A 71532-nucleotide genomic window follows, 5' to 3' on the forward strand; every position below is an offset into this window, starting at 1 on the left:
GTTTTGGACCTTAAGGCCCAATGGGCTTCGAACGTCAAGCCCATTAACTTAAATTGTATGACAATTTAATGAATAAAGATTCATTAAAGCCCAAAAGCCCAAACATCCCTAAATGGCCGGCCATATTAGATGAATTAGGGTTTTGGTTGTTTAGGTTACTTAAAGAAGTGACTATATAAATGACTTTATAGCCAAAATTCATTAAGGAAAAATTAAGGGTTTATTTTGGGGGAAAATTGGTGAGAATTATCTCTCCATTTTCTCTCTAAAGAGGCCAACACCTTGGAGGGTACATCTAGCAATCCTACTACTCCAAGGTCACTCATTTCTTCTACAATCAAACCTTGGTGAAGAGACTTAGAGGTTCCCTATTTTGGGAACTTGGAGAAACCTATTTTTCCATCCAAATCCATGGATCTAAGAAGCAAGGAATGAAGGCCCTATCTCTTTGGGTGATTAGCCTTTGCTTATGCAAAGAGGAATCTACAAAGGTAATAATTTCAACTCACTTTGTTTTGAGTTGATTATTGGTTCACCAATCTACTAGGCTTTGAATTTCATGGTAATGTTTTGTTTTTGAGTGCATGCAAGCATGATTCCGCCTTTAATTGTTAATTGCATGCTATATGATGTTGCTCAAATGAACATGTTTTTCAAAATAAATCCTTCAAAACGTCCACCTGGACTCCAAATCGAGCTGTGCTAGTCAACACCTAGAGGGTGACAAAGCCATAAAGTGTAGTGATGTAGAAATGTGAATAAATTTAAACCTAAAAGTGCCTAAATACAAGAGTGTGCTGTGAGCAGGAATGAACCCAATTCACACGTGATAACAGAGCATAAGTACAGTACAGTACAATAAGGTGAGAAATTATACAATCGAAGGTAACCGTCTACCCCAAGATTTGCCAAGAATCCTTGTCGATATGAAAGCTCAGCTACTAAAACCTGGAGGGGCAAAAAACAAGGGTGAGTGGGCCTGAAAATAAAGTTTTAATAAAAACCTTTGAAAATGTTATAACCCCTCGCCGTAAATCATGTATAGTTTCCAAAATATACATACTATGTATAGTATGAAAATACTTATCGTAGCCTCCAAAACGTAAATAAGGATGACATCCCAAAATTACAAAATCTCAACAGTAATATAAGTAAAATCAGGTGCTCAACAAACTATGTTAGCACAATAGTCGGAGTCGCCTCAAGCGACCTGTACGGCTGAACTAATGCTCATCAATCTATGTTAGCACACGAGTCGGAGTCGCCTAATGCGACATGTACAACAGGATTGGATGTAATCATAATATACTCTCTAGTGCTACGATCACGTGAAGACTGGCGATAAATTACGGTCACCTACGAATTAGAGTCGCCTAATGTTACCTGTACGACAAGACTGGCATCTACTTGGATCCAAGGCGAGCGTGCGGTGCGGAGGTGAACATATACGTGAAGGACTGATCCTGGCTTGGGGCGAGCACTAACACCGGGGTGCATCAATGATGAACAGACTACGTAAATATAAGCATGCCATAATAATTCAATAATTCTAATCAACATAATAAACTTACCTACGCATCCTGTAGGATTATTTAGGCAACATTTCTTATAACATTATTTAATCATGGCATAAAAGATTATAAGCATAACTGTGCATCCCGTAGGATTTATGATAACTTCATAATTTTCAGTAATTTCGCTAATTCTTATATACTTTAGTCTAAACTAGGCGTACATAAGAAATTATTTTCCAAATGCATAAATGGAAACTATCAATCATATATATATATATACACTATAAAAAGGGAAAGACCCACTCAACTGAAGTCTGCGCTACAACTCCCTAGCACAAATATCGAGACGTCATTAACGATCGTCGCCTAGAATAAATATCAAATCATGTCTCATAATTCTTATCGATAGAACACGTAACTTACATAAAACACATCCCCAAGGACATTCTAGAATGATTTGAAATTTGTTCTAGGCGACGATCGTTAGTGACGCCTCAATATTTGTGTTAAGGAGTTGTAGCGCGGACTTCAAGTGAGTGGGTCTTTCCCTTTTTATAGTGTGTATATATATATATATATGATTGATAGTTTCCATTTATGCATTTGGAAAAGAATTTCTTACCTACGCCTGGTTTAGACTAAAGTTTATAAGAATTAGTGAAATAATGGAAAATTATGAAGTTATCATAAATCATACGGGATGCACATGTATGCTTATAATCCTTGATGCCATGATTAAATAATGTTATAAGAAATGTTGCACTGTTGCAAAATGCCTAAATAATCCTACGGGATGCGTAGGTAAGTTTATTATGTTGATAAGAATTATTAAATTGTTATGGCATGCTTATATTTACGTAATCTGCTCATCATTGCTGCACCCTGGTGTTAGTGCTCGTCCCGGGTCAGAGCCAGTTCTTCACGTGTATGTTCACCTCTGCACCGCACACTCGCCTTGGATCCAAGTAGGTGCCAGTCCTGTTGTACAGGTTGTATTAGGCGACTCCGATTCGTAGGTGACCATGATTTATTGCCAGTATTCACGTGATCGTAGCACTAGAGCATATGTTATGATTACACTCAGTCCTATCATACAGGGTCACATTAGGCGATTCCGACTCGTGTGCTAGCCTAGATTGATGAACATTAGTTCTGTTTATACCATATTTAGGGCCTCGTATTTAGATCTCGTACAAATACTCGAGGGACTTAAATGTAATTATGTAATAAAGGAATGGGCAAATATGTAATAAGTGAGGAGTCCTTATTCTATAAAAAGAACTCCTCACCCTCACAATGAGGGGAGGCCAATTCCTAGGCCCTCTCATCCTCAGAAACTCTCTCATCCTCAATACTTTCAGAAATACATAATCAGTGTGGATGTAGCCCAAACCTTGGGGTGAACCACGATACATCTTGTGTTATTTACATTTCTTGCTGATTCACGATCGGATTTACGTTGTTCCAAGACCTCTGGTTTTGTGCATCAACAAGTTTAGTCGTACATGTCACATTAGGCGACTCTGACTGGTGTGCTAGCATAGTTTGTTAAGCACCTGATTTTACTTGTATTACTATTGAGATTTTGTAATTTTGGGATGTCATGTCTTATTTACGTTTTGCAAGCTACGGTAAGTATTTTCATACTATACGTAGTATGTATAATTTGGAAATTATACATGTTTTACGGTGAGGGGTTATAACGTTTTCAAAGGTTTTTATTAAAACTTTATTTTTAGGCCCACTCACCTTTGTGTTTTGCTCCTCCAGGTTTTAGTAGCTGAGGTTGCATATCGATGAAGATTCTTGGGCAAATTTTGGGTAGACGGTTACCTTCGATGGTATAATTTTTTATCATATTTTAGTGTACTGTACTTATGCTCTGTCATCACGTGTGAATTGGGTTCATTCCCGCTCACAGCGCACTCTTGTATTTAGGCACTTTTATGTTTAAATTTATTCACATTTCTACATTTTAGGTTTAAATTTATTCACAGTTCTACATCATTTTACTTTATGACTTCGTCACCCTCCAAGTGTTGCCCAGCACAATTCGATTCGGAGTCCAGGTGAACATTTCGGGTCGGGGTGTGTTAGAATTTGCTTTCCACCAGATTTGAACCTAAGATATTTCACTTCCAAGTAAGGATGAATATCATTAGACTGTAGTACTGAGTGATTTAAAAAACAAAAAAAAAAAAAGATTGAGCAGAGCATTTGTGAAAATAGGTGGCTTAATCTCAACAGTAGGATGATATTGGACTGTCAAGATTAAAAAGGCTTGTATGTACAGTCGAGCACAAACCGAGTCTTATTTAATAAGTTGCGGGTTTTACACACGAGGATTGAGCAGAGCATTTCATTAGGGTTTAAGCTAAAATCTCCCTCAGAAATGGCGTCTCTCATGGCGATTCGACGCGCACGAAGCCCTTTGCTGTCTCCTTTCTTAAAGTTACGGCCTCTTCACCCTTCTCATTTCTCCTCCTTTCACGGCAACAACACCACCGCCATCCCAACCCTAACATCAGCGAAAACCCTAAGCACCTCCGCCGTCCCAAATGAGCACCCGAGGCCTCCTCAGCAACAACCCCCGCCGTCCGATCCTAGGTATTTCAATGACCAGGCGAACCTTAACCAGTGGAGCCCAGAAGGTCAGGGATACGGCAACCCGAACCAGTGGAATTCGCAGACCCAGGGGCCTGGGAATCAGTTCAATTATCAGGGTCAGAACCAGAGCTATTCCAATCGGGGATATCCTAATCAGGGTTCGGACTATCCCAATCGCGGATATCCTAACCAGATTAACCAGAATCAGAGCTACCCACAACGCGGAAACTCGAATCAGTGGAGTCCGGCTCAGGGGCAGGGGAAGGGCACTCCTCAGTATCAAAACCCTAACCAGGTGAATCCTCCCCCTCCGAGCCCCAATTTTCAGCAACCCAGAAGCCCAAATCAGTGGAACAATCCCAATCAAGGATACCCACAACCTGGAAACCGTAATCAGTGGAGCCCACCAGCTCAAAACCCTAACCAGTGGAGCCCCCAATCTCAAAACCCTAATCGGTGGAGCCCACAACCTCAAAACCCTGCTCAGGCTGTGAATCAAACCCCGGAAGTTGTGCCCCGTTCGATCGATGATTTGAGGAGGTTGTGCCAAGAGGGAAAGGCTAAAGAAGCCCTTGAATTGATGGATAAGGAAGGGGTCAAGGCTGATGCTGATTGCTTTCGTTCTTTGTTTGAGTTGTGCGGGAGATTGAAGTCGCTCGAGGACGCAAAAAAGGCTCATGATTTCTTTTTGCAGTCTACCTGCAGGGGTAATCGTGAGTTAATCCATAAAATCATTGAAATGTATAGAAAGTGTGCGAGCATGACTGATGCACGGAGAGTGTTCGATCATATGCTTGAGAAGAATATTGATTCTTGGCATTTAATGATTAATGGGTATGCGGATAATGGGTTAGGAGATGATGGATTGCAGATGTTTGAGATGATGAGGGAGAAAGGGTTGCAACCCAATTCCGAAACTTTCCTTGCAGTATTCTCAGCTTGCGCTAGTGCAGATGCGGTGGAAGAAGCATTTATACATTTTGAGTCGATGAAAACTGAGTATGGAATTTCTCCAGGTGTGGAGCATTATATGGGAGTTTTAGATGTGCTTGGAAAATGTGGTCATCTTTACGAAGCAATTGATTATATTGAGAAGCTCCCATTTGAGCCTACAGCGCCAGTTTGGGAGGCATTGAAAAGTTATGCTCGGATTCATGGAGATATTGATCTTGAAGATCATGCTGAGGAGTTAATGGTTGCTCTTGACCCGTCAAAGGCTGTTGTGAATAAGATCCCAACTCCACCACCGAAAAAGCATACTGCTATTAGCATGCTTGATGGGAAGAGCAGAATTAGTGAGTTTAAAAATCCGACACTCTACAAGGATGATGAGAAGTTAAAGGCTCTTGCTGCGATGAAAGGAGGAGGTTATGTGCCAGACACAAGATATGTCCTTCATGACATTGATCAGGAGGCCAAGGAGCAGGCCTTGCTTTATCACAGTGAGCGATTGGCAATCGCGTATGGTCTCATCAGTACTCCGCCAAGGCAAACTCTTAGGATCATCAAGAACCTCCGCGTGTGCGGTGACTGCCATAATGCCATTAAGATCATGTCGAAGATTGTTGGAAGGGAATTGATCGTCAGGGACAACAAACGATTCCATCATTTCAAGGACGGAAAATGCTCGTGTGGGGATTATTGGTGAAGAGCATATGTCACCTCAGAGCTGTCTAAAGAGTTCTTCCCAGTTGCAGTTTGGTTTGTAAAAATTTCGAACAATGCCGAGCTATATACGGGATCCTTTGCAGACCAGTACCCGTGCTTCTAGTTGGTAGGAGATTAACCATCCACTGCTTGTTTCGACATACGTACTGAGCTATATATGCATTGCATTATCTATTTGTCAAAATGCCAAATCACATTTGCTTATCCTTTTTCGGCCTTCTGATTGCTTTCTTCCTATGAGATGCTATTGGGTTAATGATGTTTTGAAGCTATTAGAACATACTTTCAAAATATGTCAGGATGGTTGTTTCTCTAATTTTATGGTGCACAGATGGTGTTTTGGTATTTAGTTAAATTGCATGAATTTTTTTGGTCTAGCGGTACTTTTTCTGCTCAATATTAGAAGACGTCCCGAATTCGAATTTACCGCCCCCATTTATAAAACAAGAAAAGAGGGACTATGGCATGATAGATGACCAGTGTCCAATTTAGATGATGTTCATAAGACTTTATTTTGATGAGATTCTTAGCTCTCTCTAGTTGTATATCCCCTTGTGTCTTGATCATGTGATGAGCGAGATAAACACAAGGCAAATTATACCACCAGTTACAGGGCATATTATCTCGAAGAAAATAAGAGAAGCGTTTGTTGTCTTTGGGAAACAACGTAATCTCACATTATGCTACTACCATTCACCATACAAGGCCAATTACACACTAAAGTGCTTCACATGGATTTACATAAACACGCACAAACACAAATGAAAATTAGGTCTCTATTGCTCTATGCTGGTCTCATGGAACGAGTCATCATGGTCATGAACTCATCTAGGTCAACCATACCATCCCCATCAGTGTCAACCGCTCTCACCATCCGCCGGCAGTCTTCAAGGTTGCACCTCTCCTCCAACCCCCTCAGCACTTCCATAACTTCTTCTGCACTTATCTTTCCATCGCCGTTCAAATCAAACATCCGAAAAGCATTCTGGATGTCCATCGTTCGAATCCCTCCCTTCTTGTGTACTTCCATGAACTCCTTGAAATTGATAAAGCCATCCTCATCCAGATCAACAAACTTGAAAATCTTCGGCACTTCTCCAATCATGTTTCCCTTTCCCAATGCTCTCAGTATCGCCTTGTACTCCGCCTGAGATATCTTCCCGTCTTTGTTGGAGTCAAACTTTTCAAATACTTTCTTCATCTCATTGGGATTTGGCTCGAAAGTAGGTGCTATGCCGGAGTATTGCCTGTCTCGAAAGGAAAACATCTGAGATGGTTTGCGCAGAAACTTCCTCTTTGATAGGTTGTACTGGAAGTCGAGGAAGTTTGCATTCGCCATATCCGCCACAGCTGATCAAGAAGAACTACGAAAATTGAACTTCGATACAACAGTCCAGGTAGCCGTCAATACGAGATTGCGGAAACCGGGTGTCTCCGATCTTTATATACTGAACACAACAATTTGATTCCTTTACCAATTTGTGGTAACTCAAGAACAAAAGATTCCAAGGTGATAACTGACGGAAAAAGCTAGGAATAGATAAGAAAGAATACATTCTTTAGAAAAGCTACAAGCAACTACAATCTCCTTTCTCCTCCTCAAAACTCTCCTTTTGAAGAGTGGTTTACTTTTTTCCCGGTATACCAAACTAATCGTAAAATATTTCCTGGTATACCAAAAAATCTCGTAAGAAATAACTCCGTTTAGCTCATGGTGGTTTTCCGTTATCCAAATCCTCCATCACTTCAATGTCCTTGCGAGCTGTTATCTTCTGTACATATCCTGCAATGGTGAATGTCTCGGTAAGAAGTCGTAGGGTTGTGATTCAAAGCCACAAGGGTTCCGAAAGAATCAGTAAAGTTACAAAGCACGCATTAAACGCAAAAATGAGGACCCGAAGGAATAAGTAAAGTTTCCTTTCGAGCTTTGAACAATCTTTCAAGCCCTTTAAGCATCCTACCCATAAAGGCTTCCTTCATAAAGTAAATATCAAAGTTAACGTTTACACATCATCAAATATCCCCTCATATATCTTCCCTTTTACATTGCAACAAAGAATGGCGCTCAACTGGTTGCCAAACATTGTCCTTGATTCTAGTTTTAGCACTAAACCACCATCCAATAGAAAAGAAAGTTGGCAAAAAAGAGAGGACGACAACAACAACAAAGCCTTATCCCACTAAGTAGTGTCGGTTATATGAATCCTAAAACGTCATTGCCTTCGGTTTTGTGCCATGTCTTCCGTTAGATCCAAGTAGTCCAAGTCTTTTTTAAGAGTCTCTGTCCAATTCTTCGTAAGTCTTCCTCTACCTCTTTGGTCCTGAGCCTCTGTCTCGTAATCGCATCTTTTAACCGCAGCATTTGTAGGTTTTAGTGCAGAAAAAGAGAGAATTGAAAGAAAAAAAAAATTGTACAGACATGCTTATGTTAGTTAATTTAATTCCGTAAATCTTGAGATGATATATTTTGTCCTTCACCTAAGTTGCAAACTTAACTTAAAGAAACATTTGAACGAGAACCTAATTTGAGGACCGGACTCAAAAACTTACACATCAACCAATACTACTCATGATTACTAGAGGAAAATCTCAACCAGCCAACAGGAACTGGTTTCTCGCTTCTAATTGTCTCTATAAATTCTATTGAATATAGTCACAGATGTATAGGTGGTTGAGATTTTCCTTGATTTTCGTGGGATTTTATCACTTATCACTTCTAGAGTTGTTTTTCACTGTTTTTAAGTGTTTTTAGTGTGTTTTGAAAGAAAAATACGAAAATTTGAAAAAAAAAATTAGAAAAAGTTTTGAAAAACCCAAAAAGAGTCGTTTTAGAGTGTTTGTATCTTAGGGTACCTTCCAACACAATGATGAGGATTTGATTTTTAATTGCATGACTGTTAAAGAAAGCTGCAAACATGGGTGAAAGTTTGATATGCTCTTTGGTTAATGCTTAGTTGTAGTTATCATTAACGAATTCGCATGTAATCACAAAGGAAAAAGATCAGTTTTTGTAACATGCTTGAAGAAAGGAACTCAAATTAGTGCTACAACCCTGAGAGACTTGAGCCTATTCCTTGTTTGGAGAGTTATTAATCTGTGATGTTTTTGTTTTCTAAAGTCGGTGCATGATCTCATTATTTCTTTGCTTGGTTGCTACTTAGAATGCGTTTTCATCATTTTAGTTCCAAATACTAGAAATGATGCCCGTTTCATTCAAAGCTTAAAATTGAGTGCATAACATATAACAAGATGAAGTTGTTTAGTAGTTACCACCAGAGCCAAAAAGCCTTAATCCCTTGCATATGTTTTGTAGGTTTAACCCCTTTGAGCCTAATTTCTTTGTTAGCCACATTATTCTTACCTAGCCTAGAATATGACTATCCATACCCTTGTTCTTGAAGTATAGTGGAGCATGACTTAGAGGGAATTCCTTTTGATCAAACATATTGCAGAAAACAAGTGTGGGGGAAGGTTGTTTCCAACGAAAAAAAAAACGTGAAAAAAGAAGAAAGAAAAAAAAAAGAAGAAGAAAAAGTTGAGAAAAGAAAGGAGAAGAGTTCTAAATAAGTGAGAATGAACTCACAAGTATTGGTTGTTGAAGAAAGGGTTCAAAAGTTTGAATCTGGCCCTAAGTGTTTTGTGAATCTCCCTTGTGTTTAAAGTTGGTTGCTGCATTCAAAAGTGAATTCTAAGTGTCAATTCCATTACTTTGCTTACTATTGCTTTAAGAACCTTTGTTTATCCTTGACCATTCTTTGTTAGCCAATACCTTAGCCCCGTTACAACCCTTAGACTTCAATCTTGATGGTTGTGTGTTCGATAATGTGGAGGTTGGGATTGGTATGAGCATATGGAATCCCTGGTTCTCACGTCTAAGTAGTGATATTCCGTTCATGAGATCATATATATACATGCATTAATAATTCCAGAAAGTGCCTTCTTTGATTATAACATATGTGAGTGCTAGTCTACATGTTTACATCAATCTTCTCACATATACTTAGTATAGGGAGTGTAGTCAGAAAATCTGTGTGAAAATAGAGAGTATACCCGGTGAGGAATTGAGGGAATTCTCTAAGGCATGTTACTACATTCAAAACATTGTTTTAAGTGATTAAATGCGATCTAGTGAGTAGTGACTGCGATTAAGTGTGTGCTCGAGGGTAAGGATGACTAAAATCTATGTGAGTAGTGATTTTTAATGTGTCATGTTTCATTGGAAATCCCTGAGGCGAATGTTGGAAGGTTTAGGTTATGTTTTGTTTGTTTTGTTTTGCTCGAGGACTAGCAAAAGCTAAGTGTAGGGGAATTTGATAGAAGCATATTTATACGACTTAGTTAGCGTGTTTTCTTGCATTTTCATAGCTATTTTCTATTTATTAGAGTGTTTTAAGCTATTTTCATGTGTTTTTAGGTTCAAATGACAAAGTTGGCAAGAAAATGGAATTTGGAGCATTTTAGAGCAGTTTTGGGCCAAGAATGGATAGAACATGTATGGAGCAAGGTGGATGGACGTTTTTTGAGTTCAAAAGGCTAGAAATATGCTAAGGAGATGAAGAAAATAAATTCAAGACAAAGAAGATAAGGAATCAGCGAAAAGGAAGGAACATTATCCAAAACATTATCCAACCTTATCTTATCCAAACTAACCTTATCTTATATTATCCTAACCTAATCTTTTGCTACCTTAATTCCAGTTGCAAGGGGGGATCAATTGCACATTAAATCACCTAAATACCCCTTTCCTATTCCTGATCCTAAGTGATGCCGCACCTTTTATTGTTTTTCTTCTAGAAATCTGCCAGATATCCCCTTCTAGAAGTTTTGTGCGAATTTCCTAGTCCTTTTTCCTTAGGATTGTGTAATCCTTCTCCTCCACAACTTTTGTGCTGAAACCCTAGCCTATAAATACATATTTTCTAACCCTATTTTCGCACCACACACACAAGAGCCAAAACATCAGAAAAATACAATTGTGCCGCAGCATTGCAAGGAAGGAAGGAGAGGAGACCTTTGGAGCCGTGCCTACCATTCAACGCTTTGGATTGTTGGAGCGTTTCTAGATGTATTCTATCTATTGTTTCAATGTTTAAATTTAATTGTCTTTGTTTAATTGTGAACATGATGAACTAAATTTGTTTTAGTTAGAGGTGAATTCAAAGCCATGAACATATATGTGATATGAATTGATTTCTTCTAGTTATGATTTCATAAATCATGAATGCAATTTACTTATCTGTTTGATTGATAACTTATCTTGTGTGTTGATTGAGGATGCATACTTAGTTTGCATGCATGAATTTGAAACTAGGATATAAGGGAATTTCACCTAATCGTTATGAACTTATATTCACGAGTAGTAAAAGTCACTAGTCATGATTGTGTTAAGTGAATTCTTGGTAGGAGTATCATGTAGTTCATAGTTACGAATGCCTTGTCAATACTTATGATTTTCATATAACTTAATGATCTTTGATATGTATCTCTATTATGCTATTCATATAGGGAACTTGATAAGAATAATTTGGTTGTGTCACTGAGTCCAATTCAATGAATTTAGGAAAATCTGAAAGTTAATTTGTGCTTCTCACGATTAATTTGGGGCATTTCATTCATGGTTTATCGGAAGAATAACTGGAAATCGATTTGTATGCATGTGTGTCATGTGTGGAGAAGGACCCTCTAACTAGCCTTACACCCTTAATTCACCCAATTTCATATTATCTTTAATTTGTTTCTGCAAAGTACTTAGTTTTACTTCAAATTTGTCAAAAACCAATTCCCCTTTATATTTCATGTCTTTAGGTTAGAATCTGTCCAAACTAGGTTCTTTTTAGTGTTTTGAGTCTTTCTAGTTCAATTTTGGTCCAAATCACCCTCTAGTTCTTGTTTTGAGTCAATTTAACTTAGTTTTGTGTTATTTGAGTCAGTTTAGTCTATTCTGAGTAGTTTGAGTTTAGTTTTTTGTTTTAGAGTCTAGTTTTGTGTTTTTGAGTTTAATTTGTGTTGATTAGCATCCCTAACTAATCCCCGGCCTAGAATGATCCCTACTTATGCGTACTACAACTATCTTAATAGGGTTTAATTTGTGTGTTAGTTTATATCACATTAATCGCATGGACTCGAATTTAATCGCCAAGAATTTGGGAGCAATGGTAATTAGCAGTTTCAGTCTTCGTTCTTGAAATTGGATTTTCCTAGATTTAGTGAAGGAGATGATCCTTTGAGGTAGATATACAAAGAAGAACATTATTTCGATTTCTTTAACATCGAAGAATCCAATAAAGTGAAAATAGCTTCATTTCACATGGAGGAAGAAGCTTTACAATGGCTTCAATGGGCTTGTTGCTTGAGTAATTACACAAATTTGGAAGGATTTACGATGGTTCTGTATCAAAAAATTTGGTCATTCTGTAACATCTCACATCGCCCAGAGGAGTGAATCCTTTAAGCCTTATATGCATATTCCCATTTCTACCTAGCATGAGGCATTTTCACTGGTTTCGGGTTCCATCGGAACTCCGAAGTGAAGTGAGTTCGCACGAGAGCAATCCCATGATGGGTGACCCATTGGGAAGTTCTGCTCACGTGAGTTCCCAGAAACAAACTGTGAGAACGTGGTCAGGGCCCAAAACGGACAATATTGTGCTACGATGGAGTCGAGCCCGGGATGTGGTGGGGGTCCGGGCCGGGATGTGACAATTTGGTATCAGAGCCTATCCTTAGCCGGATGTGTGCCAACGAGGACGTCGAGCCCCTAAGGAGGGTGGATTGTAACATCCCACATCGCCCATGGGAGTGGATCCTCTAAGCCTTATATGTATATATTCCCATCTCTACCTAGCACGAGGCCTTTTGGGAGCTCACTAGCTTCGAGTTCCATCAGAACTCTGAAGTTAAGCGAGTTTGCTCGAGAACAATCCCATGATAGGTGACCCACTGGGAAGTTCTGCTCATGTGAGTTTCCAGAAACAAAACTGTGAGGGCGTGGTCGGGGCCCAAAGTGGAAAATATCGTATTACGGCGGAGTCGAGCCCAGGATGTGATGGGGGCACGGGTCGTTATGTGAAACCATTTGGACTTGAAGATTCAGCTGAGAATCTGGTAAAGTTGAAGCAGTTAGGAACTCTCAAGGATTATGTGATCGATTTAAGAAGATTAGCTAATCGAACAAAAGATATCAATCTTGCATTACTAAAATCGTGTTTCATTGGAGGATAAAAGCTAAATTACGACATGATGTAAAGTTAGTGAAACCCAAAAATGTTCTTGAAGCTACAACTTTTGCTCATCAAATTGATGCAAAACTCATAGATCTTAAGGTGAAATCTAAACCTCCATTTTTGCAATCAAATTTTTGATCTCCTCTACAAAACTTGAATACTAATGTTGTGAGTAAAAATCGTCCTAAACCTCCTAATATTAGGCAAGTAACTCTTGAAGAAGTAGATCATTGTAGAAAAAATGGCCTATGTTTTCATTGTAAAGAAAGATTTGTAAAAATGCATACTTGTGAAAGGAAGCAACTTCTTTTGATTGATGTGCAAGAATTTGAGTTTTGTGAAACTGATGACATGGAAAATGAAGAACCAGAGATTACTGCTTGCACCTCCAACAATTCAAACCATGAAGGTTTCTGGTTACTTTAAGAACTGTCATGTGACTATTTTAATTGATTTAGAAAGCTCTCACAATTTCATAGATGTGGGATTAGTCAAGAGGTTGAAAGGTTTTTTAGATAAATGTCATGTTTTTAATGTCAATATAGCTGATGGTGAGAAAGTAGCTACTCAAGGTACATTAGCTCAAGCCCCTATTACCATCCAGAAATTCACTTGTAACTCAGATTTATATGTCATTTCTTTTGGAGGGTGTGATGTTGTATTGGGAGTGCAATGGCTTAGAACCTTGGGGCCTATACTTTGGGATTTTGATAAGCTTTATATCCAATTCACAAAATGGTTTGAAACCTTTTGTATCACCAATCCTAATTTTAGACCACATTTAAGAAAATTTATTTTAGTTTTCTTTGATGACATCTTGGTCTATAGCTCTACATGGCAGTTGCATTTAGATCATCTTAGAGTGGTATTTGATACATTAAATGAGCATAGTTTGTTTGTCAAGCAATCTATGTGTATATTTAGCAAATCTCAAGTGGAATATTTAGGTCACATTGTATCTAAACAAGGAGTTTCTGCAAATCCTACCAAGTTGGAATCAATTGCAAAATGGCCTATACCAAATTTTGTGAAAGTATTAAGGTAAGATAAGTAGTCCATTGACTGCTTTGACTAAAAAAGATGGTTTAAGTGGTCTTCAGCAGCTATCGAAGCTTTGCTTACTTTGAAAGAGGCAATGTTATCTCCATAAGTGCTTGCATTACCAGATTGTAGTAAACCATTTGTAATTGAGACTGATGCTTCTGGTCATGGTATTAGTGCAGTACTCCAGCAAAAGGGTAAACCAATTGCTTTCATTAGCAAGACCCTTTGTCCAAGAAATCAGGTGTTGTCAGCTTATGAGAGGGAAATATTAGCAATTCTTCATGCCATTCATAAGTGGCAGTCATACTTAGTTGGCAACCACTTCATTATTCAAACTGATCATCACAATCTGAAGTATTTTCTTCAAGGAAAAGCACACACTCCCTTTCAATAGAAATGGGTGACTAAACTTCTAGGATTTGACTATGACATCTAGTTTAAGCAAGGGTGCAATAACTCTTCTCTGCAATCTATACAAGAGTTGGAACTTCATGGTATTTCATATCTTTACTCAGAGTGGATGGATGATCTCATAAGGGATTAGAGAATGATCTTAGGGTAATTTAAAAAATCCTTAAAATTTTGGTTGTTGATGACAATAATCTCACTGTTTTCAATTTGAAGTTCCAGGTTGATAATGGACTTTTTACGTATAAAAATAGAATTATACTAAGTCTTACTAGTACTTGGAGAGATAAGATCTTCACATAACATCATGCTACTCCTACAGTAGGCCATGAAGGTTTCTTGAAGACATATAAAAGAATTTCTAAGTGCTTTTATTGGGAAGGGATGAAAAAATTTGTTAAAAATTTGGTTGCGTGTTGTCCTACCTGTCAACAAAACAAGTATGAGACACTAGCTCCTCCAAGATTGTTGCAACATTTTCCTATACCAACCAAAATTTGGACTGATATATCCATGAATTTCATTGTAAATCTTCCTTCTTGCAAGGGTAAGACTATGATTTGGGTGGTGGTTGATAGACTATCTAAATATGCCCACTTTATTGCTTTGAGTCATCCCTATTTTGAATCTATGGTTGCTCAACTTTTTGTTGACAACATCTTCAAATTACACGGCATGCCTAAGTCAATAAGAAGTGATAAGGATCTAGTTTTCTTAAGCAAAATTTGGAAGGAATTCTTTCACTTTTAGGGCTCTTCTCTTTGTTATAGTTTTGGTTATCACCCACAATCAGATGGTCAAGTAGAAGTATTAAACAGGTGTCTTGAGGCATAATTGAGATATTTTTGTAACTTGCAACCCAAGAAATTGGCTCTTTGGCTTTCATGGGCTAAATGGTCTTATAATACCAATTTTCATTTTGCAACAAAGATGACATCTTTTGAGATTATGTATGGTCAAGATCCACCAACAGTTCATGCATATGAAAATGGGTGGATCAATCTTTAAAGGACAAAGATAAAGTTATGGCAATACTTAACAGCAATTTAAAAAAGGCTCAGTGCAGGATGAAGGTACAATCTGATAAGCACATGTCTGAAAGAGTATTGAATGCTGGTGACCGGGTTTACTTGAGATTAGTTATATACCAGCACATGTCATTAGCTTCATCCATTCCACAAACTTCAACCAAGATTTTATGGCCTATTCCAAATTTTGTCTAAGGTGGGATTTGTAGCTTACAAATTACAGCTGCTTGAGCATTTTAAAATGCATCATATCTTTCATATATCTTGCCTCATCACATATTCTGGAATTGTGTAGGATGTCCCAATGGCAATTTTAGACCATAGAATGATTAAGAAGAACAATACTGCAATTATCGAGGTGCTAGTCCAATGGCAGAATCATTCGAAGGAGGATGCCATTGAGAAATTGTACTAGGATCTAAAGCTCAAGTTTCCAGAAGTGGTGCATTTGTAATTGTAATGTTGTTCTGTGCTGCATAAATTTTCTCTTAGTTGTATTACTTGTCAATAGTTTTGCACTGCAATTTTTGTTGTTGTTTATTGTTGTTTGTTTTGTTGAGAGGGTACAACTTGTGTTTCAAGCAGGGGGGGTATTGTTAAATGCCAGCTAACATCATCTATTTGTGACAAGTGTACAATGGATATGAATTGGTCATCGGTTGTTAGAGGTAGTTATTTGGTAGTTACTACAAGTAGTGCATTGTAATAGAAGTTGAACGGTTAATGAAAATGTTGTTAGCATTCTATTAAACCATTCTCTGTGCAATTACGAAGATGTAGAGCAATGAATCTATCATATTTCATCATACATAAGGATAATTAGAACATTTCATTCTCTTTGAAAACTATTTTTTCATTCATATCTATCAAAAAACTCGACAATTATGGTAACAAGTGATGAACTCTCAATTCATATGAATGATGAAAAGATCACAAAAACAAGGGTTGTATGAAGACTTGCCCAAAATCTAAGGCGCCAATGTAAGGAAATTGAAACTTCATGGCCTATTTTAAAAATCACAACAAACATAGAGAGTGCAAAATGTGGTTAACCTAAACGATATAGCCCAAGAAAAGAAAAAAAAAATGAGAGCTCGTTGGATTGGAATTTCCATATTTGCCATTAAAAATTTCGATCTGAAATTGAAATTTTTTTTGAAAAGATTAAATAGAAATTTGAATGCATATAGAGATTAAGAAAAATTACTAATATTCCAACTAAATTTTTCGAAATATTTCAAACTTATTTCGATTGAATATTATATTTTTTTAATTGCTATTTACTAAATTATGTAATTTCTAATTAACTTTGTATTTTATCATGGTCATTGTTAGTTTTAGTTGCATTTAATTCATTGTGTTTATACACTTAAATAAATTAAGAGGATGAGAGGAGGGGATTGAGTTAAGCTGCACAATGGGCTAGCCACTAAGTAGGAATCGAATTCAACACATTATATAATAATACGTCATTACCATTTATGTAAGTCGAACCTGAGACCTCACTCATAAGTGAAAAAATATTGTTAGACTAGATATATAGTACAAGTACAAATATTAGTAAAGAACAATAAATTGTACATAATAAAGTATATGAGAATATGCTTGCTCTTTAGACCTACCACATGGAGATAATAACTACAGAAATATATTCTTCAATAGTAAACGAAGATATATATAATCCATTATATATATTCTCTCTCTAGTTCTTCACATTCTGCTTACACCTAGCAAATCTAATAGAGAGATATATTAAGGATGAAGCGACTGGCTATGCCTCCGCGTTCATATTATGCAGGTTTATAGAAGAGTAACACTTGTGTTCAAACTTCAAAATAGCAAATGACAAGGGAAAAAAAAAAAAAAGGAATCTGGATTTTAATGTGATAGAATAGGTAAGCTGGTTGTAAGTTGTCTTAGACAGCTTTATTTTAACTATTTGCAAACTTTATATATACTAATCCAATCACTTAACGAGTTATTAGATTACATGTTTAATGCATCGTTTGTTCAAGTTTTACTGTGATGATAGTCAAATTGCACCTTTCTTAAGTTTGAGTTCTTTGTTTGTTTAGTTGATTTTCGGAAGATAATGACATCGTGCCTGATCAGCAAGATAAAGTGTGAAAGGATTTTGTCTTTACATTTGACATGATTAACAACGCGATGCACGCATGAACTTAAGCTTTTGGAATCCAATGATTTTCAAACATGATTAGCATGCATAGTAATGTTGTTATTCTACTATTCCATCGATATGCCTCTTCATGCACATGACGTCATTGCACATGAAAGAGGGTGTTCGTAGATTCCCTGGCTCTATTAACATTTAACAGCAGCTCTTTTATTTAGTGTTCCAACAGAGTCCCCCGAGATCCTTTGCAACTCTAACATCAATTCATATGATAATTATTCTCATAGTTGTCTCTCCAAGGCCCGACTTTTGGCTGAATCGAATCAGAAATAGGTGTTTCCAATTTCAATCCAAAAAATTTCGGAATGAAATATCATATCCCCGATTTTTTTAAACAATGTAATTTAACAGAACAAAATAAGACTAGCTATCGGGATATCAATAGTTATGCACTTTGCCTTTCATAACGTTCTCATTAGTAATTAAGTAAATTCTGTTCAACATGTTAGTGGTGAATATGTTACTCATATCGCATATGCTGCACTTGGTTTGTTTGTTTTACAATTATGGTCTGACATTTTGAGAAATTAGATGCATGTATAAACATGAAGACCTTCCTCCAACCACATTAGTATTGAAGCGGGGCTCATACATCTCACTCTGCCGTCTCTCCACGTTATGGTGATCCGTTCCTGTCATTCGACTCTTGTAGTCTGATTCCAGCGGCTAAAACTTCCCAGTCACATGTTAACTGGAGATTCTGGTTCACTGTCAACCTCATTCTTCAACCTGAAATATTAACCACCATAAGTTGCAAAAGAACCATAGCCTTTTCTTTTAGCAGAATAGAAAATAGGAAAAATTAGTATCCGGTCCCTAGTTTTTATTGTTCATTGACTAACACCTTATTAGTTTTCAAATTTTGATTCAAGTCCTTAGCATTAATGTGATAATGAATTTACATGTTTATTATATAATTTTTTTAATATAAAAATTAGTAATTAATTTAGGGTTTAATACTCACACCTCTATTAAACTTCTAATTAATTTTCAATTCAAACATTTCCAAAATAATAAAAAATTAAATTAAATTAAGTTTGTACCTATTAGTTTTTTTTTATATATAAAAAGATTCTCAATTTTTTAATCTTAAATGTACCCATTCATATAATTTTTCAATTTTTTTAATCTTAAATGTACTCATTCTCAAATATATCAATTTGTTATATGTAAAATGTACCCTTTTTTTAATATAAAATCCATTCAAATTTTTTAATCCATGTTTAAACTTATATGGGTACATTCTTTTTCGTTGATTTGAGAATGTATCCATGTTTTGGTACAATAACTTTTTTTTGTTAATTTTGGTTAATGTACCCATACATATATATATACACACACAATATAATAGAGAGAATAATTTAAATTTTATTATTTTTAATCCCATAAATTATGGGTTTTATTTAAAATCTCATTAATATAAACAATTAAAATTTTCAATTTTTAATTTTTAATTAAAAAAATATAGTAACTTACATTATTACATTAATATCAGGGACCTCAATAAAAAACTAAAAACTAACAAGGTTTCAATCAAAGAATATTGATAGATAGGGACCGCATCCAAAGTGTCCCTTCTTATATGTTCTGAAGATGATAGAATGCATAGAAATTGACCCATTTTGGGGGAAAGAACTAGAGATTAAGGTTGTTGTTTCTTACTGAATGTTTATCTTTGTATTCTGCAGCGTCTCAGGGACATCACCCTCAAGCTTGTTATCCTGAAGGAAACTGTAAAACCAAAGCAGGTCACCAAAGTAGTTAGTTGCTGCCGTAGAATGTCCCGAAAATTGAATGATTTATTATTGGGTAACTATTTGATGATGGAAGACCATATACTCACATCTCGCGAATTTTTGGAAGTCGGCCTAATGATTCAGGAATTGATCCTTCAAGCTGGTTTTTCTCCAAATGCCTTTATCATAACAACAAAAAACCAGAGTTAAGGTTTAGCTATCTAAAAGAATGAAGAATGAGATAGAACTTTAAATATAACATACAAACTCTGCAACTCCTTCAATGAGCCCATTTCTGGGATGTTGCCTAAAAGTTTGTTCCCCCCAAGCCAACTGTAAGGAAATCATTCCATTAAACACGCAAGTTAGGAAGCGATCGTGACAAGGCAAGCCAGTGAACACTGGTAGTGCGACTAACAAGTGCATGGTTACTTACATATGGTGGAGTGCAGTTAAATTTGCTATGTTCGGTGCCAGGGACCCGGATATTCCAGCGCCGGTTAGATTCCTTCACATAATAGGAAAACATTCGACTGCGAATCAAATTTAAATCCCCTAGCATTAATCATTATCTAGGAAACATCTAATAATTATATTATTATATCTATACTCAGTCGTGCCATAAATCCTTGTGAAACTCACAAAGTTATTACTCGAAAAAACTTCCCGCCATCACATGTAACACCAGTCCACGAATTCCCTTCAGGCAGACAAGGATCGCCACTCCAATCGGGAGGTGGGTTGTCAAAGTTTCTTCTCAACTCATTCATTGCCATAACTAAGGAACACCAAAATTAAGGGTCAAAATCAACAAGAGAAGATGGAGTGTTTGATAAAAATGGGTTAGCGATTTTCGCACTCCCGTTTCACCTCCTGCACTCTGCCCTTTGATTCTTTATTCATTTATTCAATCCTAAGGCTATAAAAGGAGGGAGGAGTGCAAGAAGAGAAAAATGGAGTGCGCAATGACTTCCCTAAAAATAATCTTAGGCTTGAATGAGATACCATCTCTAGGGAGAGTCATTCCTCCAAGAGGCAAGACCTGCAAGATCTCACCAGCACTGATGACAGGCCCGACAGGTACCCCCTGACCTGGAGTCATGACAATCTCAGTCTGCCCGGATAGAGGCCATTTTGGGGCGTAAACTGTCAAACCCCTGGTGGTAACATTGACATTGGAATAGAAGTTCTTGCCGTTGATAGAAACATTGAAGACTCTCCAACTAAATGGACTTGGGTTTCGGTTGTCCTGGAAGTATAATGCAATGTAGTAAGCTGCACTGGGGAGTGGCCAGGATGGCCATTTGACATGCAATTGCTTCCCTCGACTTGTTGTGATAGAATTGTGGAATGCTTTTGCTGGTGGGACGTTCCAGAAATCGGAGGGAGTTACATTGGCCTTGCATCTCACAATAGGGTTCTGGTCCATTTGTGGTTGCCATAACCGGTTGAACTTGTCATCTGGAAAGCTAAGTTCATATTTTACATATTCAACATCAGATAGTTCAAATTCTTCAGCATGTATATAATTTTCTGGTTAGTTCTTCATTTATATATATATATATATATCCTACCACTTAGTTCAAAATCCAACATGTAAACTTAGGTTGGTGTAGGATATGTGAGTCACTTATGAATACATGAATCACATTGTAGATTATGTCACTGACATAGGTATCACTCGCCTATATACAATTATTAGACATGTAATCTACAACGCCGATCCATGAAAATGTTGGAACTTCAGACAATTTTATCAGCAAATGTGACACGAGCAGTATCACAAGTACCATATAATTCCAATGAAATTTTTTCGGATAACTTTTTTTTGCCGCATTATCTCTATTAAAGGTGAAACGTGACTCCCAAACTCTCTCACTAGTACGTACCTACACCTAGTCACACTTCCATAAGAGATCTAGTTTACTACGTATAGTCGAATTGCATAGCTCTTAAATCGTAAAAATGCAGCAAAGGAGAGTACTAATTAAATAGGGAGTCGAGTTCCTACCCAATTATGTCACCTTCAGACGTTCCAAAGCTACTCCTAACCACCGTGCTAAGTGCATACTTGCTAAAATCTGTGGTATTGTACACTGAATCATCCAAGTACTCCAGCTCAAGAGCCGAGATAAAGGGGCTAGAATCCGACCCCGTCATGTTATTCCTCGCAAGGCACACACTAAATGTCTTCGACTTGGCATGCACCACAATTTCATAATACGAGCTCAACCCATTGGCATAGTCCTCCGTGGTGTTAACCACACTCCATTTAGTCCCCTCCACAATCTGATCAAATACCGGAGGCTCCTTCCCGCCATCAAAATTGCCATAATAGTACGTGGTGCGCACGAGGTACTTCCCACCTTTGATAACAGGGATAGAGTAGCAGTACTTACGCGCGGACTTGTTGGGGAAATAGCGCAATGTGGCGAGTATGGGGACAAGGTCTTCCTGTTTGATGGTGCTGGTGTTTCCTACCAATATAAAGCCCTCGTCCGTGGTGTACTTTAGGTTCCCTACTGTTACGCTCTCAGACGTCGGCCCAGCTCCACAGTTTAGGAGGTAACCTGCATTTAAAGACATTAATTTGTATGTATAGCTCATAATTTGGGTACTTCAAGTGTATAGTAAGGGTGTGCTTGTTTTATAAAATGTGTGGGATAAAAAGTGTCAACTGCTCTTTTTTCCACATATACAAAAATCTGTTGAATTAGTCGTGTTTAAAATCTGCGGAGGTTTTATTTCACTCACATTTTCAATAATACGAAACCAACATACCACTGAAGAAGTAATAAATAAAACATATCAAATTGCATTACCAGAAGTGGGAGTGAAATAAAACCTTAGAAAATATTGAGTTTTGGTTACGTCCAAAAACGTGAGTGAAGAGAGATGATAAAAAACATTTGCAATTCAAAACAACTCTAACCCTACAAAAAATTGGATTATGCTTGTTTATAGAGACAATTAATCCTAGCAAAACCCTAATTCTGTCCAATCAACAATATCACAAAAATGGTAGAGTTGGTTATGTTTGGGATAAAATAATGAACAAGCAAGAACCCTAAAGCCAAAATTAATGAGGAAAATATAGGGTTTCATTAAAAAAGGAGGATGTGTGGTACCAACCTCTAGGGTTAGGTTGAGAGTGGGCGAGGAGAGGGATGGAGACTAGCCATAGGAGGAAGAGGAGGCAGAGGGACATGTTGTCCGGGCAAAACTTTTCACCCAGAAAATAACACAGGACACAAAATTTTGCAAAACGTTTGCCAATTTTTTTTCTTCCTGCTAAAATTGACGAATGGGCGCCAATGGGGGGAGGTTGGGGATTGCCTGGTTTTGGTTGCCACGTGGAAGGCTGTGCTTGAAGATAGACACACAAATGTTGACCAGGTCAACAATTTTCATTTAAAGGTCCGCTTTGACCGTTAATAGTAAATAATATGTTTCTTGAGTCTTTGTTTCTATTGGATTCTATCTTATCGTATCATATTCTGATCTACGATATTTGAGAATCATCGTCGACACTTTGACGTAGGTTCGTGATAATCTTTTGTTCCACAGTCTGAGGTTATTTACAACTATCAAATTAAGAATTCTCAAATGTACTAGCAAGTGCATCAAAGATACAATCATCGATTCGCCTGAGAGGCCACGATTAGCGCGAACAAACATATTAATGACGAGGAACACATTTTTGCTATGTTACCAATACTTGTACTTTGTTATTCTGCCCCAGCCTGGCTGAGGAAGAATTATGGGCGTACTATACTTAATTAATTCGTGATAATATACTTTAGTGGATAGATTGACAAACAAGCGCCTGTAGCTCAGTGGATAGAGCGTCTGTTTCCTAAGCAGAAAGTCGAAGGTTCGACCCCTTCCTGGCGCGCTATTCATATGTTTTGCTCTTTTTTTTTTGTTTGTCCTCAATCGAAATCTGGTGCCTCTAAAACCCTAGGAAGTGGCAGAGCAGCAGCCAGGAAATATATCAACTGCTGGTAAAAATCCATCTGCTGATTTTCTTTTTGATTTTTTGTATTCAATTCAGATAAGAAATTTAAGCTTCAATTCAATTGTTTTGTTGCAGATTTGCAGTGCAGAAAGTCCGGAGCTTGAAGACGCAACAATGAAGGAGTTTCAGGTCAATGGGAACACCCTCTCTCTTGCTCTCTTCACTGAAGTCACCAACTCCAAGTACTCTCTCTCTCACTCTCTCTCTCAAGTTTTTACTTTCTCATGCAAAATTCTCCAACCCCAATTTTGTTCCCCTGGATTTTCCCACCAAAACCTTGTTTAGCTTGAGGGTAAAATTGGGTATTTCGTTACCAAATGCCAGTAGGAAAATTTTGTTTCTTTTTCGGGATCGATGACGGTTTTCATAAACAATTTGAATATGATATCGAATTATCGATGCTATGCCAGGGCCTAATAGAGTCGTTATCCTGCAGGGAGCTTCTTGATTTGATGCAATCAGGGACACTAAACCCGGAAGTTGCATTCCTTAATGCTTCACTTGTATGATTCCGTGTACTTTAACCGCCTTTTGTTTTGCCTTCAATGTTGTGTACTTCTTTCTGCTGAGATGCTTGTTATTGCGTTTCTCTAATGTTTGCCATTGTCCGCAATGGAAGCAGATCCCGGATGTTTTCCCTTTGCTTGCAGCTGCACATAAGACGCTCGTATCTAAGTCCCGAGAGTCATTGACGACGCGCACTCTTCATTCTGAGCTTGTTTACAATTACTCGGGATCCAAGCATGTAATTCTCTACCAATTAACTAGTTTGCTTTATGGTCTATTGCTTCTTTTGCTGCAAATATGTAACCCCTAGCTTTGATCGTGGCTTAGATCACAGAGTCCTTGAAAAGATGTGGCATCTCTGAAAGCTCGACTTATGTGCTTGCCGCTCGTTTCAATGCTTCTTCTGAGGAGGTAAGATAGCTGTCTCATGGAAAGCCTGGTAGATCAAGCGTTGCATTGCTTCAGTATGTCAGAAGATTGTTAGCCATTCCGATTTTAATATTGTTCGTGTTATAATAGATAGAACAAAAGGCAGTAGAGAAACTTGTCAATGGAAAAGAGATTGACCTGGAGGAGTTAGCAGCGAGAGCAGATCAAGCCCAAATACAAAAGGTATACATGTATGTTGGTCTCTTTTTATAGTGGCAATGAGTTCCATTGCGATGGTGTTTCTAGTTAGTGATCATCGAAACTATTTTTTTTTCTTCTAGCACTATAAGATAACAAGCGTGGAGCTAGGGATATCGTCACTTGCCGATGCTATTACGTGCAGGATTGCTTCTCGCGATGCCTTGTGAGAAGAAGGTCGAAACTTGTTTATGTTCTATCTGTTTTCCCTCAAGTTTTCTTGTGCCCGACTACTTTGATAGATTACATCTCTGACTAGAATGAGGTTGATGTTCAGGGAATCGAGGGCAGAATCGCAGAGCTATGTTTGTAAGGTGGCAAAGGAAACAGAAAAGCTGTAGCTTATTATTTCTGTTTGGGCAAATTCAACTGTCTGCTGTAATATGTAGAATACTTTTAGGCAAAGCCGAAATTTGGAAGACGTGATTATGATATAGCCTTCATCCGGTAATGTAATCTATGATTAATTTAACCTTAAATTGCAGTGATAATGTGGTTGTAAGTTTTGTGACCTTCTATTAAGTCGCCTGATATTATCAAATGGAAACCTGCAACCAATGGTTCCTTTGTGCCGCTTCTACTTGAAACGAGTCAATGAGATTCGTTGTTGCAAGCCTCTCATGATTTGGTCTAGGTTTGTGCAGTTGCCACAATCCGTCCAAGAACGAGTTTTATTCTGCCTATGGCGATTAGAGCTCGACCAACTGCTATAAGATGCAAAGGTAATCTCCCCCTGAATGTCGGCAGTTAGCCCATCTGTGTTCTTTCTTCGTTATTATCATGTTAATGATACTATGGGTACTTGTTTTTCATGTGCTCTAACACACTGAAGGAAATGGTGTCGTCTTATACAATACTCCGCACTCTCTACTCATTCATATGGCTTCTGCTAAGTCGTGGAAATAAAAACATAAAACAATCGTTGGTTGTCAAAGAAATTGGATTGGATAACTCACTAGATTCAATACGTAGTAAGTACATTCGCCTCAGCACTCAAAAGTCATATGTTCAACTTCATCCATCCTGAATATCTCACAAAGTTAAAGTGAGAGATTACGAGGTTCGTCATTCGATCTTTTACATATTTTAAAATTTGAATTTTATTGTCGTGCCAAAACTAGCTTGAACTTGTGTGCAAGGGCCAACACATTACTACGACAAACTATCATGATCCACACTTACCAAGTGTATGATTCTTTATCATTACCGTAACTCATTACTCCACGTTCTCTCAAACTGTAACAACTTCGAGAAGTACCCTTGTCTTCTTTGGCAAACAAATAATAATATATGTTGCTGGACATTTGTGTCCGTTCACGGGTGCGTTTGGTACGTGGGACGGGACGGGACGAGGCGTTCCGTCGCGCGTTTGGTGCGCCAAAAATGGGTGGAACGGGCTGTTCCACGGGATAGATTTTGGGTGTTTTTGCGTTCCACCTCCCCCCTGGAACGGGTTTGTTCCACGTCTGTGGAACACAATGTTTTACCATTTTAAGACAAATATACCCCATGTCTTTTTCAAAAATTACACCTTCGTTCCGTCCCGTCCCGTCCCGTCCCGTTCCGTCCCGTCCCGTCTGCGTACCAAACGCACCCTAATTGGTATAATTGTTAGGTCATTGATTAAAATTCAAGTTCATGTCAACCCATAATTGTGCGTAACATCCCATGAAAGTTATGATATTTTCTAATTGCTTATGTGATTTTTATATTTATCATATCGTTTAATTTTTTGCTATTTTGCGAAACCATCACGTTAAGAAGAATCACCATGGTGCCATGAACCCCCTTAAATCTAAACTTATGCATATTAAATCGAAAATAGTTGTTTGTGATTTTTGGTGATAAACATGTCTATATCATATGGAGGCTCCAATGATGCCTCAATCTCTATTGCGCAAAATCCTAGCAGCTTTGTTGCAATTGGGCTTCCAGAAGTAAGCCCAACCCGACGGCCAGAAGGGCATCCCCATGCATTCCAGTCAAATGCCAAATTGCCTTTTCTGTCAAGAGCCCAACTCATATTTTAGTCGAATATAAAACCCGCATTCCAGTTGAACGCACAATTTTTTTACTTTCCAGTCAAAACTAAATTCATATTCTAGTCGATTATGTGAATAGCCCAAATAATTCATTCAAGCTACATGAATTGAGTTAATTTGTTTTGAGTTTCAAACTCACTTGACTTTTTACAAATATTTCCAAGTCAAGAAGAAACAAAACACGAGCCCAGTTAAACCCATTAACATGTGCCTCATTATGAGTTCACATCTTTAATCCAAGTTCACACCCTTAAGCTCATATTCACCGAATGAAAATCCGAATTTTTTTTTTCCAAACCAAACATTTAATCCGGTTTTTACATCTATTTTGATTAAACTTAAAGTTTTAATCCACCTATTTACTGGCAGAAAAGATGTCAAAATTGAACAAGTTGGACTTTACTACTCTTGATATCTCTGGCACTAATTACCTCAAATGGGCCCAAGATGTCAAGATACACTTCAAGGTGAAGAAGTTGTCAGAAGCAATCCTAGATGATGCAGCTGATGAGTCTTCGAAAGCTAGGGCCCTCATCTTCATTCGGAAACACATTGCAAAAGCCCTGCAAACCAAATTTTTGGTTGAGGAAGACCCGAAGTCCTTATGGGAAGGCCTAATGGACTGTTTGATCACCATAAGCTGTATTCTTGCCTCAATCAAGAAACAATTCGTATAATCTCTGCTTCCATGACTTTAAGATTGTTGACAAGTATGTCTCTGAAGTCTGCCGAATCCAGTCGATTATGAAGTTTTGTGGTAAAAAACTCATTGATTTCAACTTGCTGGAAAAGATCTATTCCATCTTTAGTGCCTCGAATATTGTGCTACAACAATATTATAGAGAGCAGAACAATTAAAGGTTCTCAAACCTCACAACAATTTTTTTCTAGTTGAGAAGGACAACTTGCTGGTGCAAAACTATAACTCTCGACCTACTTGTTACAATGGTGTTCCATTGCTTGAAGTCAGTGCGAATATTTCCAACGGAAGGACAAGGAATCGAGTCAATGAGAAGGGCTAATTATCCCAAGGTTTGAATAATAACAAGGGGAAAGGCAAGCAAGATTCGAACCAAGGGTCCCAAGCTTGCAAGAAGTCTAGAACATCATCGATAAGGTTAATCGTCTTAAACCAAAGAACAAGCCGAATCTTTAATTTTGCTATGGTTGAACTGATCACTAGCTAGCACTTGTTGTGCTCTACTGATGTTGTTGATCTCCATCACAACTGTCGTAAAAAAAAACCAAACTTGCTGAGCATGACAATTTGGAAGCCGAAGCTGTGTAAAATGACACGGTTGTAGTCGTTTCAGATTTCATTGAGCAACATGACTGCTAATGAATGTGATTGGCATGTTGCCAACTTAGAGTTTTCCTTAATGTTTTTGGATAATCTCTATTTTACTTTTGGATTATTGGCCCATTTTGGGAAACTATTGGTTTCTTAAGCCCTTTATGGTTATTGTTTTGTTTCTTTTGAAATTTTTATTCTCAAATAGTTTAAGCTGATAAAGTTTACCTTGGAAAACTTGTTGTGTGACTTAACTTAAATTTTCATAGGAATGTCCCACGAAGTTGATTGTTTGGCAGTTAAACAACACACACTGGTTTATGTAACCGCGTTTATTTCCTCAATTTCACGCCTACTGTATCCTGATGACAACAATTGGTGGCCCTATGTAACTAATGGAGGGGCATGGCAAGACCCAACTCATGTTGCCCAATGGTACTTTGGTTACCATTAACGAGGCCTTATATCCTTCCCGTTGCGATCGAACATTGTTGAGTTTTAAGGACATCCGAGCGAACAAATTTCATTGTGAAACAATGGAAGAAAATGGCGTTCTTTATCTTTGCCTCACTTTCACTTCATGCAACCAAAACCTAATCTTAGAGAAGTTGAAAGCACTCTCATTGGGTCTCTATAGGACAACTATCCAAAAGATCGAGGCAAACCTAGTCATTCGCCTGAAGCCAATTGATTCGAACACTTTCCAACTCTAGCATGATTGGACACCCTGAAAGGGAGTATGACGTGTCCCATAATTCATGCATCATCCATTGGTAAAGATGAAATACGTGATCCTGTCAATTACATTATGTGAAGCTTGAAGCCATCTTATGAAAATAGCTATAAAGAGCACACCACTTTCTTAGAAAGGATCCAAGGAGATATTTATGGACCAATGCAACTGCCATGTGGACCTTTCCTCTACTTTATGGTTTTAGTTGATTATCCACAAGGAATGCTGCATTTGCAAGATTTGTTGCCGAGATCATTAAGTTGAGGGCATATCACTTAGATTATCCGATAAAATCTATAAGACTAGATAATGCCATGAAGTTTACATGGAAAACGTTTGACGATTATTGCAAGAGTTTGGATATTGAAGTTGAACATGTAATCACTTCTGTCCACACCCAGAATGGCCTAGCAGAAGCGTTTATCAAACATATCTAGACGATAGGCCAAACCTTGGTAATTGAGGTCCAAGCTTTCGGGTTTTGCTTGGGGTTATGCAATAATGCATGTAGCGAATTTGGTTAGATTGAGGTCCACTAGTATCCAACCTTTTTCTGCACAATAGTTTGTGATAGGGTACATGCCAAATGTATAATGCGTGTTTGGGTGTCATATATGTGCCAATTGCGCCGACATAACATTCCAAAGTGGGCCCTCAACGGAGGAAATTGATTTATGTTGGTTATGTGTCCCTTTCCATTATCCATTACTTAGAACCCTTAACATTAGATTTAATTACTACCTAATTGACTAATTGTGACTTTGATGCTTCAATTTCTGTTAGGAGAAGGTCACACTCGTGCTCTCAAAAAACGTCACCAAGCCTACCATAACCACTACCACCACCACAAATGCACAATCCCACCTTACACACCATCCTTACTGTTGCCACAACCAACAAAAATCTAAATTGAAAAATTAATTAAATTGAGGACCTAATAACTAAAATCCCCAAAATGGCAAATCGGGTGACTAACAAGCATAAAAAAGAAATAAAAAAGAAAACAAATTGGGGGATGTTGTAAATATGATGGGTGTCCACACTTGCCACTAATCCACTAAGCTACAAGTGGGAATAATGTTTGCCAAAGCTTGCCTCATACGATTCTCATTTTCTATAAATACAATCCCACACATCAAAAAAGGTGGTGAGGTTTACGGGTGAGAAAGGAAGGAAAAGAAAGAAAGAAAAGAGAGGAAGGCAGAGGAAGAGAGAAAAGAGAGGAAGAGGAAAGGAGATAATAGAGAGAGTTATCTTAATACTCTTATTATTTCAGATTATAATGAAAGCACCACTGCTGCCCCGATGACGTACTCTAGTCACACTGACTGTAGAGGAACCTCGTAAATTTTGTGTCTTGTTTCATTTATTCCACTGCACCCACTGTCGATTTTACAACACGTTATCAGCACGAGAAGCTCTCATATCAGTGGAAAGCACAACGCCACAAATCCTGTTCACCTTCTTTAGCTGGAATCTCACAGATAAGAAAACTTTTTCATTTCATCTTCAAATATCAGTACAATTGATTTTCTTGAAGCAACTATATATATTGTTGTATGACTGTATATCATCATTTGTAGAAGCAAAAGAGTACAGACTCAAAATTCGTAGAGAATTTGACAGCCATGTAAACAGCATTGGAACGCTAACTTACGGACCTCAGATTGAAATATTTTCTTCTTGAAAGTTGTTCGTTTGCTCAGTATCTACAACATATCAAAATTTCAGAAAACTTTAACGGTGCGATCGTCGCAGATGTCTGAAATACCAAACCAGTTTCCAATTTTCTGCAGAAAACTGGACAGCCACCTTATGAGTACCAAAACTCCATTTCAGTAGCTCAAATCAAAATTGTTTTTTCAAAAAAGTTATTTGGTATCTTCTTATCCATATCATACTAAAATTTGAGCTAAATCTAACGGTTTGATCTTCTCATAAGTTGCAGACACTCTTGACTCCAAAACTTATGGGAACCGTTTCGACTTTTTCGAAACTCACCGGAGGAGGAACACCAATTGGAATATATTGTTACTATTATTTCCTGAATAACCAAAATGACTTCAGAACTGTGAAATAAAAATAAAAATAAAAGGAATAAGACAAAAGAAGTGACAGACCAAGAAAAAGAAAAAGCAAAAGATGAGGACTTAACCATTGCATTTTCTGTTTTGGCATATTTATGTGCATGGTGTTGGTTTAAATCCCATGTCACAAGTTCTATTTATTTAAAGCAATTTATTTACAGTGGGTAGAATTATTACCCTTTGCTTTAAAGCTTTGATATTTATGTGCATGGTGTTGGTTTAAAGCCCATGTCACAAGTTCTATTTATTTAAAGCAGTTTATTTACAGTGAGTAGAATTATTACCCTTTGCTTTAAAACTTTGATATTTATGTGAATGGTGCTGAATCAAAGCCCTTGTCACAAGCTTTATTTATTTTAAAGAAATTTATTTACCATGGACGGTTTTACCGCCTATTGCTTTAAGTTTTGATGGTGCTGAATTAAAGTCTTTGTCACAAGCTTTATTTACTTAAATGCAATTTATTCATTATGGCTGGAATTACCGCCTATTGCTTTAATTTATTTATTGTACTTACCTTTTGTTACGATAAGTATATATAAGGCTCAAACTTCCTTGATCAGATCAGAACCTGAAGTTTCTTAATCCTCATCATATAAAATGATTGGAAGTTCCATCACGCAAAAAGATCAGGTATGAAGTCCCTTCATCCTGAAGATCAGGACATGAAATTCCTTGATGAGTATCGTAAGTTTGATGTGACGCAGTGCCTCAACTTAATTCTAATAAAAGCCATAAGAGTCTCAATCTATAGACTATTTAATAAGGACCAGAAGTTCCTTATGTCCATACTCAAAAATGATTTAGCAGAAGCATTTATTAAGAGGATGAAATTGATTACCCGCGCTCTGCTCATGAAAACGATATTGCCAGTTTTGACATGGGGACATGTCATTTTACATAATTCACTATTAAGTTTGGTTGAGACCAGTTACCAACCATCGATATTTCTCAGTACAACTTGTGTTTAGGCACCAGCCAAACATTACACATTTACGAGTTTTTGATTGTGTTATCTATGTGCCTATTGCACTGCCACAACGTACTGAAATGAGGAATCATCGCTGATTGGGCATTGATGTTGATCACCATCTATCATTCAATATTTGGAACCCTTGACTAGGGATATGTTTACCGCATGGTTTGCGGACTGTCAGTTTGATTAGACAATATTCCCGCCGTTAGGGGGAGAAAATATCGTTCCAAAAGAATGATGAGAAAATATCATTCCAGAAGAATGATGAGAAAAGACCGTTCTAGAAGAACAAAGAGAATTTGTCTTTTGATTCACGAAGCAATCAATGAGAAAATGAAATTTGAATAATTGAATGATGCAACGAAAGTGATGAAATCATATATACTTGCTGCAAATGTGCCTACAAGAATTGATGTCTCTATTGGACAAAATAATGAGACAATAAATGATTTATCTGTTGCACGCCTGAAGCGTGGCAGACTTTTAGACTCAAAAGGTTTAGTCATTTGAAAGAAGAAGAATATGGCACTACTATACTATTACATTCCCGAAGAATAATTGTTGCATGCCAGAAGCATGACAGTCGCCACATGGATACACGTCCTAGATAGGACAATCCACAGACATGGGAATATTGATGTCTTATGCATGGAGCATGATAGACGTATAGGTTCCAATGACTCAACTCCCGAAAGTAGAGATTAAAATCCAAGCTCTATAACGCTCTAGAAGAGGTTATGATCCGCATTCTCTAAATTACGACTATCCTGGAAGAGATAGTGTAATGCCCTTAAAGAGGCAATGGATATCCAAAGAAATAAAAAGCTTTTATGCATGCGCATTGATGAGTAGATTTTATATTATATATTTTACCCTAATCTGAGTATATTTTGGTTAATATATTGGAAGAATTTTGATACTTTGAATTGTATTTTCAATATAGGACTTTCGACTTCCTCTGGAGCAAAACAGGACCAAATGGACGAATTTTGGAGTAATTCCAGTTGGAGGATGTTCGTTAGTCACTTAGCGTGATTGTATCAAAATTTTGGATTTTTCCACCAAGCGGTTATTTTCTGGTGATAAAATAAAGAAGCAGTGCATAGTGCTGGAAAATGACTTTTTTGGCTTAAATTGCGTTTTTGGAGCCCAAGATGACCTCGGATGGGTTCGTGGCCTTCTGGAAAAGTGTTCAGAATATCCCAAACATTAAATCCAGCTATATTGGGCCAGATTTGGAGCAGCTTATGGGTCAAAACGTGGCTGTTCAGATTTTAGACAAATTTTATCATTTAATTTAGGGTTATGTTTCCTAAGTTTTGGGGGGATTTGGATTAATTTTAGTTTCCTAGGGTTTGTGTGGGAGGCTAGGCAGAGATATTGCTTGGCCGTCTACCATATTTCTTTACGCTTTCTTTTATGCAATTTTGGAGACAGAGAATTGTTAGGGTTTAGAAGACTTTTTACTTAAAGGTGCTTTTAATCCTTTTCTTGAATATATTTTCTATGATTTCAATTATGAATATACGAAACTAATTTCTTTTGCTAGGGCGAAACCTTGAGCCTTAGCATGAATATGTGATTTTTATTTAATTGCTTATGATTGATTGCATGCATACTTTGAATTATTAATCACCGGGATAAAAACTATCTAATTGTCTTAATGCCTGCTCACCATTAGGATCTTTAGAAAAGTAATTTGATGCAATTTTGGTCGGAAGGTTCCCTGAAATTGACGTTGGCTTCTTGTGATTAATAATTGTAATTTCACTTAGGATGAATATCACATCTTAAGGATTGCATGGTTTTTCAAAGGATTTTCATAAAGCATAATGAGTCTTTTATGTTCAGATTTGATCCGAACGTTCGGACGGGTTGCATGTTAGATATACGTTTTATGTTGGAGGTTCCAAGTAGAATATGAATTAGGAAAATTTAACCTTCAAAGTGGCATGTATAGATCATAAGTAATGGGTAAAAATTCATAGGATTGCTAGGTGATGGTGGAACCCTAGTGCTTTCTTAATTTTATTCTCCCAAAACTGTTTTCTTTTCTATCTAGCTCTAATATTGCAGATTGTTTATTTTAATTCATTAATTTCGTTTTTATTTTAATTAGGTTATAAAATCAATCACCTCAATTTCTACTTTACACTAATTAAATGGAATCTGATTAGTTTCGAATTATTTAATAGTCCCTGTGGAGACGACCTTGTGAGATCCGTTTATACTACAATAACCTTGTGATTCTTGCAAGTAAAATAGGAGATTTAAGCCCGTTCACATGAGTAGTAAAAATCCTATCAAGAAAATGGCGCCGTTGCCGGGGATTATTTAAAATAATCCCTACTAATCAGATTTTCAATTAGTTATTGTTGTTCATACATATAAAAAAAAAATTTAATTTTCGTTTTTATTTTATTTTTACAGATTACAACAGTACATCGGTGCAGATTTAAGAAATCTGTGCATGGTCAGCACCCGTTCAACAGTGCAGAAATTGATTCCACTTGATCCAGAACTTGAGCAGAATTTAAGGAGGAAACGCAGGGAGCAAACTTTGCAGAGGGTTCGTCCTCTGCAGGAGACTTTTCTGTAATCATTCTTTTCTGGGGACCTGCACAACAAAGATAAAATGGCATTTGTAATTCCAGAAGCTGGTCTGCCCCTGGGAGATTCACTGACAGCCCATACCACAAATATACCAAGTTGCATTACTTATCCGGCAATGGAGGAATGGTCTGCATTTGAAATAAAGCAGCACATGTTGAATATTCTACCTACATTTCATGGGTTATCACTTAATGATCCTAATATGCACATTGCAGAATTTTTAATGGGGTGCAAAAACATTTTGGTGAGGGAATTTTCAGCCGAATCTATTAAGCTGCGTTTATTTCCATACACACTAAAAGATCAAGCAAGGAGATGGCTCCTCACACTCCCATCTGGAAGCATTAGTACTTGGGCCCAACTCAGTGAAATTTTTTTAAACAAGTATTATCCGGCTTCTAAGACTCTTGACATGAGAACTCAGACTTTATCTTTTGCCCAAAAACCAAATGAGGAGTTTCATGAGGCGTGGGAGTGGTTTAAAGAGTTGATTAGAAAATGTCCACATTCGGGTATTAACACTACTAATCAAATGCATATATTTTTCAGAGGGTTAAATATGACTACAAAAACTCTTGTCAACGCTTCATGCGGAGGTTCGTACAAAGAAAAAAATGCACAAGAGGCTTGTTTGTTATTTGAAAAAATGGCAGCAGATACACAGCAGTGGGCAGTTGAGCAGCCACAATCTAGGTCAGCTTTTAAGATGTCTACTGGTTCTCCGTATGTTACAGCACAAATTGAAAAAATGGAGAAAAGGCTTGATGCAAAATTTGACATGTTATTACAGAGAATACCAAGTTCCCAGGTTGCTGTATAGCAGCCCTTACAAGCTGCCTGCAGCATTTGCAACATGATAACTCACGATTTTATGAGCTGCCCACATAAAGATGTTTCTCCAGATTTTACAGCAGAGCAGGTTAATGCATTTAACAATTTCCAGCGCCCCCGATATAACCTGTATTCTAATTTCTACAACCTAGGTTGGAGAGATCATCCTAATCTAAGGTGGGACAAGGAACAGCACACTAGGCCTCAATTTCAACAGCAGGTACAACAATATGCTGCACCTAAGGCTGCTTGGGAGATTGCAATTGAAAAATTGGCAAATACTACCACTCAAGAAATTCAAAATCTACAGGCAACAGTGAAAAACATGGAAAAACAGATGGGGCAGATTACTTTGCAGGTTTCTGGAAGGGCACCAGGTACATTTCCCAGCCAAACCGAACCAAATCCAAGGGGAGGTGCAGATTGCAAGGCAGTTAGAGTTCTACGTTCCGGCAAAAGTTTTGATAATAGGGATGAAAATTGCGTTCAAAATTCGCGGGTGGGTTCGCAGCCAAAAACAGATTCGGGGAATGTTGAAAAATCTGCCAATTCGAAAGATTCTGAACACTCCTTGAACAGTTCCGAAAATGGTGCAAATATTGTTGCGGATCGCGTGTATGAGCCACCCATGCCTTATCCCAAAAGGTTGAAGCCTAAAGTTAAAGATCAACAATTGACAGATTTTATGAAGACTTTGTCTAAGGTTCAGATTAATCTACCGTTAATTGATACCATCAAGAATATTCCATCTTATGCCAAGTTTTTAAAGGATGTTTGCACAAAGAAAAAGAAGCTCGTTGATTTTGAGAAAGTGATTCTTACAGAACAATGTAGCGCTGTTTTACTACACAAGTTGCCCCCAAAGAAACAAGATCCAGGGAGTTTTACAATTTTATGCACAATTGGAAATTCTAATTTTAAACGTGCTTTAATTGATTTAGGTGCTAGTATTAATTTAATGCCTTTTTCTGTTTTTCAGAGACTGGGACAAGGAGAAATCAAGCCTACATCAGTTATTCTACAACTTGCGGACCGTTCAGTTGCTTATCCTAGGGGAATTATTGAAGACCTAATTATTAAAGTGGAGAATCTCTATCTTCCTGCAGATTTTGTGATTTTGGATATGGATGAAGATATGCAAACACCAATTATTTTGGGACGTCCCTTCAAGGCAACAGCTAGAACATTAATTGATGTAGAGGCTGAAACACTTACACTTAGAGTGCAAGATCAATCTGTTGTGTTCAGTTTATTTGAAGCTACTAAAAGGCCAGGTGATGTGCAAGACTGTATGCGTGTTGATGTGCTTGACAGCATATTACATGCTGAAATTATGCCACGTTTGACATCTGATCCACTGTTAAATGTGTTGCATGGGTTTGAGAATAAAAATACAGAAGATGAAGAAGTTTTTGAGTATGTTTCAGCTTTGGAAAGTGTTCCTTTTCAACCCCCACATTGGAGGCATGTTTTTGAGAGTTTGGGGGAACCCAAAAAGTTGTTGCAGCCTTCTAAGGTACAATCACCTAAACTGGAGTTAAATGTGCTTCCAGAACACTTGAAATATGCTTATTTGGGTGCAGATTATTCGCTGCCAGTTATTATAGCTGCTGATTTATCATCAACAGAAGAAGATAAATTGTTGCGTATTTTAAGGAGTCATCAAGATGCAATTGGCTGGACTATAGCTGACATTAAGGGGATCATCCCTACAATTTGTATGCACAAAATTTTGATGGAGGATGGAGTAAAACCTGCTATTGACGCTCAACATCGTTTGAATCCAATTATGAAAGAAGTTGTTCGTAATGAAGTTATGAAGCTTTTAGATGCTGGGATGATCTATCCCATTTCAGATAGTAAGTGGATTAGTCCAACTCAAGTGGTGCCAAAGCGTTCTGGTATTACAGTTGTGAAGAATGATAATAATGAACTTGTGCCTACTTGTTTGACTACTGGGTGGTGTATGTGTGTTGATTATAGAAAGATCAATGCAGGTACAAGAAAAGATCATTTTCCATTGTCATTCATTGATCAAATGTTGGAAAGGTTGGCTGGTCGTGCTTTCTATTGTTTCTTGGATGGCTATTCAAGGTACAACCAGATACCAGCTGCCCCTGAGGATCAAGAAAAGACAACCTTTACTTGTCCTTTTGGGACTTTCGCATATAGAAGAATGCCTTTTGGTTTGTGCAATGCGCCTGCCACGTTTCAGCGTTGCATGATGAGCATATTTACCGGGTTAGTTGAACATGTAGTTGAGGTCTTTATGGATGACTTTTCTATTTTTGGGGATTCTTTTGACCAATGTTTGCGGAATTTATCTCTAGTTCTTGAAAGGTGCATTAAGACCAACCTAGTGTTAAATTGGGAAAAGTGTCATTTCATGGTTAAGCAGGGAATTGTCTTAGGCCACTTGATTTCTAACAAGGCTATTGAAGTTGATAAGGCTAAAATTGATGCAATTTAAAAGTTGCCACCCCCAACAACTGTTAAGAGTGTTCGATCTTTTCTAGGCCATGCCGGGTTTTATAGACGGTTCATCAAAGATTTCTCCAAGATTAGCCGACCATTTTGTAATTTATTGGCTAATGATGCACCATTTGTTTTTGATGAGGCTTGTTTGGAGGCCTTCAAGAAGTTAAAGACACTCCTCACTACAACATCCATTATGGCAACTCCTAATTGGAGCTTACCTTTTGAATTAATCTGTGACGCATCAAAGTATGCAGTGGGAGAAGTTCTTGGACAGCGGAAAGATAAGCTTCCCCAAGTTATATATTATGCTAGTCGAACCCTCAATGATGCACAACTAAACTATGCTACCACAGAGAAGGAATTGTTGGCAGTTGTTTTTGCATTGGAAAAATTTCGTTCGTATTTAGTTGGGGCTAAAGTGATTGTTTATATAGATCATACAGCTCTGAAATATTTGTTGTCTAAAAAAATGCTAAGCCTCGATTAATTCGTTGGATTCTTTTATTGCAAGAGTTTGACTTAGAAATCAAAGATAAAAAGGGTTGTGAAAATGTGGTGGCAGACCATTTATCTAGATTAAGTATTCCCACAGCTTTCGAAGAGGATTCCCTACCATTAAGGGAGAGTTTTCCAGATGAACAGCTATTTGCAGTCCAATTTCGTACACCATGGTTTGCTGATATTGTTAATTATTTGGTTAAAGGTGTAGTGCATCCAGATTTAATGTTGCAGCAGAAAAAAAAGTTTTTATCTGATGTCAAGCATTATTTCTGGGATGAGCCATACCTATTTAAGTATTGCCCAGACTAGATTATTCGTAGGTGTATTCCTAAAGCCGAACAGGAAAGTGTTTTAAAGTTTGCTCATCATTTTGCTTGTGGGGGACATTTTGGGCAGAAAAGAACAACATAAATTTTTTTGCTTAGTGGGTTATTTTGGCCTACACTTTTTAAAGATGCATATAATTGGTGCAAGGTTTGTGATAGATGTCAAAGAGTCGGCAACCAGTCCAAAAGGAATGAGATGCCCCAGCAAAGTATATTAATTGTTGAATTATTTGATGTTTGGGGTATTGATTTCATGGGACCATTTCCATCTTCCCATGGGAACCACTATATTTTAGTTGATGTGGAATATGTTTCTAAGTGGGTCGAGGCCATTGCAGCACCAACTAATCAGGGATCAGTGGTCCTGAAGTTCCTCCAAGGGGTGATATTTCCACGTTTTGAAATTCCACGCGTTATTCTTAGTGATGGGGGGAAGCATTTTATTAATAAACCATTTGCTAATTTGTTGGCAAAATATGGGATTAATCATCGTGTGGCTACACCTTATCATCCACAGACATCTGGTCAAGTGGAAGTTTCAAACAGAGAATTAAAATGCATTTTGGAGAAAACAGTTGGTTCAACACGTAAAGATTGGAGTTCAAAATTAAATGATGCATTGTGGGCCTACAGGACAGCTTATAAGACTCCTATTGAGATGTCACCATTTCGACTCGTTTATGGGAAAGCATGTCATCTACCTATGGAGCTTGAGCATAAGGCTTACTGGGCAATTAAAGAGTTAAATTTTTCGTATGACTCAGCTGGGGAACAACGTAAATTGCAGCTCAATGAGTTGGAGGAAATTCGTCAGGGTGCTTATGAAAGTTCTTGCATCTACAAGGAAAGAATTAAGGCATTTCATGATAGTCAAATTTTACGGAAAGAATTTCAGCCAGGGCAAAATGTGTTGCTATTCAGTTCACGGCTAAAGTTGTTTCCAGGGATTGAAATCTCGCTGGACTGGGCCATATCTGGTTACTAAAGTCTTTTCTCATGGGGCAGTTGAAATAACTAATGAAGCTCAAGGTAACGCATTCAAGGTGAATGGGCACAGGCTGAAACCATACGTGGAGTCACCCTTTGATACTGCATACGAGTCTTTGACTCTGAAGGAACCAGTGATCTAGCCACCGGACTTCCGCAATGTCTAGCTACAGACTTAAAATAAAGCGCTAATTGGGAGGCAACCCAACTTTTCTAAACTTTTTCCTAATTTTAATTTTCGTTTGATTTTCTCTTTAATATAAACAAAAAAAAAAGACGAAAATTCAAAAATAGAAAATTGCAGGTTGATTTTATTTACCCAGTTTGTTTATATATATATATATATATATATATTTTAACGCATATTGGTTAATTGCAGGTTGCGAACATGGAAAAATAAAGCGCGTCCTATGCTGGAATCCTGCACCCAGCAGCAAGTCTATCGTTACATCAACCACATCTACACTATGCTGGGAATTTAAAGCAGTCAACATAAACAATCATTCACAGATGCAAGTTTGGGGGAGATTGTTGCAGATCCAGCACATAGACATAATTTTGAGCAGTTAAATTTCTGCAGCTCAGTTTTGCAATGCATGGAGAAGCACAGTTAAATCGCAGATCCATACACCACAGAACTGAGTACATCTATTATTACCAGATCTACAACAATTCAACTTGTTAGTTTAATCCAGGGTTTTTGCTAACATTTTTGGAAGAACTTTTGATGAAATTACTACTGACATTCAAACAAGCATAAGGATGCATGTTATACCTTCAATATCGATAGATCAAGACGTTCACGATGTGCCATGCTTTCTGTCCAGCAGCTTTTCAGTTTAAAGAATTCTTTCTCTTGGATCTGTCATGGATCCGCTTGTTCTGCGCAGAATACCACACCAGTCTAATTACATGCAGGCATAATGAAGCAACGGTCTCACAGAATGGAACCCATCATGAATGAAGTACAAGATCGTTACCTTCCTTATTTGCAGAGGACGAGATATTTGTCATTTATGCTGCCTTCAGGGACCACTGGACCGGAAGCTCAAGGTTGTTGTCTCTCGGTTGTACACTGGAGTTGAGGGTCATTTTTCAGTCACAATAATGGTTATTATTCAAGTAACAGATCATAGTCAATCAATAAAAAGGGTTACGGTTTCTACCTAAATATTTGTAGATCCGTAAGGCTTGGGAGACACATGGTTTGGTTGAGAAGAGATGGCAACTCAGGTCATTTTCCTTGTGTTGTTTGTCTCGGATTTGACACTATTGGGGGTCTTCAAATGGATAACACGACATGCATGTGTTAGATTTTGTTCCATTTCTCTAACACAAATAAATCTGAACAGGAAATCAAAAGATTTGAGACTGATTTACCCTTCGCACTGCAGCTTTTCAGATTTCCCACCACGGCCAGGTACTCACGGAGGTGTGTTGTTGCTGGGTTATGGAAGGTTATGGATGCATCACTTACAGAGGTTGAAGGAGTTGTTGTGAATTGGAGGTTTGAATGGATGGCTGAGCTTGAAAGTTTTGAAAATGGGAAGAGATTCGAGAGAGTCTATTTGGTTTGTCTAAAGATAGATAAGGTTTTTGCGTTTTTGGGAGTAATGAAGGAAAGAGAGCAGAGATATGGGGTCTGAGAGAAAAGAGAGAGGGAGTAGAGATGAAATGGGGAAATGAGAGAAAAATGTGAGAGAAAGAGAGGTCTTTTCAATTTAGAGAGAAATGGTTTATGAGACAAATGGAACATAATGGAGCTTTTCAGTTGGAATCCTAAGGCCCTCACCACCCGGATGCACGACACGTGTGCAAAATCTGAACGTGTCCTTTATCTGCCGAGAGGGGGTTTTGAAATGACTCTGAAATAGAGCCGTTTGGCTTTAGACTAGGTGAAAAGAGAAGAGCCGTTCAGCTCGGTACTCAAGATTTGCAGGAATCCAATGTATTCAAATAATGGTGCATGTTTTTACGTGGCGTTCATGACTGACAACCTTTCAACTTGCATGCTAGCTGCATGCTTTTCAAAGCAGGGCATCCAATGTTTTCCACTGTTGGTGCATGGGTATTGCTGCACATGTGCTGTGCACATGGATTTGGTGTGTGGTCCAGATTCTCAATGCAGTGGCCCCGTGTAGATGTTTTCAAAGTTTTTGTTTTAGGCTGCCATCAATCATGGCTTATTGTTCAGCGCCTCTTGCGCGTCTTCCATGTCCCGGGTTCGAAGCACATTCAAGGACGTTTTTGTTTTAAATTTCAACGGTTTTTGTTCCTCATCCTCCTGAGTTCGACTCCCAGGTGTGTCCAGTTCCTTTCCTTTTATCTTATTTTCTGTTTTATTTGTTTTATTTGTTATTTGTTATGTTTATTTTTCTTTGTCATTTTCTTATAGTCTTTTTACGTTTCCCAGGATTTAGTTTCTATGTTATTTATTTATTTATTTATTCTTTCTTTTCCTTTTCTTCTTCTATTTATTTTCCACACCTTGAGGACAAAGTGTGAAATAAGTTTGGGGGTGGGAAAATAACATTTTAGGTTTTTAATTTTTGTGTCGGTTAAAAGTTTTCATTCGTGTTAAGTTAATATCCATAGATTATTTTAAACGTTAGAACAAATGGACATGGTGAAGGTTAATCCCACATTAGAGTCTTTGCTATTTATCGTTGCTTAGACACTAATTCATAAATTATACTTTGAACTTTGCACATCGCACCAACATGGTTTGTGGGGAGTGAGATTGAAACACTTGCTTTTAGTCTAAGTTTATTTTTAATTTTTGTAAAGTCAGTTATTATTGTGAATAAAGTAATAATTGTCTCACCCGAGGTTTTGCCTAGTAACCGGGCCAGTCCTGCCTAATCAGCAGTGATTCTCGCGTCAAACGGTAGAGTTATGGCATGGGGCAGGGTGGTTAGTTGGTTTCGTAGCCTTTTCATCCCGGGTTAATAAGTCCTTAGGGGTGTTCTACACCTAGTGCCCTAAAGCCCTAGTGGTTTGGGAGTCATGGACCTAAAGCTCGCTACATGGGTTGGATTGAAAGTTTAAGTGAACCGACATTGCACGACCACTACTGTTACTGAAAAAATAAAAAAAAATAAAAAAATTTAAAATAAAAAGAAAAAGAAAAATAGTTATACTTAAAGTTAGTATGTGTGAAATAAAGAAGGACGAGAGGTAAGGGTTTTAGTTGAGTCTCCTTAACTATGTGGTTCACTTTACACCAGAGGAAGTTTGTGAATTCTTTTCTAATTGATTCTAAATGGCTTAGACTCTGTGGTGAGATTAGTTGGAAATTTTGAAAAGATGTTCTAGTTTTTAAAATTTGCTATGGATTGCAACTTGAAGGTAGAAGTTTTGTCTTGGTTGAGTTTTAGCTAGTTGTCTAGTTTGTTAAGTTTTTATTTTTGTTTGAGTCTTGTTTTGCTTGAGGACAAGCAAAAAGTTAAGTTTGGGGGTATTTGATGAGTAGATTTTATATTATATATTTTACCCTAATCTGAGTATATTTTGGTTAATATATTTGAAGAATTTTGATACTTTGAATTGTATTTTCAATTTAGGACTTTCGACTTCCTCTGGAGCAAAACAGGACCAAATGGACGAATTTTGGAGTAATTCCAGTTGGAGGACGTTCGTTCGTCACTTAACGTGATCGTATCAAAATTTGGGATTTTTCCACCAAGCGGTTATTTTCTGGCGATAAAATAAAGAAATAGTGCGCAGTGTTGGAAAATAACGTTTTTGGGCTTAAATTGCGTTTTTGGAGCCCAAGATGACCTCGGATGGGTTCGTGGCCTTCTGGAAAAGTGTTCAGAATATCACAAACATTAAATCCAGCTATATTGGGCCAGTTTTGGAGCAGCTTATGGGTCAAAACGTGGCTGTTCAGATTTTAGACGAATTTTATCATTTAATTTAGGGTTATGTTTCCTAAGTTTTGGGGGGATTTGGATTAATTTTGGTTTCCTAGGGTTTGTGTGGGAGGCTGGGCAGAGATATTGCTTGGCCGTCTACCATATTTCTTTACGCTTTCTTTTATGCAATTTTGGAGACAGAGAATTGTTAGGGTTTTGAAGACTTTTTACTTGAAGGTGCTTTCAATCATTTTCTTGAATATATTTTCTATGATTTCAATTATGAATATGCGGAACTAATTTCTTTTGCTAGGGCGAAACCTTGAGCCTTAGCATGAATATGTGATTTTTATTTAATTGCTTATGATTGATTGCATGCATACTTTCAATTATTAATCATCGGGATAAAAACTATCTAATTATCTTAATGCCTGATCACCATTAGGATCTTTAGAAAAGTAATTTGATGCAATTTTGGTCGGAAGGTTCCCTGAAATTGACGTTGGCTTCTTGTGATTAATAATTGTAATTTCACTTAGGATGAATATCACGTCTTAAGGATTGCATGGTTTTTCAAAGGATTTTCATAAAGCATAATTAGTCTTTCATGTTCAGATTTGATCCGAACGTCCGGACGGGTTGCATGTTAGATATACGTTTTATGTTGGAGGTTCCAAGTAGAATATGAATTAGGAAAATTTAACCTTCAAAGTGGCATGTATAGATCATAAGTAATGGGTAAAAATTTATAGGATTGCTAGGTGATGGTGGAACCCTAGTGTTTTCTTAATTTTATTCTCCCAAAACTGTTTTATTTTCTATCTAGCTCTAATATTGCAGATTGTTTATTTTAATTCATTAATTTCGTTTTTATTTTAATTAGGTTATAAAATCAATCACCTCAATTTCTACTTTACACTAATTAAATGGAATCTGATTAGTTTCGAATTATTTAATAGTCCCTGTGGAGACGACCTTGCGAGATCCGTTTATACTACAATAATCTTGTGATTCTTGCAAGTAAAATAGGAGATTTAAGCCCGTTCACATGAGTAGTAAAAATCCTTTCACGCATGCACATGAGAATATGAGATCACGGATTGATGATAATCAATGGTAATTTTGGTTTTTACAAGTAGCTACTAAATTCATCAATGAGCTGTGTTAATATTGAGTCACGTTCTTTTGTTCGTCGACAAAAGGAAAATTATTGGCCAAAAAATGGAAAAAGGCAATTCCATTACAAGTTTGTAAGAACGTGGAAAAATGGACCTATATACTTGAACAATACAAATAGCCAAAATATGTTGAACCAATGAGGTTACATATGGGCATTTGTAATATAGTGAAGTACACTCACATGATATGACACAAGATTACTAATTGAAACCTGAAATTATACTCTTGTAAATAAGTTCATATGAATGGAAAATTATATACGAAGGGTTGTGAGTCGCCTACATTATATCTCCATAAGTAAATCCCTCAAGTATACATGGGAGCAAATTGCTCTATATAAATTCCAAAGGAAAATGTGTCATGAAGTGTAGAAAATCCTTGAAGGATTCAAATTGCTTGAAGTAAGCCCCTGAGAGGTAAAACATAAATTATGTACTCAATACCAATGGATGGTATAAATTGCCTTAGTGAGTACTATTATTATGATATTGTTGCAACATACTAAAATCTCTTGCAAGAGTCACTGACATTAAATTAGAACTCCTGAAGAGTTGATGATATTAAATTGAGACTCCTGAAGAGTTAAGAAAGATTATAAATTGTTGAGAGAAATATTATCTCGAGCTGCAGATCGAACAATCTACCAACACGAATCTTATCCATGATGCTTATGATATTAAAAGAACCATATGGATCGAAGATTATGAGTTGAATACTCAAATGATGTAGATACTAAGAAAGATCATTTATCTTCGTAAGGGTAAAGATAAATTAATATTTGGTCCAGAAGTACCGCATCTTAGTGAAGTATATGCTTTATTGTATTTGGCACAATACATTGAATGAAATAAAGCTTATCTATTAATATCTCCAAGAAATTATAGATATGTGACATGCACATGAGTTAAAACAAACAAACAGGATGGAGCCTTTACAAAGGTTGCTTATGTGAAGCCTCAGTACTCGGAAGTGCCCCAGACGGGGGAGGCACTGGAGATTGATCATGTGGTACCCCAGTACTTAGCAAAACACCAGAAGGGGAAGACATCAGTTGCTTTCGAAATCTAGCAACGAACCTCTGGTGATCACTTTGAATCGGACTTTCAGATTCCTGCAGCTGGTCGAGCTTTCTTATCATGCTCGTCGAGTAATTATTTGCAAGCACGTGTAACACCCTATTCTCGTGCTTGAGCCCTTTGATCTCTTGTTTAAGGCTTGCCACCTCATCTATCAATGATTCAACTTGGCGAGTTTGAGCAAGTAGGCGTTAACTCATATTGGATATAGAGCCCGCACACTGAATACTGAGAGCCAATGAGTCTTGAACGGCCAACTCGTCAGACCGTTTTGAAAGGATTCTGTTATCCTTTGGAGTGAGAAAATTCCTAGCTACCACAGTAGCGGTTATGTTATTCTTCATCACAGAGTCCCTAACCATAAGATGACCATTAGAAGATAAGAAGGACGGGCGCCATATGTTATCTTGACGCTGCTTGTTTATATCACTCCTAAGACTCAAATCTAAGCAAATGTTAGATGCGCAAGTCATTTTCAAAAATGATGAAGGAAAAATGAGGTCAAATAAAATTTCAGAAGTGCAAGAAGGAGGAAATTTCTCAGGCAGCAACTTTCTAAGCATACTTTGGAACACAATTGATGTCTCTATAAAAGAAGAGGCAATAAAACCACTCATTCAGAGATTAAAGAGGCATCGCTCTCCGAATTTCAAAAGCCAGATTTTCCTGAATAAAGTTCGTTGGTATTTTTCAGACGCAATCTTAACTGTTTTGGATATCGTGTGCAACTTTGTCAAAGATCTCTGACAAAGTTGAAAACACATAAATCTTACTGTTCTATTTACATCACAGTTGCTGACAAGAGTAAAAGCACATCACCACCACTTGCTATTAGGAAATCTCTATATATGTAGACCTCTGTTCTCCATAACAAAGCAGACTTGCAAGAATGTCCAACTCTTCCTCATCTTCGAGAATGCATCTTCAATAAAGCATTTCGAAATACTCAGTTTTCTTCCTCTCCGAGAATACCTCTTCAAAACAAGTCATACCAGAGCAAGAGTACCTCATATCATCAGGGACGAGAGCAAGACTATCTCATATCATGCAATCTCCCTGTCCTTTCCTTTGTCATTGTTCTTATCTGCAAAAACAAGGATAAAGAAAGCAATATGTCGGAACCTCTACTCAAACTTCCAGTCAGGAACCGACTGCCTGGAACCTTTGCCTGGTTGCTTACCTTGCATTGCCCTCGAGTACTCATCTTCAGGGTAAGGGTTGCATTTCACTCCTGCATCAGTGGACAAATACTACAAGAGAATATGCCACGCAAACATGAGGGAAAACCAGGGAAAATACCACTTATGCAAGGGGAGCAAGTAAGGCAAGTGAAAATAATAAATTGAAGCATGTGGAGATAAGCACAGCAAAACATGTGCCAATTCATCCTAACGGAGCCGAAAATCACTTGTTACATGGGGCTGCTCATAGTTCCATTTCATTCAAGAATAAGTCCCAAAGCTCTTGAATGAATCACATGTCCGATTCAAGATCAAGTGTCCACCACCCTTGAATCAAATTCAGCTCCAAATAAAAGGAGTAAATTCAGACCTTTAGATTAAGTATAGCAGAAGGTCCTCCAGCCCAGTTCAAGAACAAGCCTATGGAAAGTTAACAAAAAGTAAAACACCTATTTCAGCAACTCTTCTCGCTAAGAGATTGAAGTAGAATGATCAACGATCAGCCTAAATGATTTGAAATCAGAGGGAGATACTCATCAAGGGGAGCATCCAAGTCAGATCAAGATTTTAATAAGACAATCGAAGACTTGTGGCCATCCAAGGGGAAGTGTTGTAAATATGGTGGATGTCCACACTTGCCACTAATCCACTAAGCTACAAGTGGGAATAATGTTTGCCAAAGCTTGCCTCATACGATTCTCATTTTCTATAAATACAATCCCACACAACATCAAAAAAGGTGGTGAGGTTCACGGGTGAGAGAGGAAGGAAAAGAAAGAAAGAAAAGAGAGGAAGGAAGAGGAAGAGAAAAAAGAGAGGAAGAGGAGAGGAGATAATAGAGAGAGTTATCTTAGTACTCTTATTATTTCAGATTATAATGAAAGCACCACTGCTGCCCCAAGGACGTACTCTAGTCACACTGACTGTAGAGAAACCTCGTAAATTTTGTGTCTTGTTTCACTTATTCCACTGCACCCACCGTCGATTTTACAACAGGAAAAATGTGTTGTGCCCCTGCATGATGACGTGGGTTCGAACCCCGTCGGTAGCTAACTCCGTTGGGGGCTAAACTAGGAGGAGCATCTGACATGGATTTCTGAGTCGAGTCCGATTATTTAATCGAGCAAAGGGATCATCGTAAGAATTTAAGCAAATAATTATAAAAGGGGTGTCCTATCTAACACTCTCTCACGCACTTTTTATTAATTTCTGTTATTTAATTTTTTTCAATTCATTTGATCCGATTATGGAAAATTAAAAGGACGCGTGATCCTTGAACAACGGTATACATCAGCACTCAAAAGAAAACAACATAGAACATATACGTGGCATGTGTCTTACGAAATGAGAGATGGACAACACCACAGCCAATTCTTTCCTTACCCAAGAAGCAATCGCCACGTCAAATCAACGCTACGCGGAAAGCAAAGCTTATATAAGGCAGATTCCACCGAGTCAGCATACAGCGCTGCACTCACTCCTACAAAATCATAACCTCTAAAAGCTCTCGCATCTCTCGATTTCTCCATCTCTCCGACAAAAATCGGATTTCGAATTTCCAAAAATTCATGGGAACCGCTCAGAGCCGGGAGGATCACATCACCGACTCCGACGACTACGAGTCAGAGGAGGAGGAGGAACAGAAATCGGAGGACGAAGACCAGTACGACGACGCAGAGGACAACTACCAGCCACCGCAAACCGCTTCTTCGAACCCCAAGTCCAAAACCCTAGAGTCCTCCGTCGATGACGTCGATGCCAGGCTCAAGGCCCTCAAGCTCAAGTACGGCTCTTCTTCCTCCTCTTCCTCCGCCTCCGCCGCTCAAGGCCAGAACGCCGTCAAGCTCTACCTCCATGTCGGTGGCAACACTCCCAAGGCCAAGTGGATCGTCTCCGAGAAGACGGCCTACTCCTTCGTCAAGACCTGTAATGTCGACGGCGACGGTGATTACGACGACGACCGAAGGATGGACCGCGAGGGGGAGTGGGTTCTGAAAGTCGGGTCGAAAGTCCGAGCTAGGGTTTCCACCGACCTGCAATTGAAGATGTTCGGCGATCAGCGCCGTGTCGATTTCGTGTCCAAGGGCGTCTGGGCTCTGAAGTTTTACACCGACGAGCAGTACCGGAGGTTCGTGACGGAGTTTCAGGACTACTTGTTCGAGAACGTGTACGGAGTCAAGGCCACGGAGGAGAACAAGGTCAAGGTCTACGGCAAGGAGTTTCTCGGGTGGGTTAAGCCGGAGGCGGCGGATGATTCGGCCTGGGACTATGAGGATTCCGAGAAAAGCCCAAAGTCTGCCACGCCGGTGCGGCCCAGCCACGACTTGATGGAGGAGTTCGAGGAGGCCGCCAATGGAGGGGTCCAGAGCTTAACTCTCGGCGCATTGGACAATAGCTACTTGGTGAACGAGAATGGTGTTCAGTTTTACCGGAATTTCAACCATGGGATTCATGGGAAGGGAGTGTGTGCGAAATTCGATACCGGAGGTTCAAGTTTGGGGAAATCGACACCCAAGAAGGCTTTGTTAATGAGGGCTGAGACTAATATGCTACTTATGAGTCCATTTAAGGAAGGCAAGCCTCAAGCTAATGGGCTGCAGCAGCTCGATATTGAGACGGGCAAGATTGTCACTGAATGGAAGTTTCAAAAGGATGGAACAGATATTACGATGAGGGATATCACTAATGACACTAAAGGGTCCCAATTGGATCCTTCTGAATCGACCTTTTTGGGTTTGGATGATAACAGGCTTTGTCAGTGGGATATGCGTGACCGTGCTGGAATGGTTCAGAACATTGCTAATGCGAATTCCCCGGTCCTGCATTGGACTCAGGGGCATCAGTTTTCTCGAGGGACCAATTTTCAGTGCTTTGCTACTACTGGAGATGGGTCTATTGTTGTTGGGGGTCTGGAAGGGAAGATAAGGTTGTATTCCAAGACCTCCATGAGGCAGGCAAAGACTGCTTTTCCGGGGCTCGGTTCTCCCATTACGCATATTGATGTAACTTATGATGGGAAGTGGGTGTTAGGTACCACTGATACTTATTTGGTACTTATTTGCACTCTGTTCACTGACAAAGATGGAAAGACCAAGACTGGATTTAGTGGTAGAGCGGGAAACAAGATACCGGCTCCCAGGCTGTTGAAGCTCACCCCTTTGGACTCACATTTGGCTGGCACAGACAATAAATTTCAACGGGGGCATTTCTCATGGGTAAGCATACTTATTCTCCTTTTAAATGCTGCAATAATTAGATTGTTTAAAAGTATATTCATCTAGAATAAAACCTTGGAAGGTACAATACATCGTTTTTCTGTAATTGGAAATTTTGTTCCGTGACGTGTATTTAGGTTTGACTAAATGGTGTAAAATGACCGTTGAATGATTCTCTCGGGTGTTAATAAGTTGTTATTCAGTTCAGTTTCATACGTGTTTGTTAAATTACATGTCCATCTATGTTATCGAGTCTTGAATGAGATTTTTTGGGTGTTCATGCTTTCCATGTTTATCATTCAGCTTTGTGTTCTACCTCTAGTTTTTCTAGATCTTGTATTGCCTGGATAATTTATTTACATTCACGATATATCCATCAATAAGTGCTTTATTGTTTTGATTCTGGTAATAGCTGTACCTTTTTTTCGTACTATCATTCCTCTTTTTCGTACTATCATTTAACCATGTATATGCATGCTATAACGAAACCATGTCTTAACTAGTGTATACACTAAACTGAGAGAATAAAATCTCAAGAACACCATGTGATCATTCAACGCCAATTAGGCAACATAAAAAAGGTACACATTGGTGAAACTTTGATGCTTTTGAATATATTTTTATGGAAAAAGATTTTGACTCGTTTATGCCGGATGGATTTCATGACTAGTCTTTGCAGATTCATATTGCTGGAAAAGATTTTGTACACGTAGCACAATGTCATAAATGTGTGTAGCCAGAGAGTGCATTTCCTTTCCTCTCTAAATTTGTTGGTGATACTTAAACTTTCATGTCTTCTTTAAACAAAGCTTGGATTTTTCTCTGTCAATATGTTGTGGGTTTTATTTCAAAGTGTTTAGAATCTTAAGATGCAAATTAGATCATGAAGTGAGCACCCACAACACAAAAGCAACTAACTTGGCACATAGGTAACTAAACAGAAAACAGAGGGACAAACAGAAGCCAGTTCTAACTGCTTCTCAATTCTTATGATATTCACTCTTAAGTAGGGCCGATGGCTTGTTTTACAGTGCATCATACTGTAAGAAAAATCATATTGGTTTTATAACTATAGGTTCTGCACTAGCATAGAGTTGCCCTGCATGATCTCGTTTCTCAATGGTAGACTTGTTTCAGTAGATATAGATGTGAGATGTAAATCATTCAATTTAGTTTGTGTAACTGATTCACGCCCATGAATTGCTTCAGTGAACATCGATACAATCTTACACTGAGCTTGCTGTGGTTCAAATGAATTTTTATGGTTCTGGTTCTGATTCTTGAGAAGATGACCTCAAGCATTGATTGAACTAGTTTTAATATGCATCTATTAGCTTACAATTGTGCATTAAATGGGAAGTTTTGAGGTATGCTACTACTTACAAGTAAATGGTATTGGCTTTAGAAGTGCAGAACTAGGTCTAAGTTCTGCATTTGCATAGATTTACGCTGGATTTTGTGTTTCTTCTCGGATGGTCCTGTTTTGTTCTCCGAGAAGTAGACATGTGGCAAACACTGTAGATAACTCATCCATTGTTGTTCTGAAGGTGTTCGCATAGAATGTTCAGTTATGTAGCTCTTTGAAATTGATAGGAATAGGAGCAGAAAAATCTCACTTATCTGAATAAGTACGAAACAGTAATGCACTGATTTGGGAAATAGAAAACGTAAATTGGATTCTTGATGAAAACTGTCTTTATTGAAAAATTCCTTGTGTTGAAAATGCTTAATTTCTGTTTACAGGTCACTGAGAACGGTAAACAAGAGCGCCACCTAGTCGCAACAGTTGGAAAATTCAGTGTGGTATGGGATTTCCAGCAGGTGAAGAACAGTGCTCATGATTGTTACAGGAATCAGCAAGGCCTCAAGAGTTGTTACTGTTACAAGATTCTGTTGAAGGATGAATCCATCGTTGAGAGTCGCTTTATGCACGACAATTATGGTACCAACTCCCCCGAAGCTCCACTGGTGGTGGCAACCCCGATGAAAGTGAGCTCAATCAGTCTTTCCGGCAAACGATGATCTTCGCCACCCCCCACCTTTGTATATGAGAGTTAACTTCGTCTTGAATCTGGTGCATCTGGGATTTGTTCTTTGCGTGTTTTTATGTTTTTTCCTGTCTTGTACTTAGCTTGTGTTTGTGTCCATGTACATGTTAGTTGTTCTAACTGGTGTTTGCGTACAAAAGTTCCAAAATTTGGTTGCAATTGATTTGTTCATAAGTTGGATACTTGATTTTCTAGATTTGTGACTGGTTTGTTCTAATTTATCCCTTGGGACTTTCAGTATGTATTTCTGCTTTATATTTTGAACTTAAAAGACTTATAATCATTCTTGTACAATTCAAATTTTCCGGCTCCATGTAAAGCGTTATTGGTTCCTATAAGATTAGAATCAAGTCCAACTTTCTGGGCCACCGATGAAGGCCTAGGGACTTGAAAATCATGGGTTTGCCTTGTTGACCTAAAACTGATAGAGATGATTTTTTTCTCACTCATTCGACTTGTCATAAACATTTCTTTATTTTGACCGTTACAACAACAACAACAACAACAACAACAACAACAAAGCCTTTTCCCACTAAGTGGGGTCGGCTATATGAATCCTAGAATGCCATTGCGCTCGGTTTTGTGTCATGCCCTCCGTTAGATCCAAGTACTCTAAGTCTTTTCTTAGAGTCTCTTCCAAAGTTTTCCTAGGTCTTCCTCTACCCCTTCGGCCCTGAACCTCTGTCCCGTAGTCACATCTTCGAACCGGAGCGTCAGTCGGCCTTGTTTGCACATGTCCAAATCACCAGAGCCGATTTTCTCTCATCTTTCCTACAATTTCGGCTACTCCTACTTTACCTCGGATATCCTCATTCCCAATCTTATCCTTTCTCGTGTGCCCACACATCCCACGAAGCATCCTCATCTCCGCTACACCCATTTTGTGTACGTGTTGATGCTTCACCACCCAACATTCTCTGCCATACAACATCGCTGGCCTTATTGCCGTCCTATAAAATTTTTCCTTGAGCTTCAGTGGCCTACGACGGTCACACAACACGCCGGATGCACTCTTTCCATCCAGCTCGTATTCTATGGTTGGGATCTCCATCTAATTCTCCGTTCTCTTGCAAGATAGATCCTAGGTAACGAAAACGGTCGCTTTTTGTGATCTTCGCTAGATTGCTCCGGTCATTAGTGTGGATAAGTATATAAATGGATAGAGATAGGAAAGCAAACACAAGATGTACGTGGTTCACCCAGATTGGCTACGTCCACGGAATAGAAGAGTTCTCATTAATTGTGAAGGGTTTACACAAGTACATAGGTTCAAGCTCTCCTTTAGTGAGTACGAGTGAATGATTTAGTACAAATGACATTAGGAAATATTGTGGGAGAATGATCTCGTAATCACGAAACTTCTAAGTATCGGAGTGTGGTGTCGTCTTGACTTGCCTTATCTGTCTCATAGGTAGATGTGGCATCTTCTCTGGAAGTACTCTTCCTCCATCCAGGGGTGGTATCTTTAACTGGTGGAGATGCACAAGGTAATGTATCAATTTCACTTGAAGCTTACTTGTAGTTTCAGGCTTGGTCAAGCGCGATACAAACCATGTAGTAGGAGTCCCCCAAGTCGCCGAGCTAGGGGGTCTGCTGAAAGAGGTGACAGACAAGGTAAGCAATCAGAGCTCCGACTGATTGTTCACCTTCTCCCCATCTTGCAGCAGCATGAAGGATAAAGAGAAGAAAAATGAGAAGAGATGATATGAGATACTTTTGCTTTTGAAGAAGTAACTTTCCACAGGCTTATTCTTGAACTGAGCTGGAGGGTTTTCTGGTTTCCTCCAGAGTATAAGGCCGACTGAAGAATTTGAGGGTCAAAACAAGTCCATCAAATCTAGAGTACGTTCCACCCTGCTGATATGGGATACTTTTGCTTTTGACAGAGTAATGGATGTATCGGCACGTGTGCTGTTACGCTTGTCTCCACATGCTTCCTTGTATCCTTCGCACTTGCCCTATCTGTTCCTCAAGCAGATGCGGAATCTTCCCTGGAAACATAAGATGATGAAGATGAGTACTCGAGAGCAATGCCAGGTAAGTAATCAGGTAAGGGGTTCCAGGCAGTCAGTTCCTGGCTGGAAGCTTGATTCCAAGTGCTGACTGATTGCTCTCTTTCTCCTTGTCTTGCAGGTAAAAACAAGGCCAAAAGAAAAAACAGGGAAAAAGCATGATATGGGATACTCTTGCTTTTAACCCTGATGATATGAGATATTCTTGCTCTAGTATAGCTTGTTTGCAGAGGTATTATCGGGGGGAAAGAAAGCTGAATATTTCGAAAGGCTTTGTTGGGAGTGCCCTCTCAGATATAATGAAGGGTTGAGCATTTTTGCAGGTCTGCCTGTCCGTTGGGGATGGAGGTCGACATATATAGGAGTCTCCCTAACAACAAGTAGTAATGCTATTCCTTTACCCTGCTTGGTCATAGCACGGTAGTGGGAGCTGCCAGTTTCACATGTTTTAACTCTGTCAGAGCACTTTGAAAAAGTGGTCTGTGGTATCTGGCTCTCGAGATTCGGAGAACGATGCCTCTTCGATTTTTGAGAAAGCAATCATGCTGGGGGTCTGACTCTCGAGATTCGGAGAGCAGTGTCTCTTCGATTTTTGAGGAAGTAATCATGTTGGGAGTCTGGCTCTCGAGATTCGGAAGGCGGTGCCTCTTCGATTTTGGAGCAAGCAATCTTGTTGGGAGTGTTGTCTCGAATGTGAGTAAAGGTTGGACATGTTTGCTAGTCTACCTTGCCACGAAGCACAAAGGTTGACACACAGGGACTTTCCAATTATCCAGCAATGGTACTGTTCCTTTACCCTCTCTTCGATTTTGAGAAAGTAGTCATGTTGGGAGTCTGGCTCTCGAGATTCGGAGGACGGTGCCTCTTCGATTTTGGAGCAAGCAATCTTGTTGGGACCGTTTTCTCGAATGTGAGTAAAGGTTGGGCATGTTTGCTAGTCTACCTTGCCACGAAGCACAGAGGTTGACACACAGGGACTTTCCAATTATCCAGCAGTGGTACTGTTCCTTTACCCTTGTGGGTAATAATATGGTAGCTAGACCTTCAAAATTTATGTGTCTAAACTTTGTTAGTGCTGTTTCTTTGCTATTCTTTTACCTTTCTTGGTCAGAGCGATGTAGTGGGAGCTGCAAGCTTCACGTGCTTAACTTTGGCAGAGAACTTTGGCAAAGTGATCTGTGGTACCCATGAGTTATTGTTGCGTGTGGGAGGTGGGTGATTGAACAGTAAGATTCATGTGCTTTCTACTTCACCAGAAGTCTTCGACAGAATGCCCATAATTTCTGCAAAGCTGAGTGTGCGTGTGATAGGTGCTGACAAGGCTAGAAAAGTAGATGCCTCTTCGATTTCTGAGATCGGCCCTCGTGGTCTCTGAGCAGCCCAGCTTTTGAGAAAGCGAGCGCCTCTTCGATTGATTCGGAGAACGGTGCCTCACCGATTTTTGAGAAAGTAATCATGCTGGGGGTCTGGCTCTCGAGATTCGGGGAGCAGTGTCTCTTCGATTTTTGAGAAAGTAATCATGTTGGGAGAGTGGCTCTCGAGATTCGGAGGGCGGTGCCTCTTCGATTTTGGAGCAAGCAATCTTGTTGGGAGTGTTTTCTCGAATGTGAGTAAAGGTTGGGCATGTTTGCTAGTCTACCTTGCCACGAAGCACATAGGTTGACACACAGGGACTTTCCAATTATCCAGCAATGGTACTGTTCCTTTACCCTCTCTTCGATTTTTAAGAAAGTAGTCATGTTGGGAGTCTGGCTCTTTAGATTCGGAGGACGGTGCCTCTTCGATTTTGGAGCAAGCAATCTTATTGGGAGTGTTTTCTCGAATGTGAGTAAAGGTTGGGCATGTTTGCTAGTCTACCTTGCCACGAAGCACAGAGGTTGACATACATGGACTTTCCAATTATCCAGCAGTGGTACTGTTCCTTTACCCTTGTGGGTAATAATATGGTAGCTAGACCTTCAAAAATTATGGGTCTAAACTTTGTTAGTGCTGTTTCTTTGCTATTCTTTTACCCTTCTTGGTCAGAGCGATGTAGTGGGAGCTGCAAGCTTCACGTGCTCAACTTTGGCAGAGAACTTTGGCAAAGTTATCTGTGGTACCCATGAGCTATTGTTGCGTGTGGGAAGTGGGTGATTGAACAGTAAGATTCATGTGTTTTCTACTTCCCCAGAAGTCTTTGACAGAATGCCCATAATTTCCGCAAAGCTGAGTGTGCGTGTGACAGGTGCTGACAAGGCTGGAAAAGTAGGTGCCTCTTCGATTTCTGAGATCGGCCCTCGTGGTCTCTAGGGAGCCCAGCTTTTGAGAAAGCGAGCGCCTCTTCGATTTCTGAGATCGGCCTTCGTGGTCTTTGAGCAGCCCAACTTTTGAGAAAGCAAACGACTCTTCGATTTCTGAGATCAACCCTCGTGATCTCTAAGCAGCCCAACTTTTGAGAAAGCAAACGCCTCTTCGATTTCTGAGCAGGCGCCTCTTTGATTTCTGAAGCTCCGTCGAGTGCAGATTTTTATAGAGGCTGGCATTAAGTTCCAAAGCACACTTGAATCTCCACCAGTAGAAGCTTCATTCTTGCACTTCTAAGATCTTGATTTGTCCGACCTCTTCTCTCTTCAACACCTTTGAAAATGTCTGGCCCCTCCGACCGTCGTTTTGACTTGAACCTTGTTGAAGAGGCAGCCCCGCCTTCTCCAGACAACATATGGCGCCCATCCTTCGTCTCCCCAACTGGTCCTCTTACCGTTGGGGATTCCGTGATGAAGAATGATATGACCGCTGCGGTGGTGGCCAGGAACCTTCTCACTCCCAAAGATAACAGACTACTTTCCAAACGGTCTGATGTGTTAGCTGTTAAGGATTCGCTGGCTCTCAGTGTTCAGTGTGCAGGTTCTGTGTCTAATATGGCCCAACGCCTATTTGCTCGAACCCGCCAAGTTGAATCATTGGCGGCTGAAGTGATGAGTCTCAAACAGGAGATTAGAGGGCTCAAGCATGAGAATAAACAGTTGCACCGGCTCGCACATGACTATGCTACAAACATGAAGAGGAAGCTTGACCAGATGAAGGAAACTGATGGTCAGGTTTTACTTGATCATCAGAGATTTGTGGGTTTGTTCCAAAGGCATTTATTGCCTTCGTCTTCTGGGGCTGTACCGCGTAATGAAGCTCCAAATGATCAACCTCTGATGCCTCCTCCTTCTAGGGTTCTGTCCGGTACTGAGGCTCCAAATGATCCCCCTCCGGTGCCTTCTCTTTCTGGGGCTCTACCGACTGCTGAGACTTCTCCTAAGCAACCTTTGTGAAGGCTCCCTCTTGTGTGTTTATTTTGACTCATGTATATGTACATATTTGTAGCTTATCGGGGATATCAATAAATAAGCTTTCCTTCATTTCAACGTATTGTGTTAAATACACCAAAGCCTTATTCGCTAAGTTCTTTGAATTTTCTTTTGTTGAAGCTTGTATGTTGAAGCTTTCTGAGTGGAGCATGTAGGTTGGGGTAGTGTTCCCTTAATTTCCCGAGTGAGGAAAACTTCTTGGTTGGAGACTTGGAAAATCCAAGTCACTGAGTGGGATCGGCTATATGAATCTTAGAACGCCATTGTGCTCGATCCTGTGTCATGTCCTTCGTTGGATCCAAGTACTCTAAGTCTTTTCTTAGAGTCTCTTCCAAAGTTTTCCTAGGTCTTCCTCTACCCCTTCGGCCCTGAACCTCTGTCCCATAGTCGCATCTTCTAATCGGAGCGTCAGTAGGCCTTCTTTGCACATGTCCAAACCACCGTAACCGATTTTCTCTCATCTTTCCTTCAATTTCGGCTACTCCTACTTTACCCCGGATATCCTCATTCCTAATCTTATCCTTTCTCGTGTGCCCACACATCCAACGAAGCATCCTCATCTCCGCTACACCCATTTTGTGTACGTGTTGATGTTTCACCGCCCAACATTCTGTGCCATACAGCATCGCCGGCCTTATTGCCGTCCTATAAAATTTTCCCTTGAGCTTCAGTGGCATACGGCGGTCACACAACACGCCGGATGCATTCTTCCACTTCATCCATCCAGCTTGTATTCTATGGTTGAGATCTCCATCTAATTCTCCGTTCTTTTGCAAGATAGATCCTAGGTAACGAAAACGGTCGCTCTTTGGTATTTCTTGATCTCCGATCCTCACCCCTAACTCGTTTTGGCCTCCATTTGCACTGAACTTGCACTCCATATATTCTGTCTTTGATCGGCTTAGGCGAAGACCTTTAGATTCCAACACTTCTCTCCAAAGGTTAAGCTTTGCATTTACCCCTTCCTGAGTTTCATCTATCAACACTATATCGTCTGCGAAAAGCATACACCAAGGAATATCATCTTGAATATGTCCTGTTAACTCATCCATTACCAACGCAAAAAGGTAAGGACTTAAGGATGAGCCTTGATGTAATCCTACAGTTATGGGAAAGCTTTCGGTTTGTCCTTCATGAGTTCTTACGGCAGTCTTTGCTCCTTCATACATATCCTTTATAGCTTGGATATATGCTACTCGTACTCCTTTCTTCTCTAAAATCCTCCAAAGAATGTCTCTTGGGACCCTATCATACGCTTTTTCCAAATCTATAAAGACCATGTGTAAATCCTTTTTCCCATCTCTATATCTTTCCATCAATCTTCGTAAGAGATAGATTGCCTCCATGGTTGAGCGCCCTGGCATGAACCCGAATTGGTTGTCCGAAACCCGTGTCTCTTGCCTCAATCTATGCTCAATGACTCTCTCCCAGAGCTTCATTGTATGACTCATTAGCTTAATACCCCTATAGTTCATGCAATTTTGTACGTCGCCCTTATTCTTGTAGATAGGCACCAAAGTGCTCGTTCGCCACTCATTTGGCATCTTCTTCGTTTTCAAAATCCTATTGAAAAGGTCAGTGAGCCATGTTATACCTGTCTCTCCCAAAACTTTCCACACTTCGATTGGTATATCGTCTGGGCCTATTGCTTTTCTATGCTTCATCTTCTTCAAAGATACAACCACTTCTTCCTTCCGGATTCGACGATAAGAGGAGTAGTTTCTACACTCTTCTGAGTTACTCAACTCCCCTAAAGAAGCACTCCTTTCATGTCCTTCATTGAAAAGATTATGAAAATAACCTCTCCATCTGTCTTTAACCGCGTTCTCTGTAGCAAGAACCTTTCCATCCTCATCCTTGATGCACCTCACTTGGTTTAGGTCCCTTGTCTTCTTTTCCCTTGCTCTAGCTAGTTTATAGATATCCAACTCTCCTTCTTTGGTATCTAGTCGTTTATACATATCGTCGTAAGCCGCTAACTTAGCTTCTCTGACAGCTTTCTTCGCCTCTTGCTTCGCTTTTCTATACCTTTCACCATTTTCATCGGTCCTCTCCTTGTATAAGGCTTTACAACATTCCTTCTTAGCCTTCACCTTTGTTTGTACCTCCTCATTCCACCACCAAGATTCCTTTTGGTGTGGGGCAAAGCCCTTGGACTCTCCTAATACCTCTTTTGCTACTTTTCGGATACAACTAGCCATGGAATCCCACATTTGGCTAGCTTCCCCCTCTCTATCCCACACACATTGGGTGATTACCTTCTCTTTGAAAATGGCTTGTTTTTCTTCTTTTAGGTTCCACCATCTAGTTCTTGGGCACTTCCAAGTCTTGTTCTTTTGTCTTACTCTTTTGATATGTACATCCATCACCAACAAGCGATGTTGATTAGCCACGCTCTCTCCTGGTATAACTTTGCAATCCTTACAAGTTATACGATTCCCTTTCCTCATTAGAAGAAAATCTATTTGTGTTTTTGACGACCCACTCTTGTAGGTGATCACATGTTCTTCTCTCTTCTTAAAGAAGGTGTTGGCTAAGAAGAGATCATATGCCATTGCAAAATCCAAGATAGCTTCCCCATCCTCGTTTCTCTCCCCAAAACCATGGCCACCATGAAAACCTCCATAGTTGCCTGTCTCCCTGCCCACGTGTCCATTTAAATCTCCTCCTATAAATAACTTCTCCGTCTGAGCAATTCCTTGCACCAAGTCTCCAAGATCTTCCCAAAATTTCTCCTTCGAACTCGTATCCAACCCTACTTGAGGTGCGTACGCACTAATCACATTGATAAGTTCTTGTCCTATTACAATCTTGATTGCCATGATTCTATCTCCTACCCTCTTGACATCTACAACATCTTGTACCAAGGTCTTGTCCACGATGATGCCAACACCGTTTCTCGTTCTATTTGTGCCCGAATACCAAAGTTTAAACCCTGAGTTTTCTAGATCCTTTGCCTTACTACCAACCCACTTAGTTTCTTGTAGGCACATAATATTTATCCTTCTCCTCACCATAACTTCCACTACTTCCATAGATTTTCCCGTTAAGGTTCCTATATTCCACGTTCCTAAACGCATTTTGCTCTCTTGAACTCTACCCTTCTGTCCTAGCTTCTTCACCCTCCCCCGTCTAATAGGATCAAAGTACTTCTTTTGTGTGTCCCGGGTAAAGTTGATAGGAGCATATGCTCCCAAACAACTTTGAGTGGAGTCGTTCGAAAAGAAGTTTCTATGGCCCCCTTGCTCATTTAACACTGCATCCGGGTGCCGATGGAGATACAGCGACCCTTGCTCACTTATCACTGTGCTCGGGCCACACAGCGCGCCACTTACGGGTGACGCCCTAGCTTTAGCGCGATTTTGTTCTGGATTCATTTTCATAAGGATTCGACGTGATCATGGAGTGCCGGCTGTCGACTACCTGACGCCCTCCCCCTCCTCCTTTATCCGGGCTTGGGACCGGCCATGTAAGACATAGGCGGAGTTTATTTTGACCGTTAGATTGAATAAATTAAAATAAAACAATAAGCATGATTGAACATAGTTGTGTAAAAGACTAAAAAGATTGTATGTATCATTTTCAACTAATAAATAAATAAAGACAATAGGTAACTCATTTTTATAGATACAAATGTATTCTGATACATTTAGTGTTTTTCATTTAGGTACATTAATTCATTTAATGAGTTAGGATCAATGGACAAATATTTTTACACTCTTTTTGAGCCATTAGATTATATAACATTCATAGGCCATGATTGCTATAAAATCCAACGGTTCTTGTCTATTCATTCAATGTCATAAATACTTATGTGGATCTTAACTATGTTAAAAATAAAAATGAAATTGAAAAAATAAAAATCTGGAAGAAAATTAAAACTAAATTAAAAAGGGAAAAATCCTAACTATAATCGTGAAAATAAGAAAGGAGCTTATTACAAGGTTTGGAGAACGTAACGGTAAATTTCGTGCATAGGGAAGCAAATAATGTTGCCCATCGTTTGGTTCGCGTGGGACTGGGATGTTTGGCCAAGACGCGATGGAATGGAGACCCACCTGATTTAATTTGAGATGCCCTGTTAGAAGACAATCATTTGTAACGTTTTCTTTTTGTTGTCATGGAGGATAGTTATTTGCGCGATAGTCTTTTTACTTTCGACATGGTTGAAATTCCCAGCAAGATTTTTATTGAGGCCTATATATGTACCCTATCCTCATATGCACACATTCTACTCAATCCTAAATGAATATCATATTTTTTCTATAGAAAAGAAAAAGAAAAAGAAAAAAAAAAAGGAGGTCTGCAACCTTCACCTCCCCCAGGTCTGCAACTTCCATGTCTTGAATCTTCATTAGGTAAGCAAAATAAAACCCTAAACCCTAAAATACTATATATATATATATATATGCAAATATGGAAAACCAAATGAGAAAAATTGTAGGAATAGTCCCTCAATTTGAACCCAATGGAAAAATAGTCCCTTAACTTTAATCGAATTGGAGTAATGGTCCCTCAACTGTAATCGAATTATAGCAATGGTCCTTCCAAAATGACTCATTTCGATAGAAGTTCTAATGGAGTTGACGAAAAGAACTATAGCTGCACGTTTTGATGAGTTAAGGGACCAATGTTCATGGATTTTTAGTTGAGGGACCATTACTCCGATTGTGTTAAAATTAAGGGACCTTTACTACAATTTCCTCAAAATTGATCTACATGTTTAAATGATTTGCAGTTGAGAAATTGAAAACAGAATGAAACTTACCGAGTCACACACTCATATTTCGAAAAGGGAAAATTAGGTTCACATTATTCTTTTTGTTACTCCATTGTTTAAATTCCTATTCATTTTCAATTTTTTTATCAAGGTCCTTGGATATTAATAACATCATTAATTATTTGAATAATAAAATATTTTTATTTTTAAATATATTCCTTTAGTGTTAAAAATGTTACAATTAGTATATTTATATTTATGGCTAAATTTTTTATCATATATTTTTATTTTTAGTTTGTACCTATTTTTAATTTGCAAATATTTTTTAATTTGTACCAATTTTCTTTTCATTTTTAATTTGTACCCATATATTAGTTTCTTTTTGTGCCCATATTTTTTAAAGTTTTATTTGTGTTTGCACCCATGTGTATACCGTCACGTGATATTGTATATTTAATCAATGATAGAAAAATTACATATGGTATATTTATGTTTTATGCCTAAACTTTGTATCATATATTTATATTTTTAGTTTGTACCCACTTTTAATTTGCAACATTTTTTTTTAAATTTGTAGTATTTTCTTTTTAGTTTTATTTTGTACCATGTATTAATTTCTTTTAGCGCCTATATTTTTAAAAAATTCATTTGTACTCATAATTTTTTAATCTTTTATCTGTACCCTAATTTATTTATAGTGTACCCATTCTTCTTTATTAATGTACCACTTTGTTATATGTGAAATTTTTTGGGCCCAAAATGTTGGTTTGGGCCGAGTTTTATTCTCAGCCCGGAAGGTCTTACGAAAAGGTTATCGTGGATCGTCTAGTTCATGGGGTTCCTAGCCTAGGTCAGCCAAGTCTTGCTGCAAGAACGAGTAATTGAATCCTGGCACAATAAGGAGTTTCGGCAATATAAAGATATTGATAACCCGGAAGTGAATGTGGCTTGATAAAGACTGGGTTCAAAGTCATAGTGAAAATAGGACTGGTCGAGATAATGTTTGACCAAAATAAGAAGTCCTAATCCGAGTAGGGTTTTAACTCGATCCAGAGAAGACCTGCTGCTATAAATATGGAGGGAAGACATCGAAACAAGCCCCTCCAATTCAACATACAACTGCCCTGCGCAAATTCTCTCAACAACCTTGAGATTTTTTTTCTTTTCTTTTCGCCGACATACCTTCAGTTTGGCTAAATAGCACTGTGAAGGCAACCAGTGATATCTTCAGTTGGCATAAACAACATTGTCGTCGTAGAATCAGTTGATCTCGCAGCATCTTCAGTTGGTATAAACAGCACTGCGTTGAGGGCGACTGGTTATCTATCCAAGTCTCGGTCGAGAAGGACTTTCGAATCCTTATTGGTCGAGGTCATCTCATCAGCCTTCTCGGCGAAGTGAGGTGTTACAGTTTACTGGGCTCGGCACATTGTACGCCGAGTTATTTTATGATTGGATACTCATAAGTGGGATTTAGAATTCGGCATTCCGACAGGCGAACCACGTTTTCTGTTAAGACTTATATCCGCTTTGAGTATTTGTGCCCTTATACTTTGGTGTCGATTTGGCGTGAGTTTACTCTGACGAATACCATCACTGTGACCGAATCCGACGACGACGATTTGTGAACTTCATAAGAATAGTAGCCTTGTCTTTAGGTTCGAGAACCCAAGAGGCCGAGACGTGTTCCTTCCTCGGTCAGAATCGCAAGACGAAGTCAGCCGCACGCTCAACGCAACTTCAACACATTTTACTCATCAGTCGAGCTCGGCCGTTGAGTTGGCATGCCCTGCATTCAACCGAATGACGTAGTTAGCTCATAGATTACTCGGTCTGCCCGCCACGTAGGCTTGGTAGTTTTTAGGGTCAACATTTTAGCGCGCCCAGTGGGAGCCAGTGCTAAAACTACGAAGTTCATGCCAATTAAGACATGATCGGTTAAAAAGAAAACAGCAATGGGAAAATCAACAACCGATTTGTCAATTCAGAACATAGGACAAAATGTACCATAGGCACAGAATCCCCTTAGCGCCGTGACACCTGAGTCCACAAGCGTAACTCGTCGAGAAAAGAAAGTTGGTCTCAGCGGTCAACTTCGTAGTCTAGAAATCCCTAACAAAAACACCTGCGTTCTCAATGAAGGGACAGTGGATGACTATAATGAGGATGGTGGTGAAGGCTCGGATCCACCAACAAGATCGTTTCTTCGAAGACGACTTGACGAACAATCTCGGATGGTTGAACAGACATTTAGTCGAGGAATCAATAAACTGCACGATGTGATACGCAATACTAGTGAGACACAAACCAGATTGCTTGAAATGCTAGTTAGCAAGGTTTGCGACGACAGGTCCTTCGAGTTTTCCCAGCAATTGCCAGCAAGAAATAATCTGTTACCAATAGTACAGGCCGAGCCAATCCCTGCTCGGCTCAAACCAATTGACTTAGAAAAAAAGAGGAAGATCAAGTAGTCGATCAGACGGATTCGACCAAAGGATCGAAACATCTGTTGATATAATAGAGGTCCAAAGGATGATTGATTCGGCCTTGATAAAAGGATCAAAATTCCCAAAATTCATCTATCCATACCCGGCCTATGTGGAGAAATTTGAATATCCTAAAGGTTTCAAAATTCTGAATTTTAGCCTTTTTGCGGGAGAATCATCCTTGTCTTCATTAGAGCACATCGCTCGATTTACAGTGCAATACGGAGATGTTAATAGTGATTTTCATAAGTTGCGGCTATTTAACTTCTCGTTGACAGGCTCGGCATTCGCGTGGTATATTAACCTCCATTTTAACTCTATCCAAAGTTGGGAGGAACTAGTCGAAAAATTCCATAAACAGTTATATCGACCAGGAATGGAAATGTTAGTTTCCTTATTAGCCAGAATGGCTCAAACGACTGATGAGTCGCCCATGGATTACCTCACACGGTTCAAGTCAGCTCGAAATTGGTGCCGAGTACTTCTCCCCGAGGTCGAGTTTGTCAAGCTTGCCTTGAACGGGGTTGAATGTAGAATATAAAAAGAAATTCTTGGGGGCAAATTTTCAGGATATGTATGTGTTTGTACCATGCTTAGGGTCTTCGTATTTAGACCTCGTATAAATACTCAGGGGACTCAAATGTAATTATGTAATAAAGGAAAGGGCAAATATGTAATAAGTGAGGAGCCCTTATTCTATAAAAGGGACTCCTCACCCTCACAATTAGGAGGAGCCCTCTCACCCTCACAAAGCTCATCTCTCTCAAGCTTTCATGCTCACAAACAAAGAGCCCTCTCAAACTCTCTCTTTCTCTGGGGGACTTCCCCTCATCCTTGTAATCCATACATACAGTCAGAGAAATAAATATCAGTGTGGACGTAGCCCAAACCTTGGGGTGAACCACGATACATCTTGTCTTATTTACTTTCTTGCAGATTCACGGTCAAATTTACGTTGTTCCAAGACCTCCGATTTTGTGCATCAATAGTATGAATTGGCTCAACACGTCGAGCAGTATGATTATCTACTCCGAGAAGAAAAGACTTCAAAGTCTCCAACCCGAGGAACAATCTACAAGAACCCTTCGATCAGTTATGCATCGACCGAATGAAAAGACTCCCAATATGCCAGTATAGATGCGGCCGAAATTGTCATAGATAAACCGTACATATGCAAGGCATTAGTTCATCCTAACTCCACAGATCCTAAAAGTCGTTCGACCTCTGAAGAAACCACAGTCAAAACATAAAAAATTTATACTTTTGATATCACCAAGGCCGATGCAATTTTCAACCAGTTGTTGCTTGCGAGGATTATCAAACTTCGGCCAGGACATAACATCCTTAAGGCCAAAGAATTGAAAGGGAAGATATATTGCAAGTACCATAACTTGAACAAGCACACGACAAATAACTGTGTCATGTTTCGAGATGCCGTCCAAAGCTGGATTGATAACGGCAAACTCAGATTTCCAGAATAGAAAATGGGTGTTGATACCAACCCATTTCCCACGGCAACAGTAAATATGGTAGATGCTTGCCTACCTAGGGACAAAGGAAAATGGAAAGTCGAGTTCGTTACAATGCAACACATTTTGAAGCAGAATTCTCGGCCACAGTTCAATATTGATTTTTGTTCAAACAAGCCACCCACAGCTCTTTCGGGATTAGTTAGTGTCAAGCCCATGATAAATTCTAGCACCGATGAAGAGGACGGGTCGGTGGTTTTATGCAGACAATGTAAAGCAAATGTCAATGCCGAGCCAAAGGAAAAGCTATCTCAGGCTTTGATAAAGCAACCTATGGCCGCAACACATCAAAAGGTGCTCGACGCAGGTCAACATCAACAGGTCTTTGATAAGCTCGGCCTTAAAGCACGGTTTGAAGAGAAACCTTCAGTCAGATGGCGCCTCGACTTCGATGCACCATTTTATAACGAGGACTATTACGCACGTAATTCTAGCAGCTCGGGTTCTTTGCTGAGCCAGAAAACTTTCAAACCTCCCGAACCTCGAGATTAGCATTGGTATACTTATCACTCTTCTAAAGGTGTATACACTGCATTGTCCAAATCCCAGAAGCGTAAGCACCAAAGAATAGATTGCATGGCCCGTCGACGAGCAGCCCAGGAAACTTCGGTCTCTAAGTGGCGACCGAAAGAAAAAATTGGCAATGATGATGAATGACCATCCCCAACCATTATGACAGAGTTGGTTCAAGGAAAACAGCCAGTCAATCATGATTTTGAAATTACATTTGAGGAGGCCGACAAGCGGATTCAACTTCTTCTTCGACCAGGGGAAATGAAGGCATGCCTTAATCACTTCAGGGAGGAAGCTGAAAGCAAACTTTCCCCGCTAACCCCACAGGAACCTTTAATCAAAATTGGACAGAATTTACATCCACCATTCCTCGGGGAGGCCTTGGAATACATGCGAGAGTTCCATAAAAAGCATTCGGGTAATGATTTATACGGTTTGCCGAAAGCATGTCAAGATACAATTGATCTATTTCTAACTTGTCTAGATGCTGAACGAATTATTCAAAAGACCTCAGATCCAGGGTTGAAAGCTAGGGTTCCAGCACATACGGGAAGCTTGACTCCTCGGCTTGGAAGTTGACCTATACACTGATATCGACGTGACATACCTTTCTTTCTCGTTCGAGGAGCTTCGGTATTTACGATACCACTTCGAAGTTTTTTTTGTCGTTTCTCTCTTCGGCCTTACGGCCAATGAAATGGAACGTGTCGCACGATTGAATGCCTATCTTGACACCATGGATGCCCGCATCATGTACCAGGAGCAAGCTCATCTCTCGCCACGATTCCCAGGCTCAATTCCGGTTCCAGGCGCACTTCAGGCCAATAAACATAACGAGAAGGCTTCTGAAGAGACATCACGGGAACATACCATCGAAATAGGGAAAGACAATACTTTCAATACAAATCCAACGGAAAGAGGTTCCATAGAAGGTGGCCAGGAATGAGAGGAGCCCAAAGAAGAAGATCGTAACCCGATGGGTCATTTGGTCCTTGATAACATGGAAATCAGTATGGTCCATGTTTTGCCGGCCGACTTTCAACCGAGCACATTCCAACTGAATTTCCTGGATGGCGACGTAGTTATTGAGGAAGTTATTCACGTTGACTTTGTAACTGTTGCCGAAGCTGAGTCAACAACGAAAGATGACAACCTCAAGGCAGTTATGGCCGAATTATTTCCTTGATCATCGTCGACCAATCTCCATCATCTAAAGCCGTTGTATGTAACGACTCATATCAAAGGATACCCAGTCTCTAAAATTTTTGTTAACTTTAGAGCAACTGTTAATATCATGCCTGTAACCATCATGAAAGCGTTACGTCACTCTAACAACAAACTTATTCCATCAGGGATCACCATGAACAATTTCATCAAGGACAAATCCCAAACCAAAGGGGTGCTTCCACTAGAAGTGAACATCGCCGGTCGTACTTTTTCATCGTCGACTCCAAGACCGAGTATAATGCACTGCTCGGTCGAGATTGGATTCATCCAACAAGCTGTATTCCCTCATCATTGTATCAAGTTCTCATCTTTTGGGACGGAAAATTGGTTATTGTTCATCCGGCCAATGCTCAACCCTTTGAAGCTAACATGATCCAAGCACGATATTATGATGACCACGTCGGCTACATCACCTTACAAGGTTTCAATGATGAAGGAAGACCGACTCAAATATCTGTTCAGAAGGCCATCGAGGTTGGCGCCGAAATCGTTCATCAGGATTCGGTGAGACTCAGATTGGCTAGCTTCATTTTTTATCCCAATGTCTGACACCAGTCAAACCAAACGCCAAGCCGCAGTTTCATCGACCATGGAACGATTGCTGGCTCATTGGTATGCGATCTCTAAACAATCGAATTCGGGTGTTTACCTCGTAGAGTTCCTCGCCGAATGAGACAATGGTCCTATTTTATCTCTTGACAAAGTTCAAGCCGCCCCAGCCGAACTCGAAGACAGTCGGCCTCAAGTCAAAGATCCGTTGGAAGAAATAATTGTTGGGATGGTTGATAACCTTCGACCACTATTTATTAGTGCTTTGTTGCCCTGTTCGATCAGATCTGAACTTTGTAACTTACTCGGCGAGTTTAAAGACTGTTTTGCTTGGAGCTATCATGAGATGCCTGGCCTTGACCGAACCCTTGTTGGGCATGAATTACGTATCAAACCTGGTTGCAAGCCATTTTGACAACCTCATTGACGGTTCTCGACCAAAGTACAGCTTGGCATAAAAGATGAAATTATTTTACTTTTAAATGCCGAGTTTATCCGAACTGCTCGATACGTCGAATGGTTGGCGAATATCGTACCAGTGTTAAAGAAAAATGGGGCCATACGCATTTGCATTGATTTTTGAAATTTGAATCTGGCAACACCCAAGGATGCATATCCCATGCCAATTTCAGATTTGCTAATCGACACCGCGGCTGATCATGACATGCTGTCATTCATGGATGGACATGCCAGTTATAACCAGATATTTATTACCGAGGTCGATGTTCATAAAACTGCTTTCCGCCACCCGGGGGCACTTGGAACCTATGAGTAGGTAGTCATGCCATTCGGTCTCAAAAATGCTAGTGCCACATATCAACGCGTGATGAACACTATTTTTCATGACTTGATCGGCACAACCATAAAAGTGTATATTGATGACGTCGTGGTCAAATCAAAAAGTCGCCGAACGCATATTGATGATATTCGGCAAGCTTTCCTTCGCATACGTCGACATAACCTTAAGATGAACCCGGCCAAATGCGCCTTTGGTGTGTCGGTCGGTAATTTCTTAGGTTTTCTTGTCCACCATCACGGCATCGAGGTAAACGAGAACAAAGCTCGTGCGATTATTGATGCCCCACCCCCGACGACCAAAAAACAACTCCAGTCCTTACTCAGGAAAATAAATTTTCTTCGTTGCTTCATCGCTTATTCTGCTGGCAAAATGATGGCATTTTCTATGCTTTTGAAACTTAAGAACTCAGATAAGTTTGAATGGCGTGAAGAACATCGAGCGACTTTCACGCAAATCAAGGTTACTTTTGCAACTCCGCCCATCCTCGTACCGCCTTGACGTGATAAACCCCTTAAGCTTTACATTTTAACGGTCGAAGAATCAATCGATTGCCTCCTCGCGCAAGATACTGATGCTGGGCGAGAACAAACTATTTTCTATCTCTACACCAACATTGTTGGTTCTTTTCCCTCAAGTTGGATTTCGATTATACCAACAATCAGGCCGAATATGAAGCCCTTGTTATCGACCTTAGCGTGCTTCATGATTTGTGCGCCGCTCGTGTCCTCGTCTTCGGTGATTCGGAGCTTGTGATTAACCAACTCAATGGAACTTTTCGGTGCATGAGTTGCACTCTGGTGCCCAATCACTTGGTTGCCAATTACTTGGCCGAGTCATTCGACGGTATCACGTTCAATCATATTTCTTGTGTTCGGAACACCATCGCAGACGAACTCGCTCAAATAGCCTCCAGAGCACAACTCCTAGGGGCGAGTTTGGCCGAATGATACCTGTTTTACGGCAATCGTATCCGACTTTGGTTAATTAACAAGTCCTGCAACATGACCAAGTCATCCATACACGAGTAATATCCTTACCTTCATTGTTGGAACGGGAGGATCCTGTAGATGTTTGCGAAGTCGAGACGATACCAAACGACTGAAGAAGGCCAATTATGCAATACCTTGATAATCCCAGAGACAAACACGACCGAAAGACAAGGGTCCATGCCACAAACTACGTCTCGTACCAGAATAAGTTGTATCGAAAGGGCGAGGATGGTTTATTGCTGTTATGGCTTAGCCCGTAAGAAGCCGCCCAAGCAATCACAGAGATACCCGAAGGAATTTGCAAAGCCCATCAATCAGGACGTAAGATGCGTTGGCTACTTCATCGGCACGGTTACTTCTAGCCAAGCATATTGAAAGATTGCACTGAGTATGCATGAGGATGCGTCCAGTGTCAAATTCATGGACCCATCCAAAGAGCCCCGACCGAATTACTTCATTTGGTCACCAAACCTTGGTCGTTCAAAGGATGGGCAATAGACGTGATCGGCAAAATTACGCCATCTTCTGAAGCAGCGAAACATGCATGGATACTTGTGGCAACTGATTATTTCACTAAATGGGTCGAAGCAAAGTCATACGCCGAATTAACATCCAAGGAGGTTTGTGATTTTGTGGAGGAACATATTGTGACCAAATTCGGCATACCAGAAACAATCATAAGTGATAATGGCACAATCTTAATAGTCGAAAGGTTCAAAGATATACGGCGAGAATAAAAATTCAGCTTCAGCAGTACACACCATACTATCCACAAGCGAATGGACAAGCCAAAGCAAGTAATAAGGTTTTGATCGGCATTCTCAAAAAAATGATAAAAGAAAGACCTGGCATATGGCATTTAAAATTGAATGAAGCCTTATGGGCATACCGGACTTCACCCCGGTCGGCAACGAGGACCACATCATATGCGTTAACCTATGGACATGACGTGATGTTACCAGTCGAGCTAAGTGTAAATTCTTTACGCGTGATCGATCAGAGTAGTTTGTCCAACGCCGAATACAACCAGGCCATGTTACAAGAGTTAGAAGATTTGGAAGAAGATCGGCTTGACACTTACAATCTTCTAGTGGCATAAAAAAAATTACCGAGCAAGCTTATAATCAAAGAGTCAAACAAAAAACGTTCGGCAAGGGAGAGTTAGTTTGGCAAACTGTGCTACCCGTGGGAATTAAAGATCCCAGGTTCAGCAAATGGTCGTCGAATTGGGAAAGACCGTTTGTCTTCCATAAAGTCCTTGGTAAGGGGGCATACCATCTTAGAGATCGAACCGGTATTATTCACAAGTTGCCAATCAATGGAAAGTTCATAAAAAAATACTACCCAGTCACATGGGAGATGCAAGAATAAAAGCTTG

The 71532-nt window shown here is 39.2% G+C and overlaps 6 protein-coding genes and 2 non-coding genes across 8 annotated transcripts; 5 read left to right on the forward strand and 3 right to left on the reverse strand.

The window, feature by feature from the left end:
- The first annotated feature begins 3821 nt into the window (after positions 1 to 3821).
- Positions 3822 to 6105, forward strand: LOC103436501 (pentatricopeptide repeat-containing protein At2g15690, mitochondrial). The gene has a single exon (XM_008374936.4). The coding sequence runs from the start codon at positions 3907 to 3909 to the stop codon at positions 5767 to 5769; it is 1863 nt and encodes a 620-aa protein (XP_008373158.1). The 5' UTR covers positions 3822 to 3906; the 3' UTR covers positions 5770 to 6105.
- A 329-nt stretch (positions 6106 to 6434) lies between these two features.
- On the reverse strand, positions 6435 to 7629 carry LOC103436500 (calmodulin-like protein 30). Its single transcript, XM_008374935.4, has one exon. It carries the CDS (start codon positions 7126 to 7128, stop codon positions 6574 to 6576), a length of 555 nt encoding a protein of 184 aa, XP_008373157.1. The 5' UTR covers positions 7129 to 7629; the 3' UTR covers positions 6435 to 6573.
- Positions 7630 to 18058: 10429 nt separating this feature from the next.
- LOC103436499 (putative leucine-rich repeat receptor-like serine/threonine-protein kinase At2g14440) lies at positions 18059 to 22733 on the reverse strand. Its single transcript, XM_008374934.4, has 9 exons — positions 22555 to 22733; positions 21434 to 21992; positions 20428 to 20891; positions 20065 to 20200; positions 19859 to 19930; positions 19687 to 19755; positions 19530 to 19601; positions 19349 to 19417; positions 18059 to 18415 (listed from the first exon to the last, which is right to left on the reverse strand). The coding sequence occupies exons 1-9, from the start codon at positions 22628 to 22630 to the stop codon at positions 18367 to 18369; spliced, it is 1566 nt and encodes a 521-aa protein (XP_008373156.1). The 5' UTR covers positions 22631 to 22733; the 3' UTR covers positions 18059 to 18366.
- A 511-nt stretch (positions 22734 to 23244) lies between these two features.
- Positions 23245 to 23317, forward strand: TRNAR-CCU (transfer RNA arginine (anticodon CCU)). Its single transcript has one exon. It is a non-coding gene; the product is annotated as a tRNA-Arg (tRNA).
- On the forward strand, positions 23270 to 25115 carry LOC103436498 (uncharacterized). The gene is made up of 8 exons (XM_008374933.4): positions 23270 to 23426; positions 23516 to 23622; positions 23877 to 23943; positions 24063 to 24185; positions 24275 to 24358; positions 24467 to 24559; positions 24658 to 24751; positions 24852 to 25115. The coding sequence occupies exons 2-7, from the start codon at positions 23555 to 23557 to the stop codon at positions 24742 to 24744; spliced, it is 522 nt and encodes a 173-aa protein (XP_008373155.1). The 5' UTR covers positions 23270 to 23426; positions 23516 to 23554; the 3' UTR covers positions 24745 to 24751; positions 24852 to 25115.
- A 9610-nt stretch (positions 25116 to 34725) lies between these two features.
- LOC114825294 (small nucleolar RNA R71) lies at positions 34726 to 34830 on the reverse strand. The gene has a single exon (XR_003773936.1). It is a non-coding gene; the product is annotated as a small nucleolar RNA R71 (small nucleolar RNA).
- A 3818-nt stretch (positions 34831 to 38648) lies between these two features.
- Positions 38649 to 39437, forward strand: LOC139196096 (uncharacterized). The gene has a single exon (XM_070821757.1). The coding sequence runs from the start codon at positions 38649 to 38651 to the stop codon at positions 39435 to 39437; it is 789 nt and encodes a 262-aa protein (XP_070677858.1).
- Positions 39438 to 48141: 8704 nt separating this feature from the next.
- On the forward strand, positions 48142 to 52278 carry LOC103410496 (protein CYPRO4). The gene is made up of 2 exons (XM_008349189.4): positions 48142 to 49947; positions 51691 to 52278. Exons 1-2 carry the CDS (start codon positions 48301 to 48303, stop codon positions 51967 to 51969), a joined length of 1926 nt encoding a protein of 641 aa, XP_008347411.2. The 5' UTR covers positions 48142 to 48300; the 3' UTR covers positions 51970 to 52278.
- The last annotated feature ends 19254 nt before the right edge of the window (positions 52279 to 71532 follow it).

This window comes from Malus domestica, chromosome 05 (assembly GCF_042453785.1).
Source record: "Malus domestica chromosome 05, GDT2T_hap1".
Classification (NCBI taxonomy): Eukaryota; Viridiplantae; Streptophyta; class Magnoliopsida; order Rosales; family Rosaceae; genus Malus; species Malus domestica.

Bases quoted from the DNA above. Each gene is read 5' to 3' on its own strand.
- LOC103436501 (XM_008374936.4), top strand. From the start codon at position 3,907: ATGGCGTCTCTCATGGCGATTCGACGCGCACGAAGCCCTTTGCTGTCT.
- LOC103436500 (XM_008374935.4), bottom strand. From the start codon at position 7,128: ATGGCGAATGCAAACTTCCTCGACTTCCAGTACAACCTATCAAAGAGG.
- LOC103436499 (XM_008374934.4), bottom strand. From the start codon at position 22,630: ATGTCCCTCTGCCTCCTCTTCCTCCTATGGCTAGTCTCCATCCCTCTC. The intron at 19,756-19,858 runs GTAAGTAACCAT...ATTTCCTTACAG, and splicing joins TTAACTGCACTCCACCATAT to TTGGCTTGGGGGGAACAAAC. The intron at 19,602-19,686 runs GTATGTTATATT...GTTATGATAAAG, and splicing joins TTGAAGGAGTTGCAGAGTTT to GCATTTGGAGAAAAACCAGC.
- LOC103436498 (XM_008374933.4), top strand. From the start codon at position 23,555: ATGAAGGAGTTTCAGGTCAATGGGAACACCCTCTCTCTTGCTCTCTTC. The intron at 24,186-24,274 runs GTAATTCTCTAC...ATCGTGGCTTAG, and splicing joins ATTACTCGGGATCCAAGCAT to ATCACAGAGTCCTTGAAAAG. The intron at 24,359-24,466 runs GTAAGATAGCTG...GTGTTATAATAG, and splicing joins TCAATGCTTCTTCTGAGGAG to ATAGAACAAAAGGCAGTAGA.
- LOC139196096 (XM_070821757.1), top strand. From the start codon at position 38,649: ATGCCCCAGCAAAGTATATTAATTGTTGAATTATTTGATGTTTGGGGT.
- LOC103410496 (XM_008349189.4), top strand. From the start codon at position 48,301: ATGGGAACCGCTCAGAGCCGGGAGGATCACATCACCGACTCCGACGAC. The intron at 49,948-51,690 runs GTAAGCATACTT...TTCTGTTTACAG, and splicing joins AACGGGGGCATTTCTCATGG to GTCACTGAGAACGGTAAACA.